This window comes from Euphorbia lathyris, chromosome 5 (genome assembly GCF_963576675.1).
Source record: "Euphorbia lathyris chromosome 5, ddEupLath1.1, whole genome shotgun sequence".
Taxonomy (NCBI): domain Eukaryota; kingdom Viridiplantae; phylum Streptophyta; class Magnoliopsida; order Malpighiales; family Euphorbiaceae; genus Euphorbia; species Euphorbia lathyris.
In genome coordinates this window covers 4,825,010-4,897,098 of record NC_088914.1, presented here as the reverse complement: position 1 = coordinate 4,897,098, position 72,089 = coordinate 4,825,010, and the positions used below count along the sequence as shown (strand labels likewise).

Sequence of the window (72,089 nt, the reverse complement as noted above, 5' to 3'; positions counted from 1 at the left end):
AGGTAAACAAGCCAAAAAGTCTTTTCAAAGTAAAAATATTGTCTCATCCAAGTGTCCATTGGAATTACTACACTTGGATCTTTTCGGACCTGTCCAGCCACTCAGCTTGGGCGATAAGAGATTTTCCTTGGTCATTGTAGATGATTTCTCTCGGTATACTTAGGTCATCTTGCTGAGTAGCAAGGATGAAGCTTTTGAGATGTTATCAACACTGATCAGAAAACTTGAAAATGACAAAGATTTAAAATTAGCTCACATCCGAAGTGATAATGGCGGAGAATTCAAAAACCAATAGTTTGATAAATTCTGTGAAGTCAGCGGCATTGATCACAATTTTTCTGCTCCTAGAACTCCTCAACAGAATGGGGTAGTTGAGAGGAAGAATAGAACATTAGTTGAAATAGCTAGAACAATGCTGAGTGAGAATAGGCTTCCAAAGTACTTCTGGGGTGAAGCTGTCAACACAACATGCTATATACTCAATAGGGCTTTAGTTAGACCTATACTTAAGAAAACCCCCTACGAACTTTGGAAAGGACGAAAACCAAACATTGGATATTTTCGTGCCTTTGGTTGTAAATGTTTCATACTCAATACAAAAGACAACCTTGCAAAGTTTGACTCTAAAGCTGACGAAGCGATCTTTCTAGGGTACTCAACTAACAGTAAGGCATATAGGGTGTTCAATAAACGAACTCAGGTCGTAGAAGAGTCTGTACATGTTGAGTTCGATGAAACTGACCCTGTAGGAAAGTCAAGTCAGTCTGCCGAAGATGACCCATGCTCAGCTTCCGCTGACCAAAATGGAGCCGCTGAGTCATTACCACACGGGCTGACCAAAGGTAAAGATGAACCTGAAATTATCTTTGCTGACCAATCTAAAACTACAAAGATTGTTGAAACACCTGCTCCTGAAAACTCAACATTACCCAAAGAGATCAAACTCCCAAGAGGACACTCGGAAAAGTCAATTCTTGATGCTGCTGAGAATAACCTGATGACAAGAAATCAGCTCAGAAGATATCTCAGCAATGTTGCTTTCGTCTCAGTTCATGAACCAAAGAACTTCACCGAAGCTAAGCACGATGAATTCTGGATCAATGCGATGCAAGAAGAGCTTGATCAATTCAAGAGAAATAAGGTATGGGATTTAGTGCCAAAACCTAGGAATCAAAAGACCATAGGATCTAAGTGGGTCTTTCGAAATAAGCTAGATGAACAAGGCAATGTAGTCAGGAACAAAGCCAGACTTGTAGCTCAGGGCTATAGTCAGTAAGAAGGCATTGACTATGGTGAGACCTTTGCACCCGTAGCTAGGTTAGAGGCTATAAGAATATTGTGTGCATATGCTAGCTTCATGAATTTTAAACTATTCCAAATGGATGTCAAGAGTGCATTTCTTAATGGAGTTATAAACGAAGAGGTATATGTTAGTCAGCCTCCGGGGTTTGAAGATCCAAAATTTCCAAACCACGTTTACAAACTCAAGAAGGCCCTGTACGGCCTGAAACAAGCACCACGTGCTTGGTACGAAAGGTTGACCAGTTTCCTGCTGACCAGGAACTATATCAGAGGTAAAGTTGACACAACCTTATTCATTAAGAAAAAGGGTAAAGATACCCTGCTGGCACAAATTTACGTAGATGATATTATCTTTGGTGCTACTAATGAATCTATGTGCAAGGAATTTAGCAAACAGATGCAAACTGAGTTTGAGATGTCAATGATGGGCGAACTCAACTTCTTCCTTGGACTTCAAATTAAGCAAGGGAAGAACGACATCTTCATTAGTCAGTCTAAGTATGCCAAAGAAATATTGAAGAAATTTGATATGGAAGAATGTAAGCCCATATCTACCCCAATGGGTACTGACACTGTCCTTTGCACTGACGAGAAAGGTAAGTCAGTAAACAGCAAGTTATATCGAGGTATGATTGGCTCTCTACTTTATCTAACTGCTAGTAGGTCTGACATTCAGTACTCAGTATGTTATTGCGCAAGATATCAAGCTGACCCCAAAGAATCTCACTATATAGCTGTCAAAAGAATTTTTAGATATTTTCAGAGCTCAGTTAATGCAGGTTTATGGTATCCAAATACAAATGACTTCACACTCATTGGATATACTGACGCTGACTATGGACGAGATAAGCTAGAGCGTAAGAGTACTTCAGGAGGATGTCACTTCCTTGGAAGCTGTCTAGTGTCTTGGTTCAGTAAGAAGCAATCGTCAGTGGCCCTGTCAACAACTGAAGCTGAGTACATTGCTGCTGGAAGCTGTGTGGCACAAGTCCTATGGATTAAGCAACAGCTAGAGGATTATGGAGTACAAACAGAAACAATCGAAGTCAAATGCGACAACAAGAGTGCCATTGACTTATCCAAAAATCCAATCCAACACAGCAGGATGAAGCATGTCAGCATTAGGCATCACTTCATCAGAGACTATGTACTCAAGGGTGAGATCAAGCTGACCTATGTCCCAACAGATGAGCAGCTTGCGGATATCTTTACGAAGCCTTTGGCTCATGAGCAATTTAACATACTAAGGGAAGCTATCGGTATGTCTAATCCTCTCCAATAAATTTCTGAGCTTAAATGAATGTTGAGTGATTATTACATGCTGTGTGATTAGTGCTTAATGAGTAACTATTGCATGCTAAGATAATGTCACGTCCGTGCCTAAAATTTCTAGTCGTTAGACTTCAATATTAGATTGTGTTATATTTTTAGGTGAGGAACTAATTGGTTGAATAATATTGATATATTTTGTAAACTAAATTTATGTCTCTAATTGTAAAAAGTGAAAGTTTGGAGGAAAATCATAATAACAAAAGAATTTGGAAGGATCACAAATGAATTTATCCAAATTTTAATAAGTAAAGACGTAAATTATATATATATGGATATAACATTGGTATTTTATATACCTAGTTAACATTTCTTATTATTAATATATATATAATATATCATAGGGTAGGTGTCATTTGTATACACTAAGATGGATAACATGTGTTCTTATTACATCAATATAAACATGACTAAGCAATTGATTTAAATTAATTAAATCATAAATTGGTAAAGATAACAAAATAATATAAAAATAAAAGGTGAGAGGGTTGATATATACGAAAAAAACATAAGCTACTATAAGTGGAGAGGGAGGAAATCAAAATTACCATGGCTAATACATATATGTTCATTATTAGCAAATAAAATATGAATTTCATGGAGATTCAGCCGTTGGATTTCCTGCTTCTAGATACATGTTTTTAAATTCTGATCGGAGGGATTTGGATTTTGATATTTTTAGAAGGAGTTCGGTTTAAACAGATTCTAAGGCGAATTTAGTGTTTTTGTTCGAGTTTTCTTCAATTCTTACTTGGTAAGTAACTATCAACTATATTTTGAGTTTTATGTATATAGATATATATACAATCAAAGAGTTTCAGAAATTGATAGTTTAGGGTTATGCAGGAATTTTATAAAATTAGGGTTTTTCCTGATTTTGCTTTTTATTATGAAATTACGGTTCAAATGAAGCTATTGATTATGCTTCTATGTGAATTTCAGATTTTACTTGATTATGTTGATTTAAGGCTTAATTTGGTTGATTTATATATATATACATATATGTTTTTGGTTTTAATACATATCTATATTGAACAAAATGAAGTTGATGATTTCTTACGAATTGTTTTTGGATTGAGAAATCTGTTGCGGTTATTATTGTTATTATTTTGGATTGAAGTCCAAATATGATTTTTATGATACAAAATGGCTAATTGAAGCCAAATGATTTTTGGTTATGAAATAGTTTGGCATTTGATTGTGAACTGATATTTGAGCACGTTATGATTTTATGATTTTATATCCATCGAGAGCTATCCGGATCGGTGGTTCCATATTTGAAGACCATGTTCAGCGAGGGACATGGCCTGTGTACACAGTTTGAAAGACCTATTGGGTATGGCAAAAAAGTGTCGGGTAAGACCATATGGGATAGGCAATGTTAAGAGACGTCTCGATTATATATGTGGTTATGGATTGATACTTAAGGGGAGAAACTCGAGGATGGATACAACGTTTTTAAGTTCATTTGGATTATGTTTTTCGTTATGATTGATTTTAATATAAGATTTTACGTTTGTTTGATTACGATTTGGTTTGATAAAACGTTTATTTGATTATAATATTTTATAAGGTTTTGAACTCAAGAATCAATACAAGATTATATATTTTTGGTTTTTGGTTCACTACTTTGACTATATTATGAACTTTGGTTTGAGTGTATTTTATAAGGTTTTGTTTAAATCCCTTTTTAACGGTATATATGTAGCTATGTTCAGTAAGTTGATTTTTATAACTGATAGTTTCTTACTGAGATTTTTGTCTCATATTTTCAAATGTTTTAATATTTTTAGGTGAGAAAGTACAGGATATTGAGAAGGTTACCGACCGTTTAGGCGGGGTTTGGAAGTTGGCTGCTTATTGTGAGAATTATGGTTAGAACTTTGGTAGTTCAATATATAATGATATTTGGGTTAAATTAGAGACTCCTAAGTATTGATTATGATGTTTCTATTTCATGCCCGATGCCGATTGAAGTCATCTAGGGTCGGGTTTGACAGATAATATGAACAACATAAAATCACCTTATGCTGAGTAGACACACATACTGTGTGATTACTATGAGCTGAGTTACTAAGCATGCTAAAATCCCTTCTACGTAAAACTGTGCACTCAGAACTTCAAAAACGTTTAGTATTCTAGATACTGAGTGAAGCCACTTGCACAATAAATGCTAGCACGTGCATTAAGTAGCCACCTAGGATGACGTAAGCATAATAAATAGAAAACACATGCGCCGAATGTGTCATAAATGCCAGAGATAACGGTCGATTGATCAACTCGAGGTGAAACCGCCATTCCGACCTATCAGATTAACCCAAAACGACTATAAATAGTGGACGATTTCCCACTAAACTCTCTTTACACTTGAAATCTTTGGCATTCTATTTCTCTCTCTTAAATTCCAAATCCTCTAAACTCTCTCAAGAATCCTTAAGAACATCATGTCTTACGATTCCCAGAACAACTCCGGCCGGGATTACGACGACAATCACTCCGACCTAAACCCTCTGTCACCTGCTCAGCAGAATTATGAAGAGACTTCCACTGAGTCTCAAGGACAAGGTCAGCATGGCCAATCTAAGGTCAGCACTCCCAGCAAAAACCCCCATGCTGACCAAGCGACTCCTTCAAGAAAGAAGAAGGAGAAAAAGAGCAAGCAGCCTAAGGAAAAGGTTTTTTCTTCCAGTCTTTAAGAGCATGCAAAAATGTAAAGTCTTCCATTCCCGTTGGTTCTCCAAAGGTTTCGTAGAAGCTAAGAAACCTTTCTGCGAATGGATCTCCAAAAACGGCTGGACCGAACTCTTCAAACTCCCCGGTACCACTTACCCGCAGTTGGTAAGAGAGTTCTACACAAACCTCAGAGTTGTCGAAGATAATGTTGACCACTTAGTGACTAGGGTCAAAAACAAGGACATTACCATCACTCTGTTTTATTTCGCTAAACTGTTAAAGCTGACGGCCAAAGGATCAGAACTTAGGTGCACGAACGACTACACACGCATTGACTACCCAGTTGAGTTCTGTAAACCAAAGAACCATAAAGGCGAAATCGCAAGTACCTGCATGGGTCAGCCCCAGAAAATGGCTCACTATATTCTGACCAATTTCCTGTTCCCTAAGATCAACGTCTCCTCCTCAGCTTCAAATTTTGAGCAGTGCTTCATCTGGCACATGCTGACCTACCAGCCGCTCAACATGCCCGTTTTTCTCATCGGTGCCTTCCAACGCAGTATCGGGACACTCGGGATGGGTTCCCTCATCACAAAGATACTACAGGATCACCAGGTCAGCATGGTAGAGGAGATTGAGATCTCGGGTACAGAAATCACCACCGCAGTGCTGTTCGGCTTAGCATACAACCAACCGATAAAACCCAAGAAAGGAAAGGGGGCTATGGTTGAAGGAGAACCTGCTGATGAAAATGAAGAAGGGGATAATATGGTTGAAGCAGCACAGGCTGCGCTGACCAAGAAAGGGAAGAAAGTGATGGGGGACAAGGAACCCGCTGACCGCACTAGGCAGGACAAAAAGCGGAAAGCTGACCAATCCGCAAAAGATATTAACACAGCTCCGAGAAAGCTTCGGATAATCTCTAGTGCGAAGAAAGCTGCTGCTGTGCAAGCTCAAGGGGAACCTAAGTCAGTGGAGAAACAGAAAAGGCAAATTGAGCCTGAGGAAGAAAGTGAGGAGACACCTGATCAGCCCCTGAAGAGGAAGAAAACCTCTGGGTTGAAGCCGATTGAAGCTGATCCTCTTGACTTCGTGATTACTAAGGAATCACACTTTGTACGGAGTCAAGAAATTGATCTGGAAAAAGTTCCTTCTAGTCAAGAGGAAGAACTGGGTGCCACTGAAGGACAGCCTCATGCTGACGAGATGAGTCATGCTGAGCAAAGTGAACCAGTTGATGCTGAGCAAGCTGAAAACCCGGCTAAGTCACCAATAACGGACAAGGTTGTGGAAGGCCTTGAAACTGACCTGAATTCCTCCTCTGAGTCTCTTGAGTTTATTCCTGCTGATCCTACTCCACCAACCAAAACTCCTAAGGACAGTATGGACAAGCGTTTCAAACGCAAAGCTCAAAAGCCCAACCTCATCGATTTGATGGATGACTCCCCACTCAGAGATCCAATCACTGACCTCACTAAGCTTCAGTTCCAATTCTTCTCCACTATCACTGAGCCCACTCCAGAACAAATCAAGGAAAAACAACCCTCTGTTTCTCAAGCTGAGGAACAAACCGACCCCAAAACTCCTAAGGGTCCAATCTCTGCCGACACTCCTGCTCAACCTTCCACTGAGCAAGTGCTCGAAGTCCATGCTGCTCAACCAAACGAGCTAGCAAAGGAAACTCCTGCTCAAGATAGTTCTGAGTTTCCTCAACCTCCAACATCTACTCAGCTTCAGACTGACACTAAGCAGGTCAATAACTCTGCTGATCCACCTCTTCCTACTCCGACAAAGCAGAATGAAAACCAGTCAGCCCCTGTTGCTGACCTGGATAAAAATGCAGCTGCTGACCAAGCTGGCACCTCCACTTCTCAGCACCAAACACCTCCTCCATCCGGTGCTGACAAGATTTCGGCCCCTGAGCAAACCATTGATGAATCCTATGCTTACCTAAATGCCTCTGAGTCTGGACGAAAAATTATTGACTCAGCTCAAGCTCTCCTTCAGGATATTCATCAAACTCACGCCGATGCTGCTGGGTCTGTTTATGTTGAGCCAACACAAATCTCATCTGTCACTTAGCTTCTGACCGAAATTAAGGGTCTCAAAGACTTGATCAGTGTCATGACGTCTTTTGCATCTCAACAGCCCAAACAAGAGTCAATAGTGAAGCTGGCTGAACTCCAGCTGATGATGGTGAACCATATGAACTCCATCCAAGGTCAACTCAATACCTTATCAGCTGCGAACTCAACATATGCAACCTTTGCTGAGGTCAATCAACACTTCTCCCAGTTGACCTCTGAGCTAACCGGTGCTCGTGAACTTATTTCCTCCTCCTCTCAGTGCTCCATCGAACAGATTGGTGAAGCCATTCGCCCACTCAACCTGAGTAAAGAGGAAATGGACACTGACCAAGTAAAGACCAACGAGATTCTGCAGTGCACTCAGTCCACACTTGCACAAGTCCGGCATACAAATACTCAGCGTCAAGCATACGACACTGCCCTGCTCAGGATGTATCATCAATCCTATGCTCGGATGACAGAATCGATAACTTGGATCGGAAAATCTCAAGAGTATCTGCTAAGTATGCTCAGTGCTAACATTAAAATCCCCGCTTCAAGTATGGACAAGGGTATGCAGGTCTTTCAAGGTCTTATAGAGAGTACGAGTCAACTGCAACTGTACTCATCAAAACTGACTCGTGCTGTTCAACAGGGAATCTTCTATGCTCATTCTCCTCCATCTCATAATGCTGGCAAAACGGGGAGAAAGAACAAACTCAGCAGAAACAAGGGGAGATATCTAAGCCAGCTGTCGGAACTTAGCAGAAGTCTGGTTCAACTTCTGCTGACCCACGCACCCACACTCAGCAACAACGAACTACTCAAACCAAACCTAAGTCGAATCAAGTTCAAGCCAACATTAGGAAATAGTGCTAGCAATAGTCTATAGTGCCTGTAACTTGTATTTTATGGCATGTTAAGCTGAGTTATATAATTTATAAGCATCTTCTATTCAAACTGACTTTATATGCGATGCTTAATTGTTGTGTTTATATGCTGATCTGTCATACTTAACTAATCATTGAACAACAAATTGAATCTTGTGAACATAAGGAATATACAAGTAAAAAAGTACTTAGCATACAACCCTGATACCTATAATTGACACTGAGTAATAACTAAATATTCCAAGCATTAACCATCTTCTGAAAGCTGACCTAGGCTCATCTGAATTAGATCTTGGAAGGTCTAGAATTGAACTAAGTCAGTAAAGGCATGTCTTAAATTCACTCGATTAAATCTTAGAAGGTTTAGAGTCAACTTAAGTCAATAGATGCAACCCTTACGGGGGAGTAACTTCAGAAGAATAAAAGGTAAATCAATCATGGGGAACATCAAAATGGGAGAGTTTGTTGAAACACCTTTCCACATGATTTTGATTTGACAAAATTATTTAAGTTAATCACATGATTAAGACAATTAAATTTAAATACTTTGATTTAATTGTACTAATGTGTTTGTTCAATGTTGAGTGTATTTATAAATGAGAACAGAAATAAAAAGTAAGACAGAATGAAGTCAGCATGAGCCACAGAAGCTGAGTAGAATACAACTCAGCATCATAAAAGAAAAGTCTTCTTCAGAATAAACGCTTGAAGACGAAGCTGACCGAAGAAGTTGAGAAGAACGTAACTCAGTCTCGTCAAAGATAAAGATCGAAGGCAACGTCAATTAAGTCAAGCTAAGTGTTCGACAGGACAACATTAATGATCCGTTAACTAGAAGACAAAGCCCGACAAAGGTCTGCGCCAATTCATAAGCCTCGGAATTACGCCAAGAGACCTTTTCGAGACGCATGGATCACCTGGCGCTTTGCAAAAAGACAAACCTGATGCTAGAAGACGAAACCGACAAGCCTGACGCCTACTAATTTCAGAGGACAGGATTGGCCTGCAAATCTGTATGCTGACCAATGAATGACGCAAGAAGACCGTTTGAATTCAACGGATATGTCCGAATTCAAATGATTGAAGCATCAGATTTTACTATAAAAGGACAAGTTCATCACTTGGATCCTTTGCCGATTAAAAAAAAAAGAAAAAGGAAGTACAGACAGAAAAGAAAATCATCACAAGAGTGAAAATCCAAAAGAGAAGCTGTCTGATTAGAAAAAGCAATTTCTTACACCCAAATCCAATCTCTGTGTAAAAGTCTAGAGTGAATTTGTATTAATCTAAAGTGTTCTTCATCTAGAAAGAACAAATCTGTATCAATTGTAAAGATTGAGAGAGTGGTGCTGAGTACTCGGTTTTAGTACTCAGCGGTAGAGAAAATCTGAGTGTTCGATTATAGCGTTCAGTAGGATTGAGTAGACGAATAGAGGACGGTACTCTTGCATACTCAATTGCTTTGTAAACGGTTTGTGCTTTATCTTTAAAGAGCTCAGTAGTGGATTGAAAAAGCCCGGAAGGATTCTGGGGACTGGACGTAGGCAGTGAGGCCGAACCAGGATACGACTGCTGAGTAATTTCTAACCATTCTCTTGATATATATATATATATATATATATATATGTATGTATGTGTTGCTTGCTTAAATTACTCAGTATATAATTTGTATTAGCTGACGCTGAGTAATCAGAGTGCTGAGTTGGAAGCTGACCTTAAGTGTTATTTCCCAACTCACACGTGAAACAGTTCTAGTCAGCCTCTGACTAAAGCTGTCTTGCATTGCGCTCAGCCTTGCTAACCAAAACTGAGTGAAGTTATTTAAAGAATCAAATTAAGTCAGCATAATTAAGCGAAAAAGTTTCATTAGTTCCTAACCCCCCTTGAAACTAATTCTATTACATTACACGGACCAACATAAACGTTACGGGTATTTTGGCACATTATTCCATATTTAATTTAAAGAAATTTTAATATATATTATAGTTGTGCATAGAGGAAAATAAGGTGAATTCTTGAAGAAAGATATCCATGATATTTGATGTTTTGTTGTCATGAATGATGATAATGATTAATTATAAGGGAAATGCTTTGAATGTTGATGATACTCACTACTTCATTTTTTACAATTATTATTATTTTATTTTTTTAAAATGGAATGTTTGTTTTTCTTATAAAATAATAATTGTGTTATACTGGTTGCGTCACCTAGAAGATGACATTTTGTAACTTTGATGCAATCTAAAAAATATTTAAGTAATAATTGTGTCAATTCAATCCAAAATTCTTGTTGATTTTGTCATATTTAAGTAATAATTTTGTCATATTTAAATATCACATATAGTTTTATTATTTTTTTTTTTTTTTAATTCATCTTAAGTATGCCACATATTTGGTGGCAAATAAAAGATTGATCGATTAGGAGTCGATTTTACACGTGCATGTGTACATTTCTTTTTTGCTAAATCGAACTTGTTCATTTATTTTCCGTATATATACGTGTTATAATCTGAGTGGTCAGGAACCAAATTTTAAGTACCACCTCAATTGTAAGGTAGAACTTCTCAAACTTAAACTACATTGTGTTTAAAATTCGTAACATGTAAAACTAAAAAAATTGGATTTAGGGAGAGGCTAATAGGTCAATTTTTTTTAAAAAAATTTGAATTTAAGAAGGGCCTAATAGGTAAAAAAAAAAATTAGAAATTTTGATTTAAGAATGACCTAACAGGAGGGCCTAACTTTTGGCGCTTCTTGGATCAATTTTGGGGTGCTAATTTAGCACCCTATCAAAATTTCTTGGAGACAGGGGACCAGAACCACCTTAGATTGGGTAATTAAATACAACCTCAATGAGTTAATTTTGTATTAATCATATAAGAATTCTCAATTTATCAAATACTTAATCAAAGGTTTAGGTCAAATCCCTAATTTATCAAATACTCAATCAAAGTTTAATCAAATCACCAATTTAACACCCTACTGATAAGGTAGAATCCTTGCCTTTCCATTCATTGATAATGTGATATATATACACAAGATATATGTGTGAACATGATAATTACAAATCAATTATATTCCTAAATTACAGCAGAAATATCCATATCTAATACACTCCCGTAGTCGAAACGGGAGGTGGTCGAACGTTGAGACTAGAGCGGAAGTCGTCGAAAAGAATTTGTGGTAGACCTTTGGTGAAAATATCTGCAATTTGATGACGAGAAGGAACATGAAGTACCCTAACCTCTCCTTTAGCAACCTTTTCTCGAACAAAATGTATATCCATCTCAATATGCTTGGTACGTTGGTGTTGTACAGGATTACCAGTGAGGTAAACTGCACTCACATTGTCACAATATATCAAGGTGGATTTACTAATAGGGCAATGAAGTTCAAGAAGATGATTTCTAATCCAGCAAGTTTCAGATACGACATTAGCAACACCACGATACTCTGCTTCAGCACTAGAACGAGATAAAGTGGGTTGCCGCTTAGCAGACCAAGACAGAAGATTGTCACCAAGGAAAACACAATATCCTGAAGTAGAACGTCGAGTGTCAGGACATCCCCCCCAATCTGCATCTGTATAGGAGACCAAGGAATCTAGTGAAGAGGTTGTGAATGTAAGTCCGAACTCCAGGGTTCCTTTAACATATCGAAGAATCCGCTTGATAGCTGCCATATGAGAAGTTTTGGGATCGTGCATGAATAAACAGACTTGCTGAACAGCATAACTGATGTCTGGGCGAGTGAGAGTCAAATACTGTAATGCACCAGCTAAACTTCGATACTCAGATGGATCATGATAAGCAGAACCAGATGAAGCACTCAGTTTTTGCTTAGTGTCAACAGGTGTTGTACAGGAATTTGCTGAAGAAAGACCGGCTTTAGAAATGATCTCAGTAGCATACTTCTTTTGAGACAGAAAAAGAGAGCCGGCGCTCCGAGTGACAGATATCCCTAAAAAATAACTCAATGGGCCAAGATCTTTCATAGCAAATTCGGAACTCAATTTGTTGATAATTGACTCTCGTAGAGCAGTGGAAGAAGTAGCTAGAACGATGTCATCCACATATAAGAGTAGATATGCCATCTCTGCTCCCCGACGAAAGACAAACAGTGAATGATCAGATTTACTGTGAGAAAAACCCATGGTAGACAAGAAAGAGGCAAACCGTTGGTACCACGCCCGTGGTGCCTGTTTGAGACCATAAAGAGACTTTTGAAGAAGGCATACATGATCTGGATAGTTGGGATCCCGAAATCCCAGTGGTTGATGCATATAAACAGTCTCATGAAGATCCCCATGAAGAAAAGCATTTTTTACATCCAGCTGATGTAGTGGCCAACCTTTAGAAAGTGCAATACTTAATACAGCTCGAATTGTTGCTGGCTTAACAACTGGACTGAAAGTATCACCACAGTCTACCCCAACAAGTTGATTCGCCCCATTTCCAACAAGTCTTGCTTTGTATCTTTCAAAAGATCCATCTGCATTAAATTTGTGCCTGAGAATCCACCAACTACGAAGAACATTAGCATTAGAAGGACGGGGTACGAGGACCCACGTCTTATTTTCAATAAGAGCCTTATATTCTTCAGTCATGGCTTGTTTCCAATTAGGGTCTTGTAAAGCAAGTGAGGGATTAGAAGGAATAGGAGAAATAGTGGTGGTGTGTAAGTTGAGCTTTCTTTGGGGTTTGAAAATTCCAAGTTTAGCTCGGGTTGTCATAGGGTGAGTCGGTTGGGTTGGGTTGGCGTGTATAGGATCGGGAGAAGGCGGGGAAGTGGGCTGTTGTGGGGAGGTGAGCTGTTGTGGGGAATTTGTGTTTGGGCCGTGTTGAATTGGAGAAGGAAAGGGACTGTCGAGAGGAGAAGGGGGAAGTGCTGGGCTGTTTTGGGAAGATGGGTTGGGACTGTTGGGCCGTGGTGAAACTGGGCTTTGGTTAGGAGTGGACGCATTAGTGGGGAAGGGAATAATGGGTTGGGTTGTTTGTGTAGGTGAGTTGGAAATAGAAGAAATGGGAGGGGAGGCCGAGACATGTTGAGTGGAAAATGGAAATTTGCTTTCATTGAAAATAACGTGACGAGATATAATTATTTTCCGCGCGGAGATGTCGTAACACTTATAGCCTCGATGATTGGATGGATATCCAAGAAACACACATGGAGAGGACCTAGGTTGAAGTTTATTTCTAGAGGAAGAAGGGACAAGTGGGTAACAAAGACAACCGAAAGTGCGTAAGTCAGTATAAGAAGGAGTACGATTGTAGAGAATTTGAGTCGGTGAAAGAAGACTAAGATTTTTGTGAGGGAGAATATTTAAAAGATAGGTCGCATGAGCAAGAGCATGAGGCCAGAAAGAATGAGAGCAAGAAGCATGTGTTAGAAGAGTGCGAATTATATTATTGATTGTTCGAATCGTTCGTTCAGATTTACCGTTTTGGGAGGAAGTATGTGGACATGAAAAACGGAATTGCATACCATTATTGTTAAAAAAATCATGAAAATGACTATTGTTATACTCTCCACCATTATCACACTGAAAAGTTTTGATATCTTTTTCAAATTGAGTACGTACGTAATTTCGGAATGTGAGGAACACAGAAAAAACTTGAGATTTATTTGCTAAGGGAAAAGTCCACAGAAAATTAGAATAATCATCTAGGAAAAGAACATAATATCTATAGCCACTAGAACTTAGAACAGGAGATGTCCATATATCACTATGAATAATATCAAACGGCATTGATGACATATTTTTAGAAGCATAAAAAGGCAATTTAATATGTTTCCCAAGCACACAAGAATTGCAAATAGAAAAATCAACATTTTTAGGACAAGAAATAAAATTATTAGTTCGAAGATTGTCTAAAATTTGAGGACCAGGATGGCCCAATCTATTGTGCCAAACTGAAGGAGATAAAACAGAAGCATTTAAAGCATAAGAAGACTCTGAAGAGGAGGATGTGACTGGATATAAATCACCGGTGCTATTACATCTCATAATAGGGATCCCCGTGCGCAAGTCCTTCACAGAGAAACCAACAGGATCAAATTCAACGGACACATTATTATCAATAGCAAATTTCCGCACAGATATAAGGTTTTTGATTAATCTAGGGGCATGTAAAACATTGTTCAATTCTAGGGTTTTGTTGTTTGTTTTTAAGGATGCATTACCAAGACCGATAACAGGAATACAAGTGCCATTACCTACTACGATACTCGTGTTAGGACTCTTATTTAAATAAGATGTGAGTTTACCTCCATCCCCGCTCATGTGAGAAGTGGCGCCGGTGTCCATATGCCAAGGTTCTGCAGGTGGTGTGATTGTCAAGGTGTGCATAGCCGCCTCAATGTTTGTTGGAGTGTAATACTGGGCCAGATGGGCCTGCGGATGGGCTCCCAATATGCCTGGCTGGACTGCAGAAGAATTGTTATTAAAAACAGGCCCGCGAGTTGCACCATGAGTTGCACCATGTGAAGAATTGGGCCAAGAAGGATAAGGACATGGGGGATAGGCCCATTGGGGCGCCTGTCCAGTCCATGGCCCGTACCCCCATGGCTGTTGTAAAGAAACAGCCCCTGACCAGCGAGGACCGCTATTTTGCTGCCATCGTCCGCCTCTGCCCCGTCCGCCTCTGCCACGGTGATAATAACCCCGGCCACCGCGAGCAGCGCCAGAATTTTGAGGGAAAGAAGGCCGAACGTGATTTGAATATGGAGGAGCTTGATTCGACGGGGACTGTTGGGCGATAGTAACGGCGGCAATTTCAGATCCGACGGTGGCGGCTGTGCGTTTTTTACGGGCAGATTCTTCCAATAATAACATGGACCTTGCCTTTGTGAAATTGGGCAGAATGTCATTGTGGCGAATTTGTGTTCCGATTGTCTCGTAGGCGTCAGTGAGCCCCGAAATTAATTGAAGAACGAGACGATCGTTGGATACGGCAGCCCCGACGTTGCTTAATTGGTCCGAGAGGGACTTCAAATGTTGGCAGTAGGCAGAGATATCATCAAAATTTTCAAGTCTAGCATTGGACAGTTCTTGTTGTAAATAAAGGGCTCTTGAATTTTTATTATCGGAGAATTGTTGTTCTAGGAGTTTCCAAGCGTCGGCGGCTGTTAAATTTGGTCCGATGATACTGTTGAGAAGGTCTGAAGATATGGTTCCATAAATCCATTGCAACACGATGGCATCAACACGAGACCATAAACCTGGATTCTTTGCTTTCATAACCGAAGAAGAGGTTTCCGATTTATCGTCGGTTTCAGGAAGGATATGATCAAGAACTTGAAAAGCACGGGCATGTGTTTTAAAAAGTTCAGCCCAAGTGGTATAGAGGCCTTTGCCGGATTCGAGAGGATCACGAATAAAGGAGGTAATGTTGATAATGGAGAGGGCCGGATGAGTTGGTGCGGCGGCGGCACCATTGTTTTGTTCATTGTTTGGCATGGTGGCAGTAGAGTTTTTAGGGATGAAGAACGGCAGAATGAGGAAGAGAGAAAGAAGAGATTTGGGTGGGATTAGGGAGAGAAATTTTAGGAGAGAGTTTTTAGGAAAGAAATTAGGCTCATGATACCATGATAAGGTAGAATCCTTGCCTTTCCATTCATTGATAATGTGATATATATACACAAGATATATGTGTGAACATGATAATTACAAATCAATTATATTCCTAAATTACAGCAGAAATATCCATATCTAATACCTACAACGTCAAATTTTGTGGAGACAGAGGGGCCAGAACTATCTTCAGGCCCCTCCCTATATCCGCCCATGGATATATTATCTGATCATGTACATAGTTGTCACATATAGTATCTTTTTAATTAAATTGCAGGGGAACTATAAAAATAAAATTTTGTCGCTTATTCGATTTGTAAAGATAATTACGTGATTTAAATTTTACAAATAGAGGTCTATAATTTATTTAGTTTACAAATTCAGACATTCTGTAAAAAAAATTTGCTTACAATTAAAAAGATTGACTTTGCAAATTACCTCATCTATAAAGTCTAACATTGTAAATTAACATGAACAATAAGTATTGTTCACCGGTGGCTCATATCATTCAAGTGCAAATTTCACAAACCATAACCCACTATTTATAAACTTTTAAACCACGAGACTGTCTTTATAAATCGGTTAAAAAATATGATCTAATTTAAGCGAATTGAATGGAGAATAAATTTAATTATTATCATGATAAAAGTTAACAATCCACACCTATAACAATGTATTGAAATGGGAATACGTCACAAAACAAAAGATAAATTAATAAATTCCAAGAATCCGACAAGAAGGACGGGGAAGCCGTCCATCATCTTTACCTGCATTCAGGCAAGAATCCACTCATTTTCTGTTTGGTCTCCACGAAAACAAAGTTACTTAAAATGTTAAAAAAAAAGTTTTTATTTTCTATTTTGTAAGATACTAAAATATTTCCAATGTTTGCTATTAAAATTAATTTTATCTCTAACGTTCTAAGTTATAAACGGTATAATTAAAGTATCTATGTGTTTTTGATGTGATAACATGACATTGAAGATAACAAAATTCTTCGATGAAGTAGAAAGTTTCATTAATAATATTTAAAATCGATCAATTTACTAATGTTAGAGCTTTTTTTTTTTTGACAAGGAATAGTCATCTTTATTAAATATCAGAAACAAGAACAGTACAGACACAAGGAGGAGGTTCTGAATTCCAGACCATCCTCTCGAAAGCAGGTGTAGCTGCACGGGCTAAAGAGTGAGCAGCGGAATTCGCTGACTTACGAATAAAAGAAATTGACACATTAACTATATCCTTAATAAGGATTTTGCAGTCTTCAATAACTAGATCCAGAGCCGAATTGCTACTAGTTTCTCACTGAATAGCATACACTAGCAATTGTGAATCCGATTCCACCAACACGTTCTGTCTGCCAGACTTCTTCACTATTATGACGTGAATGATAAAATTGTATTGTAATAACCATTTAGTTATTGGTAGAGAACATATTTAATTTTTACGTATAAAATAATATAATTTTAAATATAAAGTGACGTTGCAGTTTCAAGTTCAATTAACAATATTTAAGTTTTTTTTCATGTGTATTCTTACACCTTCTATGTTTCAACATTCTAGCCGCCACGGATTGAAGTTTGAAGTTACACTTATTCCTTTTAATGATGTTTGAAACTGGATCATCTAGTGAACAACATATTTAAAATAGTATTGTTTTGTATATAAAAATTAAATAATTGGACTGATAATTTCTAACACGATGATACGATTTATAAAAACAATCTGTTTAAAACAACCCATTTAATATGATTATAATTTTTATTTTATTATATATATATATATATATCACGTGAAATATATAAATACATAGATCGCGATTATTATACTATAACTTATTTCTTAAAAAAAAAAATACTATAACTTATTTTTATAACCCATACACTCTGGTTGTCACACAGTAGTGCTCACTTGGACTCTGAATGACCAAATAAATTTGATTATTCACCGTTACATCTAAGCTTATTAAATCTAAGTCTTAAGATGATTTGAATCTCCACCACATGATTCTAATAAACTTGAATCTAATGGTGAATGACCAAATTCATTTGGTCATTCAAGGTCCAGGTGAACATTACTGGATTGTCATAATAATTTCTTTTGACTACTCGACAATTACTCTATCTAGTAATATTATAGTTACTCTCTTTAAAAAAAAAAGTAATATTGTAGCTATTTATTTATTTTTAATTATTTCTCATTAAAAAAACTATAAAAACTTATTTGTTAACATTTTATTATTTGCGAAAAAAATTTGGTAAATTTTGCCGGATTACACAATTCGATACATATAAATATATCAAAACATTTTTTTTTCACTTTTTTTCATATAGACTTAATATATGAATATTTTTTTTTTAAATTTGACACATGACATATAGATATATCATTTTTTTTTAAATTCTTTACAACTGTCCTAAATATACCCTTATTATCACAATTGTTTTGGATTATTTAAACTTATAATTAAAGTCTAATCATAGATTTTATCTATGTTTTTTAATTACACAAATTAATAAGATTATAATCCGCGAGCGTTTGGTCCAAGAAACTCTAATATCATATAATGGAACTATTTGAACCAAAATAGTTAAAGTTCAATTATAGATCTTATATTAATTTCTGATACTAGTAACATTAGATGAAAATTAAAATGATCTTCAAACTTGATATTCAGGATTAAATTAATTCATATTAGGTTTTAAGTCGTAAATTTTGATAAATTAATTCAAATTTTATAATTTTTTCTATCAAAATTGAACGTATCCGAACAATTTATCAAAATTTACCAACTTAAAAACCACCGAGTTATAATAAATTGAGGTTTGATTCCCTACTTCGTCAAAATTTAGCCCTTATTGGTAGGTGATCTGTAAATTTCACTGTAAACTCTTATCGAGGTCTGTGATTTGCCCTGACCTTGGGAGTGGGTAGACCTACCTTACCTAAACTTTTTTAAGATAAAAAAAAAAAATTGATTTTCACTGTTTTAATTTAGGACCTTTTGACCTAGAGTTTTTTTTTTTTTTTTTTTACTTAAAAAACACTACCTCTCTCACTCTTCTTTCTCTCTCTAAAACAGACAAATAACACATAGCCGCCTTCTAAATCTGACACTAAGTAAAAAAAAAAAAACACATGATGTCTTCAAATATACAGACAAGACAACAGTTAATCCTTTTAAAGCTAAACCCCCAACCCAACCAAACCTTCTTCCTCCCCTCCACGCCCCTCGACAACAACAGACAAACCCCTCCACAATTACCCTTTTACCCCTCCCCCACCCCCAACTTCCCCTATATAACCCCCAAATTTCACCCCATTTCACCCAATTTCAGACCCAATTTCACTCAATTTCACACAATTTCACTCAATTTCACTCAATTTCACACTTACTGAAAATGCAATTCCAGGCATCAGAATCATCATGGGGAGGAGGGAGAACATACTACATGTCACCGGTAATGATCCGGTCAGGAACCGACCCGTTAGAGCGAGTGATAAAGTTAGCTTCGGAGAGTGCTGTGGTGATATTTAGTTTAAGTAGTTGTTGTATGTGTCATGCGGTGAAGAGGTTGTTTTGTGGAATGGGGGTTAACCCGACGGTTTACGAGCTGGATCAGGATCCGAAAGGGGGTGAAATGGAGCGGGTTTTAATGAGACTTGTTGGGAGTTATTCGGGGCCGGTTCCGGTTGTTTTTATTGGAGGGAAATTAATTGGGGGTATGGATAGAGTTATGGGTTCTCATATTAATGGTTCTCTTGTTCCTCTTCTTAAGGATGCTGGTGCTCTTTGGCTTTAATGAGGGTAGCGTGGGATTTTTTTTTTTTTCTTTTTTTTTGCTTATAGGTTTTTTTTTTTTAATTTGAGAAAAGGAAATTAAGGGATAAGAGAGAAATTAGAAATTGATTAGTTAGTGATTATGTATTTAGGTAAGTGTTAGTTAATTAATTAGTTGAGCTGATTAATTATGAGTTCTAACTTGTGTAATGGAAATTTTACTTCAAGGAGTAATTTAATGTTTTTCTTTTGTATATATAGTGTTTTTCTTTCCATAGATTTGGATTACTTTTTATATCAATATCACCATAAATTATAATCCAATATAAATTTTATTATCATATAGTATAAGTTTAAATAAAATAATAATCAGGATATTCGATAATCTCTAAAATAAATAATTTATTAGTCATGAGTTTGTGCATATTACATTACTTATTTTATTTTTAGAAATACACTATAATGTTCATGATTTTGACAAAACTAATTATTTAATTCTCCATCTATAAATTTAATACAAAATGATATCTATCATTAATTAATTTTCATTAATTAATTTTCATATATGTTTTCATTAAGTTTTGTTTAGTATATTAATACGAGAATGAAAATTAAAATTCATAATAAAATTATACTAATATTATTTAGTTTTTTTATTTAAAAATAAATAAATAATTTTATAATAATTTAGTATTTATAATACACTTGGGACCGGACTATTTGTATAACAATTGGGAGGTTATTCCTATATAGAGGTTGGTATAACAAAGACTCTCAGCACTTGAGACCAAACTTTTATATAACAATTGGAAGGTTATTCTAATATAGAGTATTCCTATATAGAGGTTTTACTGTAATATCTATTTAATATGGCATTTGTTATATAAATTTATCATTTTATTTATAATGATTTATTAAAATAATATATTATTTAATATATATATATATTATATTTTTAATGGTACATAAATTACAAACGCCGTGTAAAATAAAATATTATATGAAAAATAAATTAACTATCATTCAAATTAAAATATAATAACATTATATATTTTATTAAATTTTTAATTAAAAATACACTAAATAGTAATATAATATTATTATTAATATTGCTTTTCGTACTTGCATTAATATAATAAAAATTTATATAAAACTTAATTAAAAAATATCTATATAAATTAATTAATGGTAGAAATTTTTTTTGTTATTTATATAAAATTTATGGATAGAGGGACTAAAAAATTAGTTTTACCAAAACTTAAGGATTTTATAGTATGTTTAAAAAAAAAAATACCAACTAATATAGTATATAAAAACTTAAAGACTAATAAATTATTTATCTTAATCTCTATTGGTTAGAGTATTAATTGCAAGCAAATTGCAAATTGCAAATGTTTATGTAGTATTAAATAATATTGAGATCATTGCAAACTTGCTTAATTTGTAAGAATTTAATAAGATAAATTAAGTGTTATACGTGATTTATCCAATTTGTAAATATAAGCATGCAATTTAAAAGTTCGTAAATAAAAATTTGTGTTATATTTTATTTACAAAATAAAATATTTTAAATTACACTATTAAGTTCTTAATAAAACTATAGACATTTTTTTCTTAAAAAAATATATTTACACATCGACAAAACACAGTTCTTCCAAACACAGCTCCATAAATTATATGATGGACATTTTAAGTTTTTTACTAATTGAAAAATTTACGAAATAAATGTTTAAGTTCATTTTATACGGTTGCAATTTGATTTGAGAACATGTGTTTTGTCAATATGTAAATGTAATGTTTTTAAAAGATAAAAATGCCCTTGACAATATAAATTTCAAATACTTTATTTGATAAAAAATACATTCCACAAATCTTAACTTGTAAATTTTTAAATCACAAGCCTATGAATATTTATAATCATATATTTTTGGTATATCAATTATATATGAGTATTTCAAATAAAACATAAATTAGGAATACAAATAATAAAATTATTTTATGTACATATTATTAGTAAAGAGGATTTTTTTTTACAAATTTTTTTTTTTTGAAAAGCAAATAAATTTTGAATTTCCCCAGTTAAAGCAGAAAAGATTCAGAAGAAACTGGACCTTTCTTTCTTCAGTTTGGGCAGGTCCACCAATCCGGCCCATAAATTTTTTTAGGCCTAATGATTATTTATCTACCTATTAAATTATAGGGTCAAATACATGAATATCATAATTATGAAAAAAAATTACAACTAAGTCATATCACTAAACTTAATTCTTAATATGTCATTATTCTCTATATATTATGATTTTACACCATAATTTAAAAAATTTAGACTTCAATTCATAAATCATAAATCCTAAAAAATATATTCTACACTTCTAATTCATAAATTATAATCCTTAAAATATATTAAAAGTACTGATTTTACTAATTTGACATAATCCAAAATTATGATTTGATATAGTTGTAAATAGTTTTTAGGATATGAATTTCTGTGTAATTTTCCCTAAATTATTTGACATAAATATAATAAAAAAATGTTAATAATTGAGAAAATTACAAAAATAAACTAGTTGAAAAAGGAAAATATAACAAAAAAAAAATTTAAGGATTTCACATAAGCAAATATAGCAATAGATTTCGTGGTTTGGCTGATTTAAAAGTTTGCAAACAGGAGTCTGAACTTTATAAATTTTGTAGTTAAAATAATACTTGTGATTTATTTGTGGTGAAGCTCTTAGCCTAGTGGTTGAGAGTTTACCTATGCCTTGGGAGGTCATGGGTTCGAATCACATCCGGGTCTGGTGGGAATTTTTCTTTCTTCTTTAATGTAAGCGCATTGTGTGCAATTTTTTTTTTTAAAAAAAAATACTTGTGATTTATTTAATTTACATAATCATCTTTTCTTAATCTCTCATTTTTAGGATAAATAGTCAAACTAATAATTTTGAAGAAATGATTGAGTTTATAAAATACAAAATGTACAAATCTCTATTTACAAACTTTTAAATCATATCAAATCATAAAGTTTATTTTTATACTTTTTCCTATAATAATATTAAGCAAATTATTTCTATAACTCTTATTATCATGTCAAAAAATTGATAAAACAAATAATAGAAGTTTAGTTTGATTTCCTTCATAATAGCTATCACTAATTATTACTCCATCCGTTTTATATTACATGTCTTTTTAGAGAATTGTATAGAAATTAAGGATATTGCAAAAAAGACATTGTTGCTTCTTATTTATTGATTCCAATATTTATTTATTCTATAATAAGTCCATTATTCTAATTAATTTCTGTAAAATCGCGTTTTATAGCAGGAAAAAAGATGACTTAACGTGTGCTGATCATATAAAATGACATGTAATATGAAACAAAAAAGAATCTCTAGAAAGACATGTAATATGAAACGGATGTAGTGTTTCTTTAACTTTTTTTACGGTTTTTTAAGAGCATGGGTTTAATTTAAACCCACAAGGCCTACTACATTACCAGCTCTCTGAACTTGTTCAAAATAGTAGATTAGCTCCCTGAACTTTGCAAGTGTCCAACCAACTCACTAAACTTGCTTATTCTGTAATAACTAAATACAAAAATTTATTAAACATAAATTCTAAAAATACATCTTCATCTATTCGAGAGGTAAGTTTTTCGCTTCTCCTACCTTTCAACCTATTATAAGAGTTAGTGTTGCATGTTTGAGAGATTGAATGGATGAGAATCGAGAGTTAGTATTATGGTTTTTGTATTTAGTTGTTAGAGAATAAGCAAATTTGGGAAGTTGGTGAGACACTTATAAAGTTCAGGGAGCTAATCTATTTTTTATAGACAAGTTTAGGTAGCTGGTGAAACGAAATAAGCAAGTGTAGGGAGCCGGTAAGACACTTGCAAAGTTTAGAGAGCCAATCTACTATTTTGGACAAGTTCAGGGAGCTGAACTCCCACTTTGAAATGTATCAGCTAAGCTCAGTTGATGTGTTTTTTTTTTAACTTCAACCAAACACTACTGTTAAAAATAAGTATAAATGTAAAAAATACCCTTAACGTTCACAATTAAGAGCAATTTTATTTTTAATGTCTAAAATATCGCAATTTCACTCTTAACTTTGGCAGTCTAGGTCAATTTTACTCATAATAGTGGCAAATTATATCATTTTAAGAAATAATGCATCAAACTGTTTTTTCAATTATAAATATTGTCATCTACACTTCATATGTGCGTCATTTTGTCACTAATCAAATTACAGATCACAAACATGTGAATACATATGGAAATTTTAAAAAAAATAAAATTATATTGCATTTTATACGAGTTGGACAAAAAAATCTAAATATTTCTTCGAATTTAAAAATATTAATCTCCAATTCTATTATTAAATTATAAATGCAAAACTGGTCAATTTTTTTTTGCAACTCATCAATTATTTTCATAATTTCAGTTTTTATCGGAATAGAGATACTATTCAATAACGTATATTTTCATGAAAAATGTATCTTGTCCAATTTTTCGAGTCGTAATTATCCATTTTTGGGGTTCTCGGGTTGTAACGCATGAATTATTTTCATAATTTCAGTTTTGATTGAAAGAGAGAAATAATTAACTGTTTTTGAAAGAAAAATATGAGAAAAGTAAAAATGTGCGGTGATGGATGTATTTATTTTTGACACTTTGCCTCTTCATTTTGTTCTCTTTGATTATTCTCACTTCACTTTGAGTTGTATCATCCAAGTCTGTGAATCCTGCTTTCCACTATGATCTATGAAGCACGAAAACTCTTCATGACATGCGTTTTTTTCGTTTCCGGTAAATGTGGGAAACAGAAACTTTCGGAAACTGATACGAAACGTTTCCGTAACTACCCAAAATATGAAACACGTCTCTCAATTTTTTAACGGTTTTCCTTATATATTTCGATTAAAATTCTGGAAATTCAAACTTTCTATTTTGCAATTCTTATTCAATCTAAGATTAGGAAAATTGAAACTTCCTATTTGAGAGATAATTTCTTTCTTCTATAATCTTTATCTCTTGAATCTCGATTGAGCTTGGACTTTCTTCCTCTTGTTCTTCAATTTTGTTTTTTTAATGTATTATTATATTTTTAATATTTATAAATATGCCCCCTATATTTTACACGTTTCTCCCACGTTTTCATTTACTATATTTTTCAGAAATTACGTTTTCCAGTATCCGTATTTGTTTCCGTGCAACATAGACCATGATTAATCTAAATTTGGAATCTTTATCTAGCTTGTTGATACTTCTTATTTTTTTTAAAGAACTTCCTTTTTAACCTGACTTATCTTAATGAAGATCTTTATTTGCTTTATATCTCATTCCCATTAAGTATGCTTATAATGTCTTGATTATCTTTATACTCAACTGAGAATTCACATAATTAAAAATTTAATGAGAGAAAAACGTGGTTAGTTGAATAAAAATAGGGACAGTGGAGATAAGACTTTAGCTGCTTGAGAATTAGTCGGGGCGGGCGGACGAGCGAGCGAACGAGCGAGCGCGTGCGTATGGTATATTTTGCAAAACCCACTAAACACAAACCCTTCAACTAACTCTCAAGTTTCCCATTTCACATAAAAAGCCATTTCACATAAAATCTCCAACAATAGGTTCTCACCATTTTACAAAAGTGGGGTACCCCTTGGAGCACACTCAAATGTGTGAGAATCTTCTTTATGAATATCACCACAAAGTATTTTCCGAGCAATGTGGCCTTTATTCTTCTAACTTTTTTTGAAAACAAAAAGCTTGGGCTTTTTCAAAAATTCAAATTGGGCCTAAAACCCAACTTATCCCTATTTTGGCCAAACCCAACAGCTCATTGTCTATTAGCATCCCGAAATATTCCACGTACTGCAATCATTCTTTCGTGGTACCTTGAGCCATCCGCATTGAGTTTTACCCAACCCACATCCGGTTTGGTCCAGTCGAGTAGTTTCTCTGATTTTAGTACACCGCCATGTGCCCCATTCCAACTCTCCCAATTGTTCAAGTAGTCGAAACCTGAGTTTAAAATAGTTCGAGTAGTGTCAAATGAATTTTATCGTTGGTTTGGAAGGCTATCCAGTTCCTCCATCGCCATAAATACCAACACGCCGTTAGGAAAATAACCGCCTAGTTATCTATCTTCTTCATGTGCTAGTTACTTATACACCACATGAACCACTCACCACTGTCCATATTAAAAAGAAGTTTTAATACATCACAAGCTCCGTGAACTTGCCCATAAAAGTAGATTGGTTTCCTGAATTTTGTTAGTGTCTCATAAGCTCTCTAAACTTGTTTATTCGAGATGTAATTTTTTCTCTTCTCTTACCTTTCAACCTATTATAAGAGTTAGTGTTGCAGGTTTGAGATATCGAATGGATGATGATCGAGATTTGGTATTATAGTTTTTGTATTTAGTTGTTACGGAATAAGCAAGTTCAGAAAGCCGGTGAGACATTTGCAAAGTTCAGGGAGCTAATATACTTTTATGGACAAGTTTAGGGAGCTGGTGATACAAAGTAAGCAAGTTTAGGGAGTTGGTGAGACACTAATAAGGGAGTCAATATACTTTTATGGACAAGTTCACGGAGCTAGTGATGTATTAAGCCTTAAAGAAACGTTGTTGAAGATTCAGCGAGATGAACTCCTTCCATTTGTATAAAAAATATATAATCATTCGTATTATATATAGGGATGCAAGTGGGACGAGGAATCACCGATAAGAATCCCTATGGGATGGGGATGGGGATGAGGATAGTTTTATCCCCCGTGATGGGGATGGGGAATGGTATCCCCGCCCCGTGGGGATCCCCAATGGGGAATCCCCGGCGGCTCCCCAATTATTCCTTATTATAATTAAAATTATACTTTAAATATCGTAATTTATAACATTTAACTTAAATTAAATATATTTATTTTCAAATAAAAAATTAAATAGGATAAATAAAATATTAGCCAATGACTAAATGGATATTTTTCCTAACCTAAACTAAATGGATAGTATCTCTACAATTTTTTCGAACAAAACCTAAAATTAGAAAGGAGAAGAGAAAAGAAATATATACTAATTTTTTTTAAAAATATAAATGGTAGATGGAGATGTGGAATAGGGAAAAGTGCTTTTAAATGGGGATAGGGATTCCCGCGGGCAGGGCCGGCTCTAGGGGGAGGCCGCCTAGGGCCTCTGATATACGGGGGCCTTCGATCGGAATTTTTTTAAAATTTGATAATTATTAAAAAAAATTATGGTTAAAAGGTATAAAGATTTAAATACATAACAAAAGATATTGCTAGGCTGAATGGTAAAGACGTAGTAGAGATATTCACAAGGGTCAAGGTTTGATTCCCTAGAATAACATTTTTTTGTTCACATTTTCTCTTATTTTTTCTTTCTTTCTTTGACAACACGAATGTATAAATTATTACTTTGTTATTGTAGTTATTTTTAAATTTTTTATTTTTTAATAAATTACAATATGAAATTCACTTATAAATTGTAATTTGGTGCAAAATGTTATTTAGACTCTGATTTATTTAAAATTTTAATATTTGACCACTAATTTATTATTTGATTACATTTAGATCATAAACTATTTAAATTGATGAAATTTCACTCAATTTTGATGATTCATTGGATCAACATTTATTGGTTCATTTTTTCTCTTATTTTTTGTCTTTCTTTTGACAACACATGTATTGATTTTTTCTGAACTTTTTTTCATATTTGAAAACAATGTATAAACTATTATTTTGTTATTGTAGTTATTTTTTAATTTTTAATTTTTTTAATTACAAGAGGAAATGCACTTATAAATTACAATTTGTAATTTGATATAAAATATTATTTAGACTCTGATTTATTTAAAATTTTAATATTTGGCCACTAATTTATCATTTGGTCACATTTGGACCATATACTATTCAAATTGATGAAATTCTACTCAATTTTGATGAAGTCTTGATAAAATTGTTTCTTTATGATATGTATGTGGTGATATTTTGACATATGGGCTTGACATGCTGTACGTTTTAAAGTTGATTTACCCAAATAATTAATGAGATTAAAACAAGAAAACTAATTTCTAAACTAAAATTTATCAAGTCTAGTTATCAAAATATCATCATATGTCAATAGTTCTATTAAGTTTCCATCCAAATGGATTGAAATTTCACAAATTGGGATAGTTCAGTGGCCAAATGATAAAATTTTGGATAGATCAAGCGCCAAATGACAAGATTCCTTGAATCAATCGATGTCCAAATAGTGATTTAAGCCTGTAATTCATAATAAATACGCGACTCAACCAATTTTTAATCTCGAAGATAAATTCTTCTCTTTCTTTCAATAGAATCTTGCGATTAGGTTCGAGTTCAGCCGTCCAAAATTAATTTCCAGAAATTAACACTTTGTCGTCTGCTTGCTTCTCGCATGACTGGTGAGAAGAAACTTGATTTTAAATATATAAAAGAAAACTCGATTTTACATGTACAAAAGCAAGAAGAATAATAATTTCTTAGCTTTATTTTATTATTATATGATTTGAATTGTAGTTAATAATTTATTGATTTTACTATTTAATATTTATTATTTCTAAAATAGTATTAGATTTAGATATAAAAAAAATGCACAATACGCTTAGGGCCTCCAAAATGCTGGAGACGGCCCTGCCCGCGGGACGGGGATGGGGGACAAATATGTCCCCGTCTAACTCGCGGGGATAGAAAATCCCCGACTAGTCAGGGACAGGGATGGAAAATGCATTCCTCTCCCCGCTCCGTTTGTATCCCTTTATATATGAATGAAATAAGGTTCAAAAATACTTCTAATATTGTCACTCAAAAGCAATATTACCTCTAACGTTAAAAATGATGCAATTAGGAATCTAACGTTAATAATTAGGTCCAATTTTAGACATTTTGTTATAATTTTCGTTCTCTCTAATCTTGATGGCTGCCGGTTCATGAATTTTTCCGCCTTATCTCTATACGAACCCAACACAAAAATTGATGGGTTCGTGTTTTGATAAATAGATTTGGACTAAAATTTGGATTAGGAATTTAAGTTAGAATTAAGTCACTAAATATTATTGATGTGACATGAAGACAACACATTTACACCAATAGTTGCCTAAATATATGAATGGGTTTTATTTGGATAACAAAAAGAAATATAGCATGATGATGAGTTGTGTCATAAATTGCTGAAAATCTGGGCAAAGATATGGTAGAGGGAACAAATATACAATAATTCATGAATCACAAACCAACAAACCAAGACATGAAATTTCCAATTTTTAGACTTTTTTTCCCCATAAAATAATATGTGGCTATTGATTTTTCCATATTTATTAATTAATTTTGTGATTTTAACTTGATTTCAATTATAATTGCATTATTTAAACTCGGTTTTTAAAGAACTAATTGAACTAAAAGTTTAAACTGATAGTTAAGGTTAAAGAATAGCTTTTATTATTATTACTGACACACCCTCTCACGCTAATGCTCATTGGATTTGAAGCATATACATCACATGCTCATCCCACCATGTGTTTAAATCCATCAATAAATAAGGTTGTTAGGTTTCAAACCCTCAACCATTTAACAAAAAGAATGAATTGAATTAAAAATTGGGTAAATTACACCCATGGCCATTGAACTTTACCCATTTTCACATTATGGTCACTCAACTTCATTTCTTCCTGGTATGGCCACTAAACTTTACACTTTTTAACACTGGTGCCACTTAACGCCTCAAAACGATCATCGATGACTAAAAATAAAAAATCCAAAGCGTTAATAATAAAGAACTTTAATTCTTGAAAATTTTCGTTTTGAGGTCATTTAGGTGTTGTTTGGTTATGAGAAAGAAAGTGAATTTTTAGAGAGAGAAAGCTCCAAAAAATGTGATTTTGAAAATAAAAAATATGGTTTCGTGGTAAATGTCGTTCTGAACAACTTTAATTCTTGAAATTTTTTATTTTGAGATCGTTAACGATCATTAACGGCCATTTTAAGAAGTTAGTTAAAATTGAGTGGTCACCGGTGTTAAAAAGTATAAAGTTCAATGATCATACCGGAAAGAAATAAAGTTGAGTGACCATAATGTGAAAATGGGTAAAGTTCAGTGGCCATTGGTGTAATTTACCCATTAAAAATTTAAGCTGACAGTTAAGATTCAATAATGACTTTTATTATTATTATTAGGAAAAATTACAAAACTAGGTCAAATGGGAAGACTATTTACATATTTAACCCATTTACTCAACCTATTACATATCTAGACCCATTTTGTGTGACTTTTCAAAAATACCCCTGACCTTCCCACTTCCCCCCTATCTCCGCGAATCACCGCTCCCCCCTATCTCTTTGGTTATGCGAAAAGTTGCTCCTGCATTAATGATTTCAAGACTTTTGATCTTCCTTTCTTCCTTTAAATTGCACGAAATCTGCACCATTTCGTCAAAATCACAATGAATTTCTCATTTTCCTCTTTTCATCTCTTGATTCTGCAACTTCTGAACCCTAGAAAACGAAGCCATGGTTTTTCATCTTCATGTTCGTTGCTTGGTTTCTTTCTTCTTGTTACCATCAAAGAAATGGTTTTTCTACGTTATTTCCTTCGTTCTTCCCATGTTATCATATTGTTATTGTCGCTTTTGGGGGTGAAAGGGGCGAAAAATGTAAGTATCTGTTTTTTTTCTGCGTTTTATCATGAATTCACTTCGCAATCGATGGTTTCGCTAAGCTTTGCGAAGAGAACGAGCCTGGAAAGTGATGATCTACTTCGTGTATTGATGATTTCGCGACGTTCTGCGAAGAGAAAGAGTCTGAAACGTATGGATCTACCTCGCGAATTTATTAGTTCGCGAAGTCTGCGAATAGATCCTTACGTTTCAGACCTCGTAGACTTCGCGAAAAAATCGTTATGCGACGTAGATAGTCACATTTCAGACCTCGCAGACTTCGCGAAAAAATCGTTATGCGAAGTAAAATCACCTCTTCCCCTGCACATTTACATTCGTATGCTTCGCTAATTTTCATTTCGCGAATCCAAAATCGTCCTTTTTCATAACTAACACGGTTAATTTTTTCTGTAGATGGTTAAATACGTAACATCCCTTTCTGGAAGGCGGCGTACTGAGCTGCAGGGAAGATGATTTTCCTTCCTGTATAGGGATGAACTTCCCCAAGATTGACACATTCACTCCTGAAATGATTCGTTAGGAGAGGTTGTGTCAATCTCGGGGTGCACCATGGGACACGTCCATCCCATGGTGCCAATCTTGTTAGTAGATTTTGATAATGTTATGATTTGAATGTCGTTATTGTGGCAATCTTGTTGTAAATTTTGATAATGTTAGTAGAGTTCATTGTGGCAATCTTGTTGTAAATTTTGATAATGTTATGATTTGAATGTCGTTATTGTGGCAATCTTGTTGTAAATTTTGATAATGTTATGATTTTAATGTTAGAATCCGTTGTTGTTTGCCCTTTTTTGTTATATACCACTTCGCGAATTAGCTTCAAAACACATCTAGGCTTCGCATATGCGAACTAAATTCATCAAGCAAACCCAAACATTTACTTCGCAGACTTCGCATAGTATGGAATATGCGAAGTCAGACGGGATGGGGCGAGCCGCGCGTAAATATTGGGGGTATTTTTGGAAAGTCACACAAAATGAGTCTAGATATGTAATAGGTTGAGTAAATGTAAATGAGCCTCCCATTTGACCTAGTTTTATAATTTTCCCTTATTATTATCCCTGACATGATTAACAGACGTTAATCATTTTATATACATTCAAAAATTATATTTTCAATAGTTTTTAAAGACATGTTTTTCTATGCATGGCTTCGCTATAAAACAATATAAATTCAAACACAGATACAAAGAAGTGCAAATTTGCAAAAGTACGCGGTGATTGGCAATCAAAAGTAATTTTATCTCTAACGTTATAAATAATACAAATATATTGAACCAATTGAACAAATAACTTAAGCTGATAGTTAAAGCCAACAATAACTTTTATATTAACTTTGATAATAACATGACACATATGTCAAGTTCAAGAATTTTGTTTAATGATTGTGTAGAATATAATTGTAGTTAGCGGTAAAATTGATTCAATTTGTAAACGTTGGGTATAATTGCACTATTTATAACGCGATGAGTATGATTGTTTTGGCTACTAACATTAACGGTATTTTTGTACTTTATCTTTAAAAGGATGTTTGATATTTGATGAGGATAGAAATAGAGATATGAATATGGATAATGATAAATGTTATAATAGGGATAAGGATAAAAAAAAATTGGGATATTGCGAAAAATAAGATAGTTGAGAATTAATATTTCATTTTGGTATTTTCGATAAGGATAGTGATAAAATAAAACATTTTACTATATTGCCCCTGTTTAAGTTACATAACATTGATTTAAAGGATAAGATAGACTTTTTCATCGTATTAAAGTTGCAGGGGCTTATCATACCCTTTATACCACCACCTTGGGTATAACAACTTCTTCTTCGAGATTTTTTTTTTGTTGGGGATGACATGTATTTGTCACTCCTCAAATCACTACTACAAGGTTCTTAGAGAATGGATTAAGAGTCTTTTGGAGATATTAGTAAGATTTGAGGGATAATATACTTATCTATAAGGTTGTAAATGAGTCGAGCCGTTCTTGAGCAGCTCGGTGTTCGACTTGATAAAAGATCGATCGTGTTCAGCTTGATTTATAAAAGAGCCGAGCTTGAACATGATGAAGCTTGGCTCGAAAGCTCTCGAGCAGGCTCGATTGTAGGTTCATGAATAAGCTCGTGGACAATTCGATTATAATATTCATGGACACGCTCGTGAGCAAACTTGGTTCGATTATTTTTTTAATAATAATATTTCTATAAAGAGAGAAATATAAAACAACGTAATTTTGTGTAAAAATTATAGTTTTGTAAATTTCAAAACTATGTAGTTTTTTGTTTAAAACAATTCAAATCAATATTAATTAATGAACATAATTAATAAGTTGTTTGAGAGTGAAGTTCATGAACTGAATTAACGAGCTGCTCACGAGGAAAGCTCGTTAACAAAGCTCATAAATAGTTCGTGATTAGCTCACGAACATAATATTGAGGTTGAGGTCGAGCTCATCTATTTTCTGACAAACTGAGTATAAGCAGACCACATCTCGGCTCGATTACAACACTACTTATCTTCATACTCCATTTGTAAAACAAACATGTGATAAATCAAACTTTTCATTATTTATCCCTATCCATCTCATTTGTCTCTTACCTGTGTTAAATTAGATGTTTACACTTTAATGTGTAATTATAATGGATAAATTACACCCATAGCTACTGAACTTTATCCATTTTAACATTGTGGTCACTGAACTTCAATTTTTAACAGTACGGCTACTGAACCACACAATTTTAACTAACTCATCAAAATGACCATTAACGACCTCAAAATAAAAATATTCAAGAATTAAAATTGTTCAGAATGATATTTACCATGAAACCACATTTTTTAATTTTCAAAATAACATTTTTTTTGTAACTTTCTCTCTCTAAAAACTCACTCTCTCTAACCAAACAACACCTAAAGACCCTCAAAACGAAAATTTTCAAGAATTAAAGTTCGTTAGAATATCATAACTCTTCGAATTTTTTATTTTGAGGCGTTTAGTGACAAACGGTGTTAAAAAGTGTAAAAGTTCAGTATCCATACTGTTAAGAATTAAAATCCAGCGACCACAATGTTAAAATGAGTAACGTTCAATGGCAATGGGTGTAATTTAACCAGTATATAAAATTAAAAAAGAATAGATAATTAATAAAAAAAAAAGGAAAAATAGTTTCTGAAAAGTAAAATCCATAGCATTGTCACAGTTTGAAATCTTTTGTCATGATCACAAGGTTCCAAAAGGGGAATTCACATGTCTTTGTTTGTTGTGAATACTTAAAAGCAATTTTGTTTTCTCCTATTTCATTACAGTTGTGTTCTTCCTCACGGGCATCCTCTTTCTATGCACATCTCAACATCTCTAAAAACAAAAATCATTAATATATTTCTTAATTTCATTAACAATATTATAAATTACACAGACCCGTTTAATTCACATGTTCCTGTTTATTATTTTCTAATATAATTAACTAATACAATTACAGTTAACTGTTTATGATTGCTGAAAGGTAGTAGATATTTGTTTTTGTTTGCTTTTTTATTGTTATCGGTTAGCTTTTTATTGTTTGTTGTTGGTAAAATGTAGTAGGTATTAGTTGATTTTTCTGCTAGATGCATCTGTTTCGAAATTTTACCAAATATTATACTTTTATCTTCTGTTTCGGATTAAAAGATAAAAAACAGTTCTGAAAAACCTAGACAAAATTAACATGTTTTATTTAATATGATTATTATTTTTATTTGTATATAATCGTATTAGATAATGGGTAAATTACACCAATAGCCACTCGATTTTACTATTTTCATAGTATGATCACCTTTAAATTTCAAAATATAACATAGAAATCACTTAATTTTACACATTTTAATATTACAGTCACTAAACTTTAACTAATGTCTCGAAATGACTATTAACAACCTCAAAATAAAAAAATCCAGGAATTAAAGTTGTTAAGAAGGACATTTACCATGAAACCATATATTTTTATTTTCCAATTTCTTTCTCTAAAAATCACTTTCTCTCCTAACCAAATAACACCCAAAGGACCTAAAAATGAAAATTTTGAAGAATTAAAGTTGTTTAAGAACATCACCAGTTCTTGAAATATTTTATTTTGAGACGTTGATTGAAGTTTAGTGAAATAATATTAGAAAATGTAAAATTGAATAGTTTTTATATTACATTTTGAAGTTTTCCGGTTATACTGTGAAAATGAGTAAAGTTCAGTGGCCATAAGTGTAATTTACACATGAATCCACAGCTTAAGTTGAAGTTATTTATTCTGATTTGTACATCCAACTAAATGAGAAGTGATAATAATACATATATTATATATATACAATACAAGAATCCAAAATGCTATATTTCTTGCAATGGCTCCAATGGCTTTCTTCTTCTTGTTCTTTGTAGCAACATTTCTTGGAAACCCATTTTCACTACTTGCTCATAAACCACATATCTCCTCTAAGATTAGTGTTGTTGGTCTTGTTTATTGTGATGCTTGCTCAACCAAAAGTTTCTCCAAGCATAGCTACTTCTTGCCAGGTATCTTTCTATCTCTCTATCTACCCATTTATGTTTACAGTCACCAGTGACAGATCCAGAATTCACGAACAAATGTGTTTGGAGTTTTCAATTGATACTTTTTTAGTGCTTTTACAGAAAAATAAAACTCTATATGCAACTTTTTCATGAAGTTTTCCGGCTATCAGTGGATGCTCAAACTCACTGGATACATCTCTGGCCTAAAACCACCCCTCGTAGATCTGTCGCTTGCAATTGCAGCACCCTCAAACTATTTTCCTAGGCAAACCGCCGCGTAGAATTAGTATGTATGCAAGCAATAACTGAGCCATGATTCTAAATTTGAGTCCTTAAACCATCCAGTGAATACATAATTGCTCCGTTGGGGGCAAGTTTATACCTGTTTATATAATATTTTTTGCTCGATAAATTTTTTAACTATACTTTTTTGGGTTAATTTTTGTTTTCAATCTCATTTTAAGCATTTCCAAACCAGAATACAGCATTGCTCCATTGCAAGTTTATACCTGTCTATATAATTTTTTTTCGCTCGATATAAAATCTAACTACATTTTTCTGGGTTAATTTTTGTTTTCAATCTCATTGTGCGCCTTTCCGAACCAAATTTTTCTCAGCAAATAAATATAGGGGCTATCTTGCATCCCCAAACCCTCAATCTGCTGGAAACAGTAGGCCAGAACAAGCACTGGTAGGGGTGGTTCCGGCACCCCTGTCTCCACTGATAGATTTGGGGCCATCTTGCATCTCCAAACCCTCAATTTGCCAGTCGAATACCACTGGTAGGGGTGGTTCCAGAAGCCGGGGGGGCCAAAGCTCCCCTGTCAATCCATGTCTCCGCCTCTGGAATCACCCCTAACCAGGTGGATTCCAAATCCTCCCTCTCTCTCTACCTCTGCCACTAAAACCACCCCTCTCGCAGTGGTTTTCGATGGTAGGGGATGCAACGGACACCTGTGCACCCCTCCCTCCACTTATTTTCGGAATCCGTTAGAATTGGGGATATTGATTGATTGATTGATTTGATTTCATGTTTTTTCAGGTGTGGATGTTCATATACAATGCAAATTCAAAGCAGTCTCACCAAGAACAGCAGAACAAATAGATTTCACAGTGAACAGAACAACGGACAAACATGGAATCTACAAGCTAGAAATAGCAATCATAGATGGAATAGATTGTGTAGATAGTTCAACAATCGAATCCTTATGCCAAGCAACTGTAATCAAAAGCTCAAATTCATCTTGCCAGATTCCATTACTAAGATCCACAACTGACCAAATCACAATCAAATCAAAGCAGGAAAATCATTGCATTTATAGCTTGAATGCTTTGAGTTATCATCCAAGAAGAAGAAATGATACCTTATGTACTGCTCAAGAACACGAAGAAGAATTGGGGGAAAATCCCTACAGTTCATACAATTCCTACAATTCTTCCGAGTTTTTCCTCCCTCTTTCTCCTACAGTTCCACCATTTACTTATCCTCAGTCACCGCCTTCTTTGCCTTTCCCTTTTCCGCCTCTGCCGCCGGCGCCGATTTTCCGGCCGGTTTCTCCACCGGCTTTCAATTTAGGAGACCCTAGAACTTGGGTTCCCTATCTGTCTCCATCCCCTCCACAGAATCATAATCCGTGATTTTTTTGTTTTTATTTTTATTTTTTAAAATGTTGATGTTCGGGCTGAGATATTGAGGCTCGGTGAATTATAATTGCACACATTAAGTCGTTAATTTATTAGTTAGTTGCGAATATTAAATTCGGTGAAATGTGTGTTGTTTCGTTTATGTGTAATTGAATTTTTTGTATTTTTTATAGTTCGGATTTTTTTAATGTGTTTAGGGTTAAGGTGCAAAAATACCCCTAACGTTTTGGGTCAAGAGCAATTTTACCCTTAACGTCTAAAATGGTGCAATTTTACTCAGCAATTTTACCCCTAACGTTAATAAATTGGGACAATTTGAGAAATAATTCATCAAACTATCTTTTCGGTCATGAATCTTGTTATCTACACTTCATACGTGTGTCATTTTATCAATAACAAGTCACAAACATTTGTTGGGATGCGAAAAAATAAAAAAATAAAAAATATACTGTCTTTTTGTACGGATTAGACAAAAAAATGCAAAAAATCCACCGAATTTATAAATATTAATCTCAAATTCTATTATTAAATTATAAAAAACATGAAATCTTTTTTTAGAACGAATTATTATATCATTGATGTAGAATAATGTTAGGGGTATTTTTGCACCTTAACCCATGTGTTTATATAAGAACATTGTAAAAGCTTAATTTGGGAATGTAAAAGATGAAAATTTTAGATTCGGATGAAACGAGTTGTATGCTCTTAATTGAATTTGATGTTCACGATTAGAGTTTTTGTTAAACGAAACTTAATATATGCGATAATATTGGTCGAGGTAAATTATCAAAAATAGAAAAGATGAAGGATTTTAAGATATATTTAATTTTTTTTTTAAGATGAAACGAATTAATCAATTTAGGGTTCAGGGGTCAATTTTGCAACCCCAACTCTCAATTTTTCGAAAATAGAAAGCTGAAACCAATTTTGATAGGGATGGTTCCGAAAGCTGAGTGTCAAGGCCCCATTGTCTTCACTCCTAATTGTGTGGTGTAAGTTTAATGTGTATGGTGATATTTGTAAGGGTTGGACAGGCGAGAGGAATAAACTGTGGAGGAATATTGGAAAAAAAGAGAAGTTTGAGATTGGGAAATAGAGGGTTGAGGTATGATGTTGTTATTGAAGGAGGATGAAATTAAGAAACTGTGTTATCGATGATTTAATTGAGAAGTTTTCATCTATGGTGTTCGAAGGGTGAAAATTTGGGCGAGGAATTGAGAGGTAGTTCGGGTTGAGAATGTTTGGGCGGGGTGTGATTGAGGCAGGCATATTAGGAGGGTAATGGAAAAATAGCGGGGTTTGGGGTCGGGGATAGGAGGATTTTGCAATATTAGAGAAAAGGTAGGAACTGGTAATGGGGAGGGTGCAGGTTGGGATGAGAACGACGACGAGAAACGCCATGGTTGCAACGATGGTTGGGAGGAGTCAGTTGAGGTGATTAGTGTGAATTCAGAGTCGCTAAAGGAAGACGATTCCATGTTCGATTGGTGATTTGCGGCAGACAGGTTGTGAAGAAACAGAGAGGAATTATTCTGGTTTGTATGTGAGGAGATGGAAAGATTAGGATAGTTGGTCATCGGAGATTGTGGTGCACCAGAAAATACGGCAGTTGCATCCATTTGAGAGGAGGCGGGGGAGGTGGTTGCGGCACTAATCGGAGCTGCATGCTTTGATACCATGATAATACCAATTAGGTTTTGAGTAAAAAATTCTATCTATGTTATATACAACATTGGAAGCAGAAAGAATTTACAGGAAGTTGATATGAAGGCTTTTTTTAGCTGAGTTGGCAACCCAAATACAAAGAGTATAAATGAAAAAAAAGTTGATATGTAAAAATTCTAGAAAAGATAAGAATAAATACTGCTATCTCGGTTTCATTCTACTATTGAAACATAATTTTTATGGTTCACTATTCTTACTCAAATTAGTTATATATTTATCATATATCAGTTTCATTCTTATATTTTAAATATAAACTAATATATTAATTACTTAATCATCCCTTTATCTGCCTCTATTGTCGCTCTTCTCTTTTTAATGACCTCAATTATCATTTCCTCTTCGTCTTAATCAGGGACGGTCTTAGGCCTAGGCCTGACTATAAACTAATACATCAATTACCTAGTCATCCCTTCATCTGCCTCTATTGTCGCTCTTCTCTCATTAATGACCTCAATTGTCATTTCCTCTTCGTCTTAATCAGCGGCCCTGGGCCTAGGTCTGGGGTGCGCCGACCTAGGAACTAGGATTGAAAGGGTCCCAAAAATATCTAATAAGCTTATATATGTGTGGATTTAATTTTGGGTAATTAATTTATTAGTCCCTATATTTTGACAAAACACACTGTTTAGTCCCTATATTTTCAAAAACACATGGTAAGGTCCCTAACCTTTTTTTTCAGTGAACTGTTTAGTCCTTCCGTCTGTTTCTTAGATTTTTTACTATTTATGACTTCGGAAATGACTAAATTACCCTTTACTATTTACCTTCAAACTTCATAAGAGAAAATCCAATTTAGAAAAAGAAGCTATTTGTATGGAGAACAAGAAAAAGAACAGATCCAATGCTTACGAATTTGAACGATTAAGAAGAACATCAAGAAGAAGAATACTCAAAGTTGATTTCAGATGCATTAGAGTGTAACGGAAAGGAAAATAAAAAAAAAAGAAGAACGCAAATCCAAATTGACTAACAAAATCTTCATGAGAGTCTAACGGTAGGGACTAAACAGTTCACTGAGAAAAACGCTAGGGACTAAACAGTTCATTAGGAAAAAAGTTAGGGACTGTATCATGTGTTTTTGAAAATAGAGGGACTAAACAGTGTGTTTTGTTAACATATAGAGACTAATAAATTAATTACCCTTTAATTTTAGATGTTAATTGAAAGCTTGATACAGAGAGTCTATCTTGCAGCCAAACGAATTAATGAATGGGGGCAAAAGCCCAAATAATTCATAAACACATTAAAAGGCATGCCTTTATATACTTTCAATTAGTAAGATTTATAGACTCTTAGTCTATCTTGCTTCCAAAAATGATTTAGTAAGTTTGAAACGGTTCCACTTCGAACTCTTAATCTCCTTCTTCAATTATATTCAACATTTTCAACGATTCCTTTTCCTCTTCATCTCTTCTGCTTCATCCAGTCTGAATTAACATCACGATTGTTGATTGACTGGCTGACCAAGTTGAAACGAAACCACTATTGCCCACTTCTCAATAAATCATTAATTATATGAATTGTGCGAAGTTTAAAATGAAGAATTATGGAGATGGTTTCCTTTGACTTTTTATATACTTCACTCACTTTATTTTATAAGTCATTCTAGTAAATGAGTTTTTTTCTCAATATAAATCATTCTACTTTTTCATCAATTTTTAGTTTAATTTTTCGATCCAAGCATTAATTTTTTGTTTTGATATGTGTTTTTTTAACATTCCAATGCTTATTCCCTAACCATTACATGAGAGATCGTTTTTTTAATTAATCAATGTAAATTCATTAATTTGACTTTATATAATTATATTTCTTGATTTGTGTGAAACACCATAAAATGACTTATATAATAGAATGAATGGAGTAACAATTTTATTGATTCCAAAAAACCTCTTTTCTTTCTCCTCGAGAAAATAAAGTGAAAGCAAAAAAACATAACTCATATTACATTTTTGCCATTATATTTAGGGTTTTGATATATGGAGTCCTTAGCATTGTATATAAACAATTAATAGGTTAGTATATTGTTATGTATTTTTAATATTTATATTTATTATTGCATTTAACTTTTAAATAAATTAAATACTATTGGGTATTTTCAATATTTATATTAGGGTTAATATGTTTTGTTGTATTTAAAAGTTCAATGCAATAATAAATATAAATAATACAATACTAAATGTAAATATGCTAATCTATTAAATGTTTATATGCAACTCTAAGGCTCTAAAAGCTGCATATATTGGAACCCATTTATTTATTATGTTTATTTTAGTTATGTAAGTGCAACTATGTCCAACGTGATTTAGTTTTAGTTCTTAAATATTTTCAATTTTCATAGGCTTATATCAAAAAAAAATTATAATCAAATGAATGTATTTTCTTTCTAAGTGAAGCTTTCATGTGTTCATTGGGTTACTGATATTAAACAATTCAGGATTAAATCCTTAATTTTTGAAGATTATGATCCGGTTTTTACAACTTAATTTCATACGAATTCTTTTCTATCCAATCTTAATTAATTACTCCCTCCATTCTCAAATAAGTGTCGTTTTAGATAATTGTTTTTGTTCTTTTTTAATTGTCGTTTTCGTTTTTCAATAAAATTTAGTATAGTTTTTTGGTCTAAGCATTTAAATTTTGTCTTAATTTATGTGTTTTATAAGCTTTCAAAGTTTTTTCTCCAATCATTATAGGAGAGAGAATTTTTTAGTTAATTCATGTAAATTTATTAATTTAAGTGCATATTAATTGTGTTTCTTAATTTGTGTGAAAATTTTAAAACGACACTTATTTGAGAATGGAGGGAGTAGTACCATTCCTCATGGGTTCACGTTAATATATTTCTTGTAATTGTATGTATAGGAAAAATAATAATAATCACATCAAACAAACAAGTGGTGTAAACTAAAATTCCAATAGAAAATTGAAATTTAAGTTACAATTAGAGGTAATGTGTTGTTTCTGCTTCTTGTATATTTCTCTAAATTTACAAAAGTGGGTCAATTTTCATGGACTAGATCATGCAGAAGGGTGGGTGGGGTATGCTTCAAATTAAAATCTAATAAATAAAAAAAACAAAGTTAGAAATTAATATTTGCGCTCGATTTTGCATTCTTCCATTGTTTTCGCTTTCTGTATCCCCTGAAACATCTGAAGAGCATTCTGCAGTAAAAATAAAAATAAAAATCAAATATTTGTATATAAAATAATGTATAATAACAAGAGTAAATAATTTAGTAGAATTAAAATGAAATCCAAACGTTTTAAAGAGAAGTGCAGATTTTTTTTGAAACAAAGAGAAGTCTAAATTTAGTCTTAACATTTGAAAATATATAAAATTAATATAAATTATCAAAAACTAGAAAAAAACAGATTTAATTATTAGTCCAGACCTTTAAATTTATAATTTAATCACAACAAAACTACAAAAATTCTATTAAACTGCTAACAACTAAATCTGATATATATAAGTTAATCACAAATTTTATTGTCCAACTGTTGTATTATTAATATAACCATTTTAATTTTATCGACAAACTTGTTTGGAACGTCTGATTTGACAGTTAAGTTACAATCAAATCAATCTTTTTAAATTTCAGTAGCTCAAGGCTAAAATTGATCTTGTTTGGAAATGTTAGATTAAACTTGCACAATTTCTTATTAAGGCTAAATTTGCACTACCTTTAAAACACCAAAATTAAATTTGGATATTATCCCATAATTTATTAGTCCCTACATTTTTACCTAACACGCCGTTTACTCATATTTTAATAATACATTAGAGTTTTTTAACTTTTTATTATATTCAACAGACTAGTTCTTGAAATATTTGAATTATTAAACAATTTAGTCTTTAGTAGGAGTAAACTGTTGAATAGAAACAAAAGTTAATAACCTTATATTGTCTTAAGTAAAAAAATACTGTTCTAACCTCTAATTTCTTGGTCATATCTTTCTCCTTTTGTAAGATATCTAGTAGAACAAGATTATCCCTTTCAAGCTTCTCTGATTTCCTTTTTTCGTTTTCGAACTCTTTCGTCTTCTCGTAAAGCTGGTTACAAGTAAGAAAAATGGAAATAGGAATGAATCATCATGTTATAATCGTGCTACATTATTATATAAAGGACACATAAATAATAATTGTGTCACATGGGTCGAATCAAAGCTGGTTATCTCTGTAAATTGCGTTGTGATGTTCTCGTTAAAACCGAGAAAATGCTTACTTGATTTTCAAGATTCTGTTTAATGTCCCTTTCTTTTTGCAAGGACTTCATCAAAATACCAACCATTTCTCCAATTGATTTCTGCTTCCTGAAATGTCCATAAATTTCAGGTTTATTAAGGATTATCATAGGCAAGCAAGAATTGAAGATTAGAAAAAAAGAACAGTATGATCATACCCGTCATTCGATGAATTTACACCCACTGGATTAACTACACTCGATCCGTTTCCCCCGATATCGACTCGCTGCCGGTCACAATACACAAGGAAACAATTTAGGATCAGAAATTCAAATGAAACCATATGCATAATGACTCAGGAACTCGTATCCGATACTTGTACAGCTCGGAGTATTCAGCATGGTAAGCTTGAAAATTTTGGATACCGGGATAGTGTTCTAAATTTGGACACGGGTACGGGATACTGAATTTTTTATTCTTGGTGAAGATTTTATACTGTATAGGAGCAATTAGGGTTTAGGAAAAATAACAGTATCCTATGCTCTTCAACCGTGTCTGGCACGGATTTCACTAGTGTCATAAGTAAGAAAAGAATGCAGAATTTACCCTCAAATGTGGAGGAATCTGCGGCACGCTTCCTGCAGAACTTGGTACGGGCCCGGGAGAAGCAAAGCTTGGCCTGCCGAAGCTGCCATTTTGTTGAGAAAAATGTCTTTCCGCTGATATTGGCTCCCCTTGTGCTGTCAGAATAACCGGCTTAGCTAGTGGAGATCTTTGAAGTCCGTCGGGTGGGGTTGTTTTGACACCATCAGCACTGCTCTCAGCGTTCTTATTCGGGCGTCCACAGCTCGAAGGTTCACGGTTCTTGTTACGCCTAGCAGCATAGCCGATCTCATGGCATTTTGTAGACCTTTTAAGAAAAAACAACTTCTCAATAACTCATGCAAAGTTCTAAAGGTAAAAGGAAAATATATGTACAAAGTACTAACCAGTAATTCTTCTGTATAGCAACTAATCTCGCCTCGAGCCTCGAAAGTGAAGTTGTTCGCTCGAAACCTTGCTTATCGTGGGCAGGTTCGATGAAATTAGCTTCGAGTACACCTGTGAAGCGTAATAACAAGTGAAAAACCGAATCTCAAAATGTACTAAAATTCACAAACTATTATGCAACTTGGTACCTATCACACCGCGACCATCGCTTCCAGCAGCATTCCACACCCTCCAGAAAGGCTAATCGAAACCCGAAAAAACACAAACTTTAGTCAGCTAACATATCTATGAGAATATATATCTAACATATCTATGAGAATATATAACTAACCTTGATAAGTCTGTTTTTGTGGTAAACGTTGAATCCCTGAACATCGATATGATGATCCGCATCCTTAACAAAGCCGATCTTCCCAGTTGCAACCATCTGATTTAAGGCAGAGAGGCAGTAAACAGATCAGAAAATCGAGCACCAACTAATGGCGAAACAACGAAAAATGAACGAACAAAATATCAAACTACGGAAGCATTACATTTCTATTGTTCTTTCCATTCACTTCAGCAAGGTTCATAGGTTTGTATGTTATTTCCTGCACCATCTTCATGTCATTCACGGCGTCGTGATGTTCGATCACCTTACCGCGTAGAAAGAGTTTGAAACCGGTTGGAAGCTTCATATAGAGAATGCCTGCATAACTCTACCAACGACAACGAAAGACGAAACGAAAAACATCAATCAGCAACAAGCATCAACATAGTGAAAATAGATACATAAATGTTTTCAATTGTTAAGAAAATCAGCAGAAAGTTACCCTCAATGAATGCTTATAAGTCAGAAAATGCCTTGAACTCGGAAACTGTTTCGCCATTTTGATCATCTTCTCGTCTCTGTTGGAACCTCTAATTTGAATGTCCTATAAAATTAAAAAAACAATATATAAGACGCTACATGAATTCTTCGCTTAAACTTATTAGAGTTACATATTGACCAACAGAATTTGTTTAAAGTAATTTAGTGGCGCCTGAGCTTACTTAAAGTGACCTATCACCATCTTAAACTTGTTTAAAGTGATACACATTTCAATTTGTCCAAATTCTCTCGTGTTTTGTCACATCGAATCAGAGACTGAATCATTTTACGTGCTAAAGGAGCTAACGAGTCACTCTATTCGTTCAGGAGCTCTTAATGTATATAAAATCACTATAAATATAAATAGCTCGAGCTGTCCGTTCCGCCCTATAGCCCGATACAAACCAGGCAGAGTTAGACCGAGCCCGACCTAATGTTATGTTCTCTTATCCAAGCACAACCCGGATATATTTCTACATAAACATGACTATCAAGTGAAGATTTTGTAGGATCATGTATACATACATAAGGATCAGCATCAAAATCCAGCTCCAGATTATCTTCATCATCCTCCCAAAGATTGTAGATTATGATTCTTGTGCCTTGAGTTTCCAAAAAATTGAACTACAACAACACAATTAGAAAATAACATTTAGGATAAAAAGGGCATTTTATTTTAATTTTAATGATATTTCAATTAAACAATTCTTCAATGCTCCATTGGAGATTTATATATTTAACTAAACTTACCTGATTTAAAAAATCTTGTGAAGTTGCAAATGGTGACCACTTAAATATGATATCAAAAGTAGCATCCCAATCCTCTGAACTTCTTCCTGCCTTAATCCACTCTCCATCCCCTTTCTTCTCAAAATGCACCTTCATATACATTAAAAATATAAATGAGTACTGGAATTTTACAAGATAATATACTATCTATAGAATTACAAAGACAATCTAAGGTTAATTTCGGATTAGTGTCAAAATGAGTCATCTCTAATCCAACTCAAAAACTTTGTTACAAGAATGGTGTTAAACTAATCAAATTAGTGTCGATTTCTAATCATGTTTTCGAATCACATGTACTTTTATTATGTACGTATATTAATGACGACTCTTCAAAATATAAAATGATATGGTACTATTTTTAAATATTTTATATCAATTTTAGATTAATATGGTAACACCAGCGTTGCACTAACATGGATACACAAACGTACATGGACATGGAAACAGACAAGAGAAACGTTATTTCTAAAACATAACCTTCACAAAATAAGCCTAGAAATAAAAATGGACACGGACAGACCCAAAAATTAAAATAAATTCTTTAGTAACAAAACTTAATTTAATTTATTTATTTATATAATTATAATACATTTATTAACGACTCTTCAAACTCTTACCATTGGAACAACAATGTCTTCCTGTCCTGTTGCTGTCAAAAACGTGTAGGAAAGCATTCCTACACTCAGTGTATCACTTTGAAAGAAAAAAATAAATATATGTTAGTTTTTAATTATAAATAAAATTCAACAAAGGTTGAATTTACATTCAAAATTATCTTAATAAAATTAATGTAGAAGAAAAATAAAATTACCTGTTCCCTTCTTCTCCTTTACAACGAGAAAACACAATAACATCTGCCCCAAGCCTCATACTACTTGTTTTAAATCCATTTCCATCTGATAATTAATTTAATAAAAGAAGAGCAAATTATTATAAATAATAATTAATTTTTAAATGTAATATGTAGAAGAATTAGAGAAAATTATATACATTGACCAATGGTATTTGCCATCTTGCTTTTAGCAGAATATCCAAGAGACATACAATGCCTCATTTTATTAGGATTCATCCCACCACCATTATCTGCAGTTAATCTTACAATTAGAGATCTATCCAATTATTTAATTTGGTACATAGCACAATTATGATATAATAATTCATTTTTATAATCCAAACAAAAAATGTATAAACTAATAATTGTAATTAACTATTTAATTAAACTAGGTACCTTCGACAAGCAACATAAAGCTATTATCTCTCTGGTTTCTCAACACATCTACATGAACGAAGGAGGCTCCATTGGCAGCCTGAATCAAATATAATTACGATCAGAAAAATTGATGAACATAGAAATATATTAATATATTACCCCTATCAATTAATTTAACATTAATTAGTCTTTACCTTGTGCCATTTTAAGTTTTCTTTTTTGAAAATAGCCATTTTAAGTTTTTAATGCATAAAAAAATGGTGTAATTTAATGAAAGTTATAGGAAATAAGGATTATTAACAAGGAGAGATAAAATGATAATTTTTTTTTATATAAAATTTAACAAATCAATTACTTTCTCCATTTCACTTTATAAGTCAAGATAAGTCATTCTAGTTTTTAAATAATTTTTAGCTTAGTTTTTCGATCCAAACATTAAATTTTTATGTTGGTCCGTGTGTCTTTTAACATTTCAATACTTATTCCCCAACCATTACATAAGAGATATTTTTTTAGTTAACCAATATAAATACATTAATTTGATTCTATATTTATTGTATTTCTTAATTTGTGTGAAAGGCTCTATAATGATTTATAGAATGAAATGAAAAGAGTATTTCTTCAAGAGTTTGTTATTTGATTAAATATGATAAATAATATGAACCGAAGAAAATATATTCTCGTTTCATTCCATTGTACAAGTCATTCTAGAGCATTTCACATAAATTAAGAAATACCATTAATAAAAAATCAAATTAATCAATTTACATTCGTTTAACTTAAAAAAAAATCTCTATCATGTAATGGTTGGGGAATAAGCTTTGAAATATCAAAAAACACATGGATCAAGACAAAAAAATTTAATATTTTGACCGGAAAACTAAATTAAAAATTCTTGAAAAAATAGAATGACTTATATTTTAGAAAAAAACTCAATTTCTATAACGACCTATATTGTGAAATTGACGGAGTATTTAGTATTAATTTAATAAATTATTAGATGCAAGTAATAAAACTATGACCTCATCCAAAGCATTGTCCAAAAGCTCAGCAAAAGCTCCAAGTGCCCATTTATGACTAGTTGCATTTGAATGTAGAAACCTTGGATGTACTCTCACATGATCCATACCAACTGCAAGAATTCAATATGTTACCATTTTCATATATTATAATAAAAGTTAATATAGTCGGATATTAAGAAATTCTGTAGTAGATACGTATTTGACGACAGATAATTATTAAAAATAATTATAACACATCTGTATTATAGATGCTTCAAATCTAGCATAGCATTGTTAACAATGAAAACAATTATCGTATAGAAGTGTTAATAATAAAAGCTATTATCGTGTTTCAAGTATCGGATTAATTAATAACATATCAAGCGTTCAATTTATGATAACAGATAATTATTAAGAATAATTGTAACACAAGCATCAAATTTAACATGGAAGTGTTAATAATAAAAACAATTATCGTGTAGAAGTGTTAATGCTAAAAACTATTATCGTATTTTAAGTAACGGATTAAATTTTTAATTTAATAACATGTCGATTGTTCAAATCATAATAACAAATAATTATTAAGAATAATTGTAACATATTTGTATTGTACAAGATTCAAATCTAGCATGGGAGTGTTAATAATAAAAATAATGATCGTGCGGAAGTGTTAATAATAAAAACTATTATCGGATTCAACAAGGATTAGTCCAAGTGGTAAGGAATTGAATGTCTACTTTTCAAGTTTGAAATTCGATTCCTCATTCCATCAAAATTTAACCCTATCAATAAGGTAATTTGTAAACTAAAAATTTAATAATCTACAAAGCTTAATACTGAGATTACATTAATGAAGTTAGCCATTATTTTATTTTTGTCTTTAAAAATAATAATGAACTAACTTCATTAATTAAATTTCCTATTTTGTTTTTTTAAGAGAATTTCCTATTTTGTTAAGAATCTACAAAAATAAATTTAAACAAAAAATTACAATATTTCGTTGTATATAAATGTACAGAATCACAACAACTTTGTACTTATCATAATTATAATTCAAAAAAATCGAAATATACGAAATTCAAAAATTTGTTGTATATTATTATTAACCTTTGATATGGCTATCTAATAACTTGATTTAAAATCAAGATATAATATAACAAAATTGGAATTAACAAACTGTTAATTATAGTGATTATGAGCTTATTAAAAGTAAAAATATCAGATATTATAATAATTAATTATCATTAGACCTAATAATTAAACCCTATTTTTATTCTTCCATAATTGGTAATATATCAAATTTAAAACTAGTTCTGAGCATGAATCTTATAGATTCGTTTTAAGAAAAATTTACAGCTGAATTGAAATTTTAAAAAACTAACCAAATTATATGTATATTTTATTAAAATTCTGTATATTTTCAAATCTCCTAATTATACCGAACTATTTGAAACTAAGCAAGCTATTAGTTAAACTTAAATTCAATTAGTATTATTTATTATTATTATTATTATTATTAAAAAAAAGATCAATAAAAAACAAAAAGAAGCATGAAAATTACTAACCAGAAGAACGAGCAGCATCAGGAGCCTTAACTTCCTCATAATCCCCTGCTCTCCAAAACTGCTTACAACTACGTGCAACCGGCGCCGCCACCCCCGCCACAACCACCGCCTTACTATCCACTTCTTCTTGATTATCATAATAAACCGACAAAGGCATCGGCGATTCAACTTCTTCTTCTCCGGCGCCCCACATTCCATTAAGAGGAGCAGCGAGAAATCCCGGAGGCACAATATTAACATTAAACCTCTCAATTACCTTAATCTTCTTCGACGAACCATCACCGCATCCTCGCTTCCGCTTATTTCCACCGTCTTCCGCCGCATCGATCTCGGAATCGGAAACGTTGCTGCTGCTACTTATGCTGCTGTTGGAGGTGGTTTGAGGAATTAAAACGTGATTCGGACTCTGATTCTGCGTTGGAGGAGGTGTAGTGTTGATTACGAGATCAAGATTTTCCTTCTTGATTGAAGAAGAATCCATCGGATTTTTTTCTGTTTGGGAGGTAGGAAAATTTTCGAAAAGGATGAGAGAGAAAAGATATGGGGGAGATAGATGGAAAGTGGTGCAGTGAGCAGTTTGTATTTGAGGAGTGAAAGAAGTTGTGGCGCGGTTTTATCTCCTGTTTATGTTTATAGTGGGAATATAGAAGGTCTTGCACGTTGCATGTGTTAATCACGTGAGCACGTTTTTCTAATTCTTCTCTCAAAAGGATTTATTATATACATGTAATACCCAATAATACTCTTCGTATTCACTATTTATTTATTATTTTATCATTAAATTTATTGATTATTATTATATTTACTAATAATGAGAAAATAAAGATTCATCAATAATAGATTATTAATAAAAAAATGAATTAATGAGGCACTAAGAGGTGGAAAGAGATTTTTTATATTAATAGAGAGGACGAACAGACTCTTTAGTGATTTGAGGAACTACTAAGAGACTGTTGTAGCTGATTTTTAACTATTTTTTCTCAAATTTTAACTTAAAAATTAAATTAAGAGATTGTTGTAGAGTCTCTAAGAGACTCATTTGCTGCATTTTAAGTTAAATTTTGAAGGGTTTGGGTTAAAACCCAATTCTAATAGACTTTTAGTCACTTCTCAAAACACTGAAAGTGTTCATTCCCTCTTTATTATTGAGGAGATTCTTTCCACTTTTATTAATAATTTATTATTAAATATTCTCTCTCCTTTTACTGTTATAACAATACATTTTGCAAAAATCAATATAAAAATACATAATGAGTTTAATGATTAAAAAAATAAATAAGAAGTATTGTTGGAGATAATATGTATTTTGATACTCTTGAATGATTAATTTGTTGTTTGCTGTTGGGAAAATCTGATCTTCCAAAAAATAGAGATTCTCTACTTTTGTAAAATGCTACTTTTCAGGGGTAAAAGGTAAACAAAAGGCCACTAACCAAACACCTAAAACTCTCATTTTCGAAGTGAAAAGGCAAACAGGAACATGAAAAGCAGCTAACAAATACCTCCTAAGACTCAATTATTTATATTATTTTTAAAGAGTAGGCTATAGTTTGGAGATGCTCTTAGTTCTTAACGTTTGGTTTTAACAGTTTAGTCCCTTACACATGAATTAAACTATTTAATAATTTAAATTTTAAACAATATATAATTAAAATATGAGTAATAAACAATGTATTAGGTAAGAATATAAGGGGTTGTCCAAGCAATTCAGAAACCGACATTCAGTTTATCATACTTAGCTGATATTGTATTAGAATGTGTCAATTTGATGAGAAAGATTGATGGATGTTCAATCTCATTTGTTAAGCGATCAGCGAACTGTGCAGCACATTGTCTTACAAGAGCGGCGAGTTCTGAGTCTGGTTGTCGAGAGTGGTTTGTCCCACCCTCGTTTCTAAATAATGTTCTACTTTCCGATTTAATTCAATAAAGATATTCTTTTATTAAAAAAAAAGTAAGAATATAATGATTAATACTGTAAATTATTTATTTAAATTTTTGCAGATTTTTTTGTTTAATAATATTATTGAAGTTTCATTTTTATTTAAATAAAATTATTTTGATTAATTTATATAGAAAAAGTAATCGAAATAATGACGTGGTATTCACATTTTAATGATTGGCTTTTATATAGATATCTCAAGTTAATTGTTTTTTCTTTTAAATATCTCAACTTAGGTAAATTCTGTGGCTACTTTGTTGGAAAACAAAGTAGTCATACTTTGTTTTAGTATCTAATAGTATTTAGACATGTGTTAATTAAAATTATGTTAATTAAAATTAATAAAAAAAGTAACCTGCTATAGCAGGTAATATTTAATTATGGAAATTTTAAAGATTATTAATTATAAGGTAAATAATATATAGGTCCCTCTATTTTAATTTAATTATTATTTAGTTATTATATGTTAATAATACACTATTAAGTCCTTAATTTTAACTCAATTCAACAGTTTAGTCCCTTATAAAGGACTAATCTGTTCAATAATTTAAAAATTTAAGTGATAAAACTGTTGATCAAAATAAAAAATCAGAACTAAACAATAAATTTTAAAATACGATAACTGAACAATATGTTAGATATTTAACATAGGAACTGATAAAATAAAAGATTTACGTAAAACTCTATTTTAACAAGGTTTATGAATTTTTTTCTCCTAAATAAAAAAGGTTACGTAAATTTAGTCAAGCTATACGTAAATTATCTAAAAATAAAAGATTTATGTAAAGTTCAAAAGTTTTACGTAAAACTCCAATTTTTATAAGCTTTGTAGATTTTTTCTCCCAAAATAACAAGGTTACGTAAATTTAGTCAAACCTTACGTAAATTATGTCAAAAAAATAAAAGATTTACGTAAATTTCATAGGTTTTACGTAAAACTCTATTTTCACAAGATTTGTGAATTTTTTTCTCCTAAAATAAAAAGATTACGTAAATTTAGTCAAACTATACGTATATTATATTTAAAAATAAAAGATTTACGTAAAGTTCAAAGGTTTTACGTAAAATTCTAATTTTCACAAGGTTTGTGGATTTTTTTCTCCTAAAATAACAAGGTTACGTAAATTTAGTCAAACCTTACATAAATTATGTCTAAAAATAAAAGATTTACGTAAAATTCATAGGTTTTACATAAAACTCTATTTTCACAAGGTTTGTGAATTTTTTTCTCCTAAAATAAAAAGGTAACATAAATTTAGTAAAACTATACGTAAATTATATCTAAAAATAAAAGATTTACGTAAAGTTCAACGGTTTTACGGCAAAACTCTAATTTTCACAAGGTTTGTAGATTTTTTCTACTAAAGTAAAAGGATTACGTAGATTTAGTCAAACCTTACGTAAATTATGTCTAAAAATAAAAGATTTACATAAAATTCATAGGTTTTACGTAAAACTCTATTTTCATAAGGTTTGTGAATTTTTTTCTCCTAAAATAAAAAGGTAACGTAAATTTAGTCAAACTATACGTAAATTATATCTAAAACTAAAAGATTTACGTAAAGTTCAAAGGTTTTACGTAAAACTCTAATTTTCACAAGATTTGTGGATTTTTCATTCTATAATAACAAGGTTACGTTAATTATGTCCAACTTTATGCAATTTATGTCAAAAAAAAAAGATTTGCGTAAAATTCATAGGTTTTATGTAAAACTCTACTTTCACAAGGTTTGTGAATTTTTTTCTCCTAAATAAAAAAGGTTACGTAATTTTAGTCAAACGATACGTAAATTATATATAAAAATAAAAGATTGACATAAAGTTCAAAGGTTTTATGTAAAACTCAAATTTTCACAAGCTTTGTAGATTTTTTCTCCTAAAATAAAAAGGTTACGTAAATTTATCAAACCTTACGTAAATTATATCAAAAAATAAAAGATTTACGTAAAATTCATAGGTTTTACGTAAAACTCTATTTTCACAAGGTTTGTGAATTTTTTTTCTTAAAATAAAAGGTTACGTAAATTTAGTCAAACTATACGTAAATTATATCTAAAAATAAAAGATTTACATAAAGTTCAAAGGTTTTACGTAAAACTATAATTTTCACAAGATTTATGGATTTTTCTCCTAAAGTAAAAGGGTTACGTAAATTTAGAAAAACCTTATGTAAATTATGTCTAAAAATAAAAGATTTAAGTAAACTTCAGAGGTTTTACGTAAAACTCTATTTTCACAAGGTTCATGAATTTTTTCTTCTAAATAAAAAAGGTTACGTAAACTTAGTCAAACTATACGTAAATTATATCTAAAATAAAAGATTTACATAAAGTTCAAAGGTTTTACGTAAAACTCTCATTTTCACAACGTTTGTGGATTTTTCATCCTATAAAAACAAGGTTATGTAAATTATGTCCAACTTTATGTAATTTATGTCAAAAAATAAAAGATTTACGTAAAATTCATAGGTTTTACGTAAAACTCTACTTTCACAAGGTTTGTGAATTTTTTTTCTCCTAAATAAAAAAGGTTATGTAATTTTAGTCAAACTATACGTAAATTATATATAAAAATAAAAGATTTACGTAAAGTTTAAAGATTTTACGTAAAACTCCAATTTTCACAAGCTTTGTAGATGTTTTCTCCTAAAATAACAAGGTTACGTAAATTTAATCAAACCTTACGTAAATTTAGTCAAACCTTACATAAATTATGTCAAAAAATAAAAGATTTACATAAAATTCATAGGTTTTACGTAAAACTCTATTTTCACAAGGTTTGTGAATTTTTCTCCTAAATAAAAAAGGTTACATAAATTTAGTCAAAATATACGTAAATTATATCTAAAAATAAAAGATTTACATAAAGTTCAAAGGTTTTACGTAAAACTCCAATTTTCACAAGGTTTGTGGATTTTTTCTCCTAAAATAACAAGGTTACGTAAATTTCGTCAAACCTTACATAAATTATGTATAAAAATAAAAGATTTACGTAAAATTCATAGGTTTTACGTAAAAATCTATTTTCACAAGATTGTTTCTCCTAAACTAAAACGGTTACGTAAATTTAGTCAAACCTTACGTAAATTATGTCTAAAAATAAAAGATTTACGTAAAACTCTATTTTCACAAGGTTTGTGAATTTTTTTCTCCTAAAATAAAAATGTTACATAAATTTAGTCAAACTATACGTAAATTATATCTAAAAATAAAATATTTACGTAAAGTTCAAAGGTTTTACGTAAAACTCTAATTTTCACAATGTTTGTGAACTTTTCTCCTAAAGTAAAAGGGTTACGTAAATTTAGTCAAACCTTACGTAAATTATGTCTAAAAATAAAAGATTTACGTAAAATTCATAGGTTTTACGTAAAACTCTATTTTTACAAGGTTTGTGAATTAATTAGTCAAACTATACGTAAATTATATCTAAAAATAAAATATTTACGTAAAGTTCAAAGGTTTTACGTAAAACTCTAATTTTCACAATGTTTATTGATGTTTCTCCTAAAGTAAAAGGGTTACATAAATTTAGTCAAACCTTACGTAAAATTCATAGGTTTTACGTAAAACTCTATTTTCAAAAGGTTTGTAAATTTTTTTCTCCTAAAATAAAAAGGTTGCCTAAATTTAGTCAAAGTATACTTAAATTATGTCTAAAAATAAAATATTTACGTAAAGTTCAAAGGTATTACGTAAAACTCCATTTTTCACAAGATTTATGGATTTTTCTCATAAAATAAAAGGGTTACGTAAATTTAGTCAAACCTTACATAAATTATATCTAAAAATAAAAGATTTGCGTAAAATCCAAAAATTTTATAGAAAACTCTATATTTCACAAGGTTTCTGTATTTTTTATCTCCTAAAATAACAAGGTTACGTAAATTTAGTCTAACTTTACGTAAATTATGTCTAAAAATAAAAGATTTACGTAAAGTTCAAATATTTTACGTAAAACTCTATTTTTCACAAGGTTTCTGGATTTTATTTCCTAAAGTGACAAGATTACGTAAATTTAGTCAAACTTTACGTAAATTATATCTAAAAATCAATGATTTACGTAAAGTTTAAAAGTTTCATGTAAAACTCAATTTTTCACAAGGTTTGTGAATTTTTTTATCCTAAAATAAGAAGGTTATATAAATTTAGTCAAACTATACGTAAATTATATCTAAAAATAAAAGATTTATTTAAAGTTCAAAGGTTTTACATAAAACTCTAATTTTCACAATGTTTGTGAATTTTTCTCCTAAAGTAAAAGGTTTACGTAAATTTAGTCAACCTTATGTAAATTATGTCTAAAAATAAAAGATTTACGTAAAATTCACAAGTTTTACGTAAAACTCTATTTTCACAAGGTTTGTGAATTTTTTCCGCCTAAACTAAAAAGATTACGTAAATTTAGTCAAACTCTACGTAAATTATATCGAAATATAAAAGATTTACGTTAAGTTCAAAGGTTTTATATGTAAAACTCTAATTTTCACAAGGTTTGTGGATTTTTTCTCCTAAAATAACAAGGTTACGTAAATTATGTCCAACTTAACGTCATTTATATCAAAATATAAAAGATTTACGTAAAATTCATAGGTTTTACGTAAAACTCTATTTTCACAAGGTTTGTGAATTTTTTTCTCCTAAAATAAAAATGTTATATAAATTTAGTCAAAATATACGTAAATTATATCTAAAAATAAAATATTTACGTAAAGTTCAAAGGTTTTATGTAAAACTCTAATTTTCACAATGGTTGTGGATTTTTCTCGTAAAGTAAAAGGGTTACGTAAATTTAGTCAAACCTTACGTAAATTATGTCTAAAAATAAAAGCTTTACGCAAAATTCATAGGCTTTACGTAAAACTCTATTTTCACAAGGTTTGTGAATTTTTTCCCCCCTAAAATAAAAAGATTACGTAATTTAGTCAAACTATACATAATTATATCTAAAAATAAAAGATTTGCGTTAATTTCAAAGGTTTTATGTAAAACTCTATTTTCACAAGATTTCTATTTAACGTTCATAATTTGCTTTTTACGTAAATAAAATCTAACAATAGAGGATAAGTTCAGTTTTGCCTGAAACTTGATTTTTCGCAAAGTTGGTGGATTTACATGAATTACTTCTGATAATATAGGATTTAAATTTCACATGAAATTAATGATTTTTTTGGATAATAATAAATACTAATAATTTACTAAAATTAAGTATGATTTCATGTGAATAATGTGTAAACTGAATTATTTTTGGTAAAATTTAAAGGTTTTAAGTGATTTTTTCCATAATTAGTGATTTCACTTTTTGGTTTTATACTTTTGAAGCTAGTTTATGAATTTTTGCCAACATTAGTAATTTTTTTTCTTTTAACAGTTTAAGCCAATTTGTGAGTGGGATGAGAATAACAACCTATCAAACTCCAATAAAAAAAAATCGAAGCATTAGTGGGGAAGGAAAAGTAATTGAGGAAGGAGGTTAATTAAAAAAAAATTGTAACCGGATGAAACAGTTACCAATTTAAAACTAATTGAATCCATCATTACTATATTTTATTCTAGTATCAAATCAATGGTGATCACAGCAACGTAAATTTTACTTTGTTTACAACAAAGTAACAGTAGCCCACACCCTCAACTTATTGTTAATAAATGAACCGAAGATGAATTTAAATCAAAATTATGTCTCAACAGTTAGGCATATGATTGGACAAAAATCATAGTATAGTAACTCCTCAGATTCTAAATTAATGGGCATAAATTAACATAATTGGATAATTAATGGATGTTTGTTTTAGTTTTTTTGAAAAATCGTTTAGCGTTTAACAGTATAAAAAATAGCATTTGGTTATAGGTTTAATATCTTTCTAGTCCCTCCAAGTTGTCCCGATACTGCAACTGACCACTCGAACTTAGACTGTAACAATTAATCCCCTTAACTTGGTTATTTGGAATAAATAACCCCTCAAATAAGTTAATATTTGTGATTTTGGGAGATTTTTTTGCCGTTTAGTTAATGTATTAATAAGTTAGTTAGATGTAGAAACCGATATTTTGGAATTTTTTTTATTTCTGATGTAATATTATGTTGAACCTTTTTTTGGGTTTAGGGGTTATTTGTTTCAAATAAGCAACTTGATGAGTTATTTGTTCCAATCGATCAATTTGAGGGGTTATTTGTTTCAAATAAGCAAGTTGGTGGGGGTTAGTTGTCATAAGTCTAAGTTCGGGGGGTCAGTTGCAGTATTAGGACAACTTGGAGGGGCTAGGAAGATATTTATACAACATCAGCATTTAACATTTTCTATGGAAGCATCAATTTTTTGAAATTTTTCACGAAAAGCTTAAAAAATAAACTTTTCGTGAACAACTATTTATATTTATTTGATATTGATAAAATTATTATTTTTTATTTCCACAAAGCACATTTTCCTTTAATGCTTATTTCTATTTCTATAATATTATTACCGAAAAAATAAGGTTTTACTTCGTCCAATAATTATTTTTTTTTATTTAGTTATTTAATTTTTTTTTATTAATTTATGTATTACAAATTTTATTTTTATAATTTGTTTGTTGATTAATTTAAAACATATCCATAAAATATTTGGATAAATAATTTACCCGTCCCTATATTTTTACCTAACACGCTATTTAATCATCTTATCTTAATAATATATTGTTTAGTTCTTAATTTTTGTTCTATTCAACAGTTTAATCCTTCACATATTTGAATTATTAAACAATTTAGTCCCTCTTTGAGGACTAAACTATTGAATAAAAGAAGAGGTAAAAACTAAACAATTTAATATTAATATACGAAGACTAAACAATGTGTTAGGTAAAAATGTAAGGACTAATAAATTATTTAGCCTAAAATTTTTGCATATTAAGATCATGTTTTTTGTTACTTAATTTCAGTATCAATCAGTTCAGTTCAGTAAAGTAATTTATCATTACTTATTATGATAATAATAATAATTTTTTGTCATTGTTATGGTTATTACTATTAGAACCATTATTGTTTTTATAAGTTTTTTATTTTAATTATTACTATTTTTAAATGATTATATCATTATTTCAGTTTTAGTATAATTTAGTTTAATATCATTTAGTCCAGTTCAGTAAGGATGAAACTCTTGGCCGTGACCTAGCCGCCGCCGCCCTGAATCTGCCGCACCTTCCTTCGATTTTGCTCATCACCATGGATTCTCCAACTGATGATCACGTCGGAATTAGAGTTCTCTTCAATCCAAAACTACGCTTCGGAGTTCCTGTAGCTCAGCCTGCGCCCTCCTTTTCTTCTATTTTATGTCGCAATATCCCTGTGCATCCCCCCTCCACGGCTGCCGTCTCTGAAATCGGGGGAATCCGCACGGTGAAAATTTCGCAGTCTGCTTATGATAGAAGGCTAGCTCTTTGTGAACATTCCCTAATCGGGAGATTGATCTTAGCAAAGGGTGAAGCACCATGGAAGACAGCTGAACTCAAAACCAAGCTCGGTAAGGAATGGGGTTTTACTGAACCCTGGAAATTAATTTCCATTGGCAGAGGATATTATCAGGTATTCCTCCCATCCAGCAGATCGAAAGAAATGGCTACAGGCAAAGGCGTCCTCAATTTGAAGCCGGGCATATTCCGATTGCAACCATGGAAGGCAGACTTCGACCCGTTTGCAGAGAAGTCGACACATGCGTAGGTATGGGTTCGGCTGTATGGTCTGTCTTGGGAATATTGGGACCCTCAGATCCTTTCGGATATTGCCAGAGGGCTAGGAGGTTTAATTCGGTTTGATAAGAAAACAATTGAGGGTGAAGTTGGACACTTTGCTAGGCTCCTCCTGGATTTAGACTTGGCTGGGGATATCCCCACTCAGTTAGGAGTGGAAAGGGAGGGTAAACAGTTTTGGATCGAGGTTTACTACGAGAACCTTCCTAGTTTCTGCAAGGTTTGCAATAACATTGGGCATATGGCGTATGAATGCCGGAAAAATTCGAAACCTGTCGCCCCCATGACAAAATGCCCAGAAAAAACATCAGCAAGACAAGAGCAGAAAACAAAGCAAGCCTGGATTGAAAAACCACGGCATGAGGATAACAGCAGGTCACTGATACCGGTTACCAAAATTAACAACCAGATAATTGCGGCTCTAGCAAATGATAAGGAGAATGATCATCTGGAATCAGAATCCTCGGAAGATGAAGCTGTTGGGGAAGGGGAAGCGGAAACAGTGAATGAGGGACCTAAGCTTCAGGATCCTGAGGTGGAGTGTTGGGAAGAACTATGCGAAAGAGCCGACTCACCGGGGAATGCAAATATTTTGACTCCGGAATTAGATCCTAAAAACAGCGAACTGTCAGCTACCCGCTGGGCAGATGAGATGGAGGATGATCAGCAGGGGTGGGAAACAGTAACTGGTAAGAAGTCGGCTACAAAGCAGAAGGCTGATAAGAATACGTCCCGTGCAGGACGGGTCCGCAAACCCCCAGCTTACCTGAGATGACAATAATTTATTGGAATTGCAGAGGCGTTATAAACGCAGGTACGCAACGATATCTATTTAATATCTGTAATTCTCATAAACCTGATTGGCTGTGTATTGCGGAACCAATGAGGGACTTCTCTTCTATAAACCACCGGTTTTGGGAGCAATTGGGTATGAAGTTAATTGCTCAAAATGACAGGGTCAGGCCAACACTGTGGCTTTTCCAGGCTACTAGGTTAGCAATACAGAGCACAGTTATGCATAGAGGGGATCAATATATTTTAATTAATTGCAGTTTAAAGGGTCAGATGCACTATTTCTGCTTTGTGTACGGCAGTATTTGGTCCAACAGGAGAAAAATTATGTATGATGAAATTGCTTTACACCGGAGTGCAAATTCTGGTATTTGGCTCTCAATAGGGGACTTCAACGCTATTCTCGGAGCCCATGAGAAATCAAGAGGGCCACCCGCCTCTAGGCCTACTCGTGAATTTCGTGAATTTGTGGACGATGGGGAATGGAGGAATGTTCCTACAATGGGATCTTTCTATACTTGGTCCAATGGCAGGCATGGACAATCTCGTGTTGAGAGCAGGCTGGATAGAGCCATGGTTTCAAAAAGCTTTGCGTCGGAATGGACTTATAATTGCACCGCTTTGGTCAGGCACTTCTCGGATCACCATCCCCTATTGTTCCGTTTTTACAATAATCCGCCAAGAGTTTCAAGATTTCGTTTTCAAATGATGTGGGTGTCCCACCCGGACCTCAGGGAGATAATCAATCGGTTTTGGGGAGATAACCACCCAAGTTTGGGCCCGATGCAGTTGGTAGGCTACAAGTTGAAAGGGCTTAGAAGCATACTGAGAAAATGGAATAGAGAATGTTTCGGACACCTGGATCAGGACATTGAAAAGAGTGAATTGGATCTCAATAACATACGTAAAACTCGCTAATGGGTTCACAGAGGAACTGCATACGAAGGAGTTACAAGCACACACCCAATTGGACTATCATCTTCTTCAAAAAGAAATATATCTGAGAGATAAGAGCAGAGTCAACTGGCTATCCGTGGAGGATCGGAATAGCACGTTCTTTCACTGAATGGCGAATCAACGTCAATCTTCAAGCGAAATTGCAGCTATGATGATTGACGATAACATCACAACTGATCAGGCCAAAATCGGTAATCACATTTCTGAGTTTTACGGGAATCTGTTCAAGAATGTAGTCACACACAAACAGGATTTTTCGAAGGTGGAGGAAGTTATTCCATCGTCGGTTACTGCAGAAATGAACGAGAACTTACTACGCTGCCCATCCGATGAGGAGATTCGACAAACTGTCATGACAATGAATCTGTCTAGCGCGCCAGGACCGGATGGATTCACTGGCCAATTTTATCAAACTTACTGGGGGATCGTAGGTGCTGATGTGTGCAGAATGGTTCGTTGGTTCTTTGATAATAGGGAGATAAGTACCGGGTTAAACTCTAATGTTCTCTCGCTGATTCCTAAGGTTGACGGAGCCTTGCGCATTGAACAGTACAGGCCGGTCGTGATGAGTAACTTCAGCTTCAAGATCCTCTCTAAAATTTTAGCGGACAGATTAGCAGAAGTAGCCAATGCAATTATTTCGCCAAACCAATTTGGCTTCATTAAAGGAAGAAATATACATCAATGCATTGCTTTGGCCTCGGAAGGAATTAATTCTATGCGGAAAAAATGCTTTGGTGGTAATATGAGCTTAAAAATAGATATTGCTAAAGCTTTTGACACATTGGATTGGAATTTTTTACTTGCGGTTATGGAGGCTTTCGGATTCTCACTGCAGTTTAGAGATTGGATTCTAAACCTTCTTTCTTCTGCAAGAATCTCAATTGTGACTCACTCTGGGCTTCATGGCTATTTTGCGTGCTCAAGGGGAGTCAGTCAGGGGGATCCCCTATCTCCTATACTGTTTAGCCTGGCGGAGGATTTTCTTAGTAGATGGCTGGAAAAATTGGTTACTGAAGGGAGCCTTACTCCGTCTGCATATTCCAGCTCTAATAATTTTCCCACACACTTGTTGTATGCGGATGACATACTGTTGTTCTGTAGGGCCTCAATTGGGAATGTTAGAACTCTGACTGCAGTTTTTTAGTATTATGGTTACATTTCTGGCCAATGTGTTAATTGGCAGAAGTCGGAAATATATTTTGCAGATACTGTCACGCCGAGGAGAAGGACGAAGCTGGCTGAGATAACAGGGATATGCCTTGGGGCTCTTCCATTTCAGTATTTAGGAGTTCCGTTATTTATCGGAGCTCCTCGATCCTCCTATCTTAGTCCGATAGCGGACAAAGTGTCAGGGAAGTTTAATAAATGGAAGGAACTGCACTTTTTATGGCTGGGCGTTTGACGCTGGTAAAGGCGGTTATCTGTGGTTCGCTGACACACTCATTCCTTATTTATAAGTGGACGAGTAAACTGATCAGAAAGATTTCCTGTCATATGAGGAACTTCATTTGGTCCGGATCAATCTCTGGTAAGAAGCTCGTTACTCCACGCTGGAAGGATTGCTTCCCGTCATTCAAGGAGGGAGGTCTGGGAATAAAAAGGCTGGATACATGGAACATGGCTTTAACAGGTAAGCTGGCGTGGGGGGTCTTGGCGAATTCCTGTTGGGGTTTAGTGTCCTATAGACAATTGTTCTAGGATACAAACTTAATGTAAATGAATTGTTCTTTATATCATTTGTTTAATGAGATATATGGTTTATAACTATATAAAGGCAATCCCTTTTAAGCACTAAATAAAGTCTAATAAAAGGAAATCTGTAAGTTTATTTAAAGTGATTATAAAGTGTTCATACAAGCATGAAGTGAGACAAAACTTTATAGTAAACTGATAAACTTAAAACCACCCCAAGTCAAGTGATATGTTTGGGATTGACATATCACTGTTGAGACTTGTATGTAACAATGTCTTCTGTCCGACAGAAAGCTGATCTCACAAGCTTCATATATACAGATATCTGGACAGTTACATAGATCCGATGAAACGTTGTTCATTAGGATTGGGGATCCGATTTGAGATAACAGGATGGGTAGATTCATCCTTGTCACCTGTTCATCTCATTGATATTAATAGGTATAACTAATCCTCAGACTCAAAGGAATATTAATTGGTATTCTGGATTACGGAATGTGATGCTTTGACTCTGGTGTAACACGATCCTTAACAGAGATGACTCTAGGGTGTGAACAGTAGACGTTGGGTATCACAAGAAGTAATTGCGGAGTCGTTATATATTGGATTGAGCATTTATCACTCCCGATAAATGGGAGATACATCCATGGATCGCTTGTGGAAGACTCGACTCTAAATCCTTGCAAGGTGATAGCTTAAGAGTAAGAAATACAGATTTCACTTAACCTATCTTTTTGAGTTGACTCGGCCTGTACAAGTAAAACGAACGTCTCGCTATATGTGACTTGACATCACCCATAGTCATAAGATTCAGTTCAAGGATGTAGTTGATAAAGGATCGAATTATACTGTAACTAATACGGAAAGGTTAACGACAGAATCAACCTGTCTTCTTATAGCTCTGGGGGAATGATTACGGACTTGCTAATCACATACTCTGTACATCATTCCGTTATGCAAAGATTAAATATAATTCTTTGAAAATTAATTTAATAACGTTGCATACGGCTAGAAGCAATAAGAACCTAATGGATCACACATAAGACTTGGAACCTAAAAGAGAGATAGATGTTAATTAATTGATAGAAGCCCAATTGAGCCCAATAAGGCCCATGGACATAAGGGGGTCGAAATTCATGTAGTGATATACATGAATAATTAATTTGACTTTGTTAATCCTAATTAGATTAGGAATATGAATTAAATTAATTAAGAGATAATTAAGTTAGGAGTTTTAATTAGATTAATATACTCCTATTATTATCCAATAAGGTTATTATTATTATCCTTAATATATTAGATATATAGTGAGATAATAATTAGAAATTCTATTCCGAATGGAATTCCTATTCAATAACCTAATTCTATCTAACTAGGGATTAGATACAAGAGATTATAAATACCCCTTCCTTGAGATTTTCGAAATCCAATCAAGCCATACCCTACTTGTGATTTTCGAAATTCACCTAGTCCAAGAGAGAGAAAATTCGACACCCCTAGTTCGAGGACGAGATTTCTCTACGGCTTCGTTTGATCAATTAATTTTCATCTATTTCTTTTATCCTTGATCTTGTGTTGATTAATTAGAGGCAATCTACTTTGGTTGCTATTCAACGGTTGATACTAAATTAATCTTCCCGTGTTTTATTTCGTGTTTGGAAACTCGAAGAAGAAAAACAAACAAAAGGGAGAAATTCGTTTTACTACTCCTACATCAGGTCAGTTCACGATTTCACGGATTAATGGAGATTGAACCATCGGATCGTCGCGATTTTTGGACAGGAGCTTCTAGACATATTCTTCCACGTTTCCACCGAAGGGATTGTCGTTCGGAGGCCTGGAAGGTCTGTTTCGGATAGGGGCAGATTGGTAGACAGTTTCTATCTCTTTTGAAGTTGTGGGCACTTCGTTTGCAACGGTAGATAGAACTTCCAAAAGGTATTTCTTCTTATCCTTCTTTATATGAAATAACGGTTAACGGATCTTGTGGTTAAATGGAAATAGGTTAAAATTTTTATATTTCCGCTGCTATACCTTAGCCTAATTTCCAACAATTCCTCCTTCTGTTTCAAGTTGTTACGCTCGCGTTTCCTGAATGCGGGTGGTATGATTAGGCCAATCGGGTTGTCTTCAATCTAGACTTCTATCAAGACGGCTTATGGGGTTTTGCGCGGTCACTGTAAATGGTTTATAGGGGAAAGTTCAAGGTTAAACTTTTGGAATGATGAATGGTTGAATCCCACGGTTGCTGATCGCATAGGTTTGAGCAACACTGAAAAGGCAAAATGCCGGGAAAGCGTGTCTATGTTCAGAACTAGAGGTCTGTGGAGCAATCTGCCGGGTTTTGATGATGATACTTCCACTGCTATCCGCGAGGTTAAAAGTGTCAAAGACGATATTTGCATATGGAAACCAAGTTCAGATGGTATTTTCACTGTTCGTCTGTTTTACTCCTGGCTCTTAGGCAAAGGCCCGTGAATGTTGCTGTGCCACTTCTGGCAGCCGTTTATACCACCGTCCTACTCGCTAACTGCTTGGAGAGCATCTAAGGGCAGACTTCCCTCACACGATCTGCTAAGATGACGAGGTATGGTTATAGTCTCTAGATGCTGTTTCTGTCACAACAGCGAAGAAACTGTAGCGCATTTGTTTGTGGAATGTAATTTTGCTGCTCAATTGTGGGAGGCAATCTCAGCGCTGTTTGGTAGAAGGATCTGCAATGCTCCGGATCTTCAGTACAGGATTAATGACATTGTCGAGTTCAAATCCAGCCCTCAGGTACGGACTATTTGGTTAAGTGCTGTTGTTAATGTAATTTCGATTATATGGAAAATGTGGAATGACTGCTTCTTCGAGGATGTAATGCCGAACATACATAATGCACTCCGTACACTTTGGACTCGCTTACGCCAATCTGATTCGTTGGGGCATAGTACTGTTTGGAATTCGAGCGTCGAACACAAAATCATGAGATCCCTTTCAATTAAGCCTCGCCTACAGCACGCTCCGAAGATCATCCCGGTAAACTGGTCGACGCCACCTAATGGATGGATAAAGGTGAATTCTGATGCTTCTATCACCAGAGATACAGCAGGCGGTGGAGGAGTTTTTCATAGCAGTGATGGGGCTGTCATCAGCGCGTTCGTAATGCCCTCTCCGCATCTCTTTGCCCACATCGTGGAATTGGAGGCTGCGATTTGTGCGGTTCGTTTTGCAGCAGAGAGAAACTGGGCTAACATTTGGCTAAAGTGTGATTCAACTTACGTCGTTTCAATGTTTCGGACTCGTTCTTCACGGGTTCCTTGGCAGCTGCGTGGGGATTGGTTTCAGTGCATTGGGATGATGTCCCACTTACAACTGGTGGTTTCTCACATATTCCGTGAAGGAAACCAAGTGGCAGATAAGCTAGCAAATTATGGTCGCCTTCTACCTTCGATCAAATGGTGGAACTCAACTCCAGATTTCTGTACAGATTTGATTAGGGACAACTGTTGGAACTGGGCCTCATTTCGGTTCATTTAATTTCCTCTTTGTCATGTATGAGCTTTGATTTCATTTTTTCCTTTTAATAAAGTTTGGGTCGGAGTCTCAGGGAGGTGCCAACCTAGTTGGGATGTTCCTGCTCTCCCTCCCCGTTCCAATAAAAAAAAGTCCAGTTCAGTAAAAAAGAACAAAGCCTAACAACAACAGGTAATCACAATTTTATCGAACAATAATAATTAAACAACTAATAATAAACAAGTTATTGCAACAACAACTATTAGCTAACAGCTGAACCAAACAGACTTTAAGATATTGATTAGATTAGTGAACTGCTAAATACCGCCTCAAAATTACTTATCATCGTCTCTTTTGGACTTTTTTGCCCTTCTCATAATTTTGATCAAAAACTGAAAATTCTCTCTCCAAAATCATAAACCCGAACAACAATAATTGAAATTATGAAAATAATTGATGTGTGACAATCTGAACCCCAAAAATGGATGATTACGAGTCGGAAACATTAAAATATACATCTTTTTATCAAAGAACTCATTAAAATAATAAATATTTTTCACGACGATTTTGTATTTTTCGTCAAAAAATAGGAGAATTTTTCATTTTTCGTCACAATTTTTTTTATGATTTTGCACATTTCAAAATTTGGCCTAAACGGATGCGGCATACCGCCCGGTCCATGGCGGGAATGGATGCGACATCCTGCCCGACCCATGGCGGGAACGGATGTCGCATCCGCCCCAACCATGGTGGGGGCAGATGCGCCATCCGTTCCCCCCATGAGTCGGGTGGTATGCCGCATCCGTTTAGGCCAAATTTTGAATTTTCTCTCAAAAAAAATATCCTAGTTTTGAAAAAAAAATTATGCCAAGGGCAAAATTGTCCAATAGGAGCGTTGATAAGTAATTTAGAGGTGGTAAATAGAAAAACTCGATTAGTGAATTATTAAAACTTAATATCATTAAGATATTAATAACATTATTATAATAAATGTATTCTTAATATTTATATTTTAAAACTCTATTTTATTTCTTAAACAAATCTATTTTCTATACCATTTTTTAATTATTAATTATTGTAATTCAATTAGAATTATTTTTTAAAATAATTAGAATTATTTGATGTAACTATTCAAGGGTTATTCAAGAATTTTCTATTAGTTTGTGTACCTAAGTAGCATTTTTCCTTTTTGTAACGTTGCTTTATTCCATGATCTAGACATGTGGTGACATTTTAAGATGGTTGTTATCTTATATTCTGCTTGTTTGTGTGCTGCCTTTTTAAGCTCTTTTATAATTAATTAGTCAGGATTCGATACAGATACACAAGACATGAAATGTTTGTTTTTTCGAAAAAATATAATAAATAAAATGAAACTAATTCACTTTATATTATATAAAGTGACCATTATATTATATAAATATTTGTTTGTGTTCTTCCATTAGTGACCACGGTAAGTAACTATCACCTATATTTTGAGTTATATATATATATATAATCAAAGAATTTTCAGACAATGATATTTTAAGGTTCTTAAAAGGAAATATTTTTAACCAAGAGCGGTTAATCGGACCCGTCTTAAAATGTGAAACTAATAAAACGAAAAATAATAATATTTTAAAATTTAATGATATAAAATAAAATAAAATAGTTCTTTATGCATTTTTTAAAATAAAATTATTAATTAGACTTTTGTAACTAATACCTTTCAGTAAATCATATTTAATAGATAACATTTAAACTTTTTTATGATATTATTCATCATAAATATGATTTAAATAACTTTAGTTTTTAGACAACTATTTTTTCTAGATACAAATAATATTTTATAAACATAATATAAAAATATTAACGCTTGAATAAACATTGACTGTATCATAAGTATCTTTATAGGGTCACTACTATTTTGAGATCCCTAATATTTAATTTTCCATATTTAGCCTAAAATATTTATATAATTTTAATTTGATACCTTAGTTGAGCCGAAAAGAAAAGAAGACCTAAGTGGGAACGCCGTCAACCTCACGAGGCCCACTATCTCCGATCGGTGTCGCCGCTCTCCAAGCCAATAAACTCGATGTTGTCGATCTTGTGTGGAGGTCTGTTCTGAGCACATAAAGATGTTATTCGATTTTTGAAGGCCAGGAAAAGGAGAGCTTTGAGCCCTTGCCTCCACGCCGCTGCTCCTCCTGCGTGATTCTGCCACTAGCAGCAGTTTCTCCTCACTTCAGAAGGAGACGATCTGGTTCTTATTTGGAGGCTTCCATCCTGTGAGTTGTTCTTTCTATCTGCTGTTGTTATGTTCTTGCTGGTTATAGGAATTATTTTGTGATTTCTATTCATTGCTGTTCTTGCTAGTTTTCTCCCTGTGTGTTGGTTATTGAAATTGTTATGTGAGATGCGCCGATTTTTTAGTGGTTTTCTGTTGCTATTTGGTTAAATTGTTCTTAGTTGATTGATTTGTTTTCAATGGCTGTGCAATCAGAAGATTATCTAGGGATTAGAGTTCTCTTCAATCCAAAGCTTAGATATGCTTCTAGTCTTGTGATTCCTACTCTTTTTAATATTTCCAAGCCATCATTCTCTGCGATTCTTACTTCGAATTTACCGATTGCTCCTTCCTCGTCTGCCAAAATCTCTGATATCGGGGGATTAAAGTCGATTCGGATTTCACAAGCTGCGTATGAGAGGCGTTTGGCGCTTTGTGCGCATTCTTTGATTGGGAGACTCATCCTTTCAAAGGGGGATTCTCCATGTACTGGATTGATTGGCCTTTATAAAAGTTTTAGAACTTTGATTTAATTCATATATGTTTGTGTTTTGAGGTGTGATTTTTCTATTTTGAAAAGATTTATTGAAACAAAATATATATGTTTTATGTTTTGGATTTAATTTTCGTGGCTGGACTGATTTTTATCGGTGTTGGGGCACGTTCTAAATCCAAATTTTGAAAGTCGAGGTGCCGGAAGGGCACTATTTTATCAGGGGCTTCACGAACAGCCCCGAGCTAAAACTTGTTGATTACCTTGCTAAAAGCATAAACTCCAAAACTCTCATGTAAAGAAATTTTTAGTGTCCATTTGGACTTTTTATTCAACAAATGAATTTCTTGAATCACCATTATATAAAAAGACTTATTAAAATTCTAGGATGTATTAATTAATTGCTTCATTTTAAAATTCTAATAAACTCGTATGAATAAATTTATTTCATCAGTCTGAATACAATAATGGACATTATTGTTGCCTAATACTCCATCCGTTTTTTTATATGTCGTTTAGAGACTTTCATCAAAACTAATACAATATTAATGAAACCATTAAAATAACTAATTTACCATTAATACTTCTTTTCTAAATCTCTAATTTCTATGCAGAACTTCTTTCTCTTCTTAATTTTTATAGCTTAATTATAAGATTATTTGCGTTAATAGTTATATCTCTCTCTTACCGTAAATAGAGGCAAATTAGAAAAAACATTACCAAAAATGCATTGATAATACAAAACGACATGTAAAAATGAACAGATTAAAAAGTCCAAAATATAACATATAATAAAAACCAGAGGGAGTAAAATCTTAGAAGAATGCCCTTTCATAGTTATGCGAGAGTTTTCATATCCCATATTATCAATGCATTATACATGTACAATTATATAATTTATTAATGGTTCATATGAATAATGCCATCAAGGGTCCAATTTTATTCTTTCGTCCTGGGCCTACAAAAGGTCAGGAACGGCCCTGACCACACAACCGATTCTTCTCCAACGGTTCTCTCGCGGGCGGCCGGTCATCAATCATCACTGGTATGTTTTTTCTTTACTTTCCTCTTTATTTCATCTTTCTTTTTCTATTTAGGGTTAGGGTTTCTGATTCTTCTTCTTCAGTCTTGATTTCTTCTTATATGGCAGTGCGCTTTAGGCTTGTGCAGTGATATTTTTCCATTGTCGCCTTGACTCGCCTTTCGCCTTTTAAAACTATACCCTACCCTACCTTTCTTTTTACTTTCCCAAAACAAACCATGGACGATCTCTTCTCCGATTCTTTCTTTCGTTTCTGCAGTGACCATGCCTCACTGGATCACCATGTTATCCAGACGTCCGACATACCAGCCACCGCCGCCACAGGCGAAATTAATCTTGATAAATTCTTTGAAGATGTTGAATCTGTTAAATATGAGCTCAAGGATTTGGAAAGACTGAATGCAAATCTTCAATCTGCTCATGAGCAAAGTAAGACTCTTCACAATGTAAGAACTGTCAAGGAATTAAGGTCTAAGATGGATGTTGATGTTTCTCAAGCCTTGAAGAAAGCTAAAATCATTAAGGTACGACTCGAGGCTCTTGACAGGTCTAATACGGCTAATAAGAGTTTGCCTGGATCGGCCTCGGATCGAATGAGGACGTCTGTGGTTAATGGATTTAGGAGGAAATTCAAGGATTCTATGGAGAGTTTTAACAGTCTTAGAGAGAAGGTATCGGGGGAGTATAGAGAGACTATTCAGAGATGGTATTATATTGTTACCGGTGAGAATCCCAATGATAGGACATTAGACTGATTGCTTTCTACAGGTTAGTAAATCATTTTTTTTTGTTTGTCAACAAAACTAGAAAAAAATGAAGACCGATTGAAATTGGATTTCGATTTTGATTTCGATTCAGAATTGCAGGTGAGAGTGAAACGTTTCTGCAAAAAGCGATACAAGAGCAAAGGAGAGAAAGAGTTTTGGATACGATTAATGAGATACAAGAAAGGCATGATGCAATGAGGGATATGTAGAAGAATTTGAAGGATCTTCATCAAGTTTTCCTTTATTTGGAAGTTTTAGTTGAAGCTCAAGGTGAGCAATTAAATGACATCGAAAGCAATATGCAGAGAGCTAGCTCCTTCGTACGCGGCGAAACTCAGCAATTGCAAACTGCCATAGTTTTACAAAAGAATACTCGCAAATGGACTTGTTATGCTATCTCTATATTGCTCGTAATCATCTTACTAGTCGTCTTGTTCACTGTTAAGCCGTGGGAGAACAATAAGGGCGGCGGAGGCAGCCAACCAGTTAGCCCTGCTGTTCAGAATCCTCCACCAACACCGCCTTCACAATCGTAATCTCTTGCTTTATACACATTTTAATCATTTGCATATATGTTATATATATCATGATTTAATTTTAAATTTGAGCATTGTTTTGGTTGATTTGATTTAGTTTTTCTTTTTTCCAATTTGAATAGGTGAATTTCATAGTTGACCTGATATTAGATCGTTTGAATTTATGGAGTTGGATACATACTTGTGTTTAGACATTTCTTGTTTATGATTATATTAAATTCTTTCATTCTTTTTTATTTAATTAATTTTTGAACCATTTAATTATTCACGGGATAATGAGTGGATTTGACCCTAATATTTTTTTTAAGAGTTAGTCTTAATATATGAAATAATGCAAATTTAACTTTACATTTATTTAAAATAAGATCAATTGTAATCATATGTTATCGAAAGTGAGTATAGAAGCTTCTATGTGAATTTCAGATTTTACTTGATTATGTTGATTTAAGGCTTAATTTGGTTGATTTACATATATACATATATGTTTTTGGTTTCAATATATATCTATATTGACCAAAATGAATTTGATGATTTCTTACGAATTGTTTTTGGATTGAGAAAACTATTGCGGTTATTGTTGTTATTATTTTGGATTGAAGTCCAAATATGATTTTTATGATACAAAATGGCTAATTGAAGCCAAATGATTTATGGTTATGAAATAGTTTGGAATTTGATTGTGAAAGGAAATTTGAGCACGTTATGATTTATGATTTTATATCCATCGAGAGTTATCCGGATCGGTGGTTTTATATTTGAAGACCATATTCAGTGAGGGACATGGCCTGTGTACACAGTCTGAAGACCTATCGGGTATGGCAGTGAAGTGTTGGGTAAGACCATATGGGAAAGGCAATGTTAAGAGACGTCTCGACTATATATGTGGTTATGGATTGATACTTAAGGGGAGAAACTCGAGGATGGATACAATATTTTAAGTTCATTTGGATTATGTTTTCGGTTATGATTGATTTTGATATAAGGTTTTATGTTTGATTGAATACGAGTTGGTTTGATAAAACATTTATTTGATTGTAAATTGGTTGATAAAATGTTTATTTGTTTTGATTCGTTTTGATAAGATGCATTATATATATAAAGTTATATGAACTTAAGTTTTGAGTAGATTTTATAAGGTTTTGATTAAATCCCTTTATAAATTTATATATGTAGCTATGTTAAGTAAAGTTGGTTTTTATAGCTGATAGTTTCTTACTGAGATTTTTTGTCACGTCCGGGTCTAAATTTCTAGAATTTATACCTTGATAGTAATATATATTATAATTATTAGGTATATGATTTTTATTTGGTGTTATAGAAAAAGTGTGAAGTTAATTTGAGGGTTTTATATGTAAATTAAAAGTTTAGGATAATTTTTAAAGATTATAGAAAGATGGAGGATCAATCTTGATATTTACCATATTTGAGAAATCTATCTCAAATGTTCCAGCGGATGATCATCATCTATTATTTTCTTTCTTTTTCTTTTTCTTTCTTTCATCTTTATCTGTTCATCATCGTTCATCGATCGTTTCTCCATCGTTTTATTGATTTACGGAGAT

At 33.1% G+C, this 72,089-nt stretch overlaps 3 protein-coding genes and 1 pseudogene across 3 annotated transcripts; 3 read left to right on the top strand and 1 right to left on the bottom strand.

Annotated features, from left to right (window-relative positions):
* Window positions 1-19,185: 19,185 nt before the first annotated feature.
* LOC136230781 (glutaredoxin-C5-like) lies at window positions 19,186-19,760 on the top strand. The gene has a single exon (XM_066019963.1). The coding sequence runs from the start codon at window positions 19,238-19,240 to the stop codon at window positions 19,637-19,639; it is 402 nt and encodes a 133-aa protein (XP_065876035.1). The 5' UTR covers window positions 19,186-19,237; the 3' UTR covers window positions 19,640-19,760.
* Window positions 19,761-34,641: 14,881 nt separating this feature from the next.
* On the top strand, window positions 34,642-36,693 carry LOC136228563 (olee1-like protein). The gene is made up of 2 exons (XM_066016988.1): window positions 34,642-34,862; window positions 35,902-36,693. The coding sequence occupies exons 1-2, from the start codon at window positions 34,691-34,693 to the stop codon at window positions 36,495-36,497; spliced, it is 768 nt and encodes a 255-aa protein (XP_065873060.1). The 5' UTR covers window positions 34,642-34,690; the 3' UTR covers window positions 36,498-36,693.
* Window positions 36,694-41,315: 4,622 nt separating this feature from the next.
* On the bottom strand, window positions 41,316-49,296 carry LOC136229654 (protein MICRORCHIDIA 7-like). Its single transcript, XM_066018570.1, has 18 exons — window positions 48,816-49,296; window positions 47,272-47,381; window positions 46,268-46,346; window positions 46,030-46,122; window positions 45,851-45,935; window positions 45,657-45,732; window positions 45,001-45,129; window positions 44,776-44,874; window positions 44,213-44,314; window positions 43,934-44,098; window positions 43,732-43,827; window positions 43,589-43,640; window positions 43,400-43,511; window positions 43,017-43,320; window positions 42,629-42,696; window positions 42,452-42,539; window positions 42,160-42,279; window positions 41,316-41,390 (listed from the first exon to the last, which is right to left on the bottom strand). The coding sequence occupies exons 1-18, from the start codon at window positions 49,294-49,296 to the stop codon at window positions 41,316-41,318; spliced, it is 2,334 nt and encodes a 777-aa protein (XP_065874642.1).
* An 18,071-nt stretch (window positions 49,297-67,367) lies between these two features.
* On the top strand, window positions 67,368-71,420 carry LOC136229293 (syntaxin-121-like; annotated as a pseudogene).
* Window positions 71,421-72,089: the final 669 nt, after the last annotated feature.

Bases quoted from the DNA above. Each gene is read 5' to 3' on its own strand.
- LOC136229654 (XM_066018570.1), bottom strand. From the start codon at position 49,296: ATGGATTCTTCTTCAATCAAGAAGGAAAATCTTGATCTCGTAATCAAC. The intron at 44,315-44,775 runs GTATGTATACAT...TTAATTTTATAG, and splicing joins ATTTTGATGCTGATCCTTAT to GACATTCAAATTAGAGGTTC. The intron at 43,641-43,731 runs GTTAGTTATATA...GGTTTCGATTAG, and splicing joins ACAAAAACAGACTTATCAAG to CCTTTCTGGAGGGTGTGGAA.
- LOC136228563 (XM_066016988.1), top strand. From the start codon at position 34,691: ATGGCTCCAATGGCTTTCTTCTTCTTGTTCTTTGTAGCAACATTTCTT. The intron at 34,863-35,901 runs GTATCTTTCTAT...ATGTTTTTTCAG, and splicing joins GCATAGCTACTTCTTGCCAG to GTGTGGATGTTCATATACAA.
- LOC136230781 (XM_066019963.1), top strand. From the start codon at position 19,238: ATGCAATTCCAGGCATCAGAATCATCATGGGGAGGAGGGAGAACATAC.